Genomic DNA, 57,734 nt, shown 5'->3' on the forward strand with positions numbered 1-57,734 from the left:
CTAATAGGAATGCACTAGGATATAGCCAAGGATAATAACCACACTGTTTCAAATAAAGATATCTGAGAAACCGTTTTTGGATTCTCTCAATCTTCAATGAATGAGTTATATGGGTAGGATTCCATATAATAGAAGAAAATTCTAGAAAACTACGTACTAAAGATTCATAAAGAATTTTAAGCACCAACGTACTCTGGAAAGGTTTGCTAACTCTTAGTAAGAATCCCAGCATTTTTGTTGCACGCAAACAAATATTGTCTATGTGTCGTTTAAATTGAAAATTATTCGAGAACAAGACCCCCAAATCACAATATTCATCTACAAACTTTAATTCAACACCACTTAGGCGATATGGATAAATCAAGCGATTTGAAGATCTTGTCACATTGAGAACACAGCATTTTTGAATGCTAAAAAATAATTTATTATCGACAGACCAACTTGACAGCGCATCTAAGTCCAATTGGAGAAGGGCTGCGTCACTATGAGACTTAACTGTCTTAAAAAGCTTAAGGTCATCGGCGAATAAAAGATAGTCTGAATACTTAATTATTTTTGAGATGTCATTAATGTAAATTAAAAAGAATCATGCACAGAGTCGTCAAGCCAGGTTTCCGTTAGTACCAGGATGTCAGCACATTGAATAGCCGAGTTAGAACCTAATTCATCCAGTTTAGATTTAAGGCCTCGTACATTTTGATAGAAAATGCTTATATTATGCATTACAACCAGAGAAATATTATAGTTACGAGCGAAAAAAACCTTGTTATTGTTTCTTATAAGTCGTCACGATACACCAATGTGTTTCGCCGTCGATGAAATATTTAACAAAAAAAATGTCGGTGATTTGTCAAAGGGTTTTTTTTTCTTTCGTCGAAATAAAATTAATAATCACACATTATCCGATAAATTTTACCTCTGAGATGGATTTAATTATTTGATTTATTTCGACGAGAGAAACAATTGAAGACATTATCCGATAAAATTTACCTCTGAAATGATTTAATTAATTGATTTATTTCGACGAGAGAAACAATTGAAGACAAAAAAATTTCCTTTGATAAAACCGACAACGTCTCGGGTTGAAGCCATCAACTCGGTCACCCATACTTACACATGATATATGCTCAGTAGCTGCGCATTACGGGGAAGTAAAAATAATAATTCTTTGATTTTTTTTTCGATCTTAGGCGTATCTACGTAAGTCAAAACATCTTCGACAAACAAAAGTCGAGGATTATCTGTATGTGATTGTTGATGATCTAATTTTAGGTCAATCTCGAAAATTTATTTAAATTGGGGATGTTCTGTTTTAAATTTCAATGTTTTATTTTAATTTTAATATATTGATTATAATTTTATTTTGATATTTGAATTTCATTTTAATATAATAATAATATTTTTAATTTTGATATTTAATTTCAATTTTTAAATTTAATTTTTATTTCGATATTTTGTACGCTACTGGTTTAATCCTGCTGGTTAAATCGTTGGACCAAATTCGTCGTTGGTTTAGTCCGTACGCAGCATAAGAGGCCGCGCGCTACCTGCGCGTGCGCCTATATAGATTTTCCCTGGGTGGCCACTCGAAATAAAGGGCGAGTGTTGCCCTATGGGACGATGGGAAAACGTCGCGTTACAAGATTAAATAAACCTTCTCATAAAAAGTGTTTATCGTGTTCTGTTTATTCATATATACATACATACGTATATCGTGATATGCCATACTCGTCTCTCGACGCTCCGTGAGAACGGACGTGCCGAAGACGTACTCTCTGTGCGAGCGCTCATAATACAGCGATACGCCATACCGTCAAAAAACCCACACCTTTTAACATACACAACAAACACCCTCCACAAAACGAACACCAAAAGAACACATGTTGGCACCATGTGAGGATCCAACCTGAAAAAGCGAATTAAGAAGACACTGATAACTACAACCGAAGCTCCTCAACCAGGCTGCTCTCAGACCGCTCAGATGGAGACCGAGTGGCAGTTTCCAAAACATACGGCAAAGAACGTGAAAGATGTTGCTCCTGAATTTAAAATTCAGGAGAAAAACAAATTTGAAGGGCTCTTGGAAGTTTCCGATGTCCCCAGAAGCGGTGGAAGAATCCCGCCCATCATCATGACAGCTACTGGCACTCACGGCAGCATGATCGAGTCGATCAAGAAGTTTATAAAAGACTTCACAATGACTTACATTGGTCAAAATAATGTCAAGATACAATGTAAAAGTCTTGAAGACTTTAAAAAACTTCGGGATGGTTTGACACCAGACCGACAATTCCATACCTTTTCCAGGAAGGAGGAAAAGGAAATAAAAAGTGTCGTACGTGGCTTGCCGAAATTGCCGGAAGCTGATATTAAAGATGACATCATCAGACAGGGATTCCCTGTAACCAAAGTCATACAGATGAAGACGAATGAGCCTAGGAGCAACGCCACCGAGCTTTACTTGGTGTTCTTCGAGCCATCGGTATCGGCAAAGAAGATTAAAGAAATCCGGTACATCTGTTCCACAAAGGTCAGTGTCGTTAAATATACTAGTAAATCACAAAATATTACTCAATGTTTCAGATGCCAAGAATATGGACACGCTGCGAAAAACTGCAATCGGCAGGCCAAGTGCGTCAAATGTGCCGGCACTCACCTCACCGCACAATGCAATCAAGGAATAGTTACCCCTGCTGTCTGCTCAGGCTGTTCAGGATCTCACCCCGCTAACTTCAAAGACTGTCCAAAAAGACAGAGCTATCTGAAAATGCTGGAATCGAGGAAGAATCGAGCATCAATTGTCAAAGCCAACCCTTGGAAACTCCCAGTGGCGCAGCCACAAAATATCCCGGTCGTTAACGATCATAACTTCCCAAAGCTACCGACCATTAAAACTCCTTCACCAAATATCCCAAATATCCCTAAAAAACCCCACCAACCAACCAATCCCAACATTCAACCAACAACAGACCCAACTTCCATGGCGTCTATGACGAAGATGTTGAAGATCCTCCAGGAGATTCGTGCCAAGGCCAGCGGTTGCACCGACAAACTAGAGCTGGCACTCATGCTTGTCGAATATCTCGATGTCTTTGATTAACGGGAGGCGCCTGAACATTCTAGCTTGGAATGCTCGTGGACTTAAGAATAAGATTGACGAACTAGAGTCGGCGATCGGTGAGTACTGTGTTGACATAGTTTTAATCTCCGAGACCTTCTTAAAACCTCATATCCGTATTAACCTACCTAACTTTAACTGCTATCGCGAAGACCGAGAACAGCATGGAGGGGGAGTTGCCATTTTTATAAAATCGTCAATTAAACATTGTCGCGTAATAACTCCGCCACTAAAAAATTTAGAACTAACCGCCATCGAACTAACAATTAACAACACCCGTCACATAGTAGCATCCGCTTACAATCCTACCCAAAAACGATTATTGGCATCCGATCTTAACAAAATATTTAACATTGGTAGTTCGGTAGTGGTGGCTGGTGACTTTAATGCCAAACATCCGTTATGGAGTTGCGTAAACACTGACCAACAAGGCACAACTCTTTTTAAATACATTCAACTAACAGATACAATCTTACATCATCCGGATACATACACACACTATCCCACAAATAACTCACAACCATCCACACTAGATCTTGTCCTCGTCAAGAACTGCCCAAAAATATCGACACCAAATGCCCTTCAAACCCTGTCGTCTGATCATCTCCCGATAATCTTCTCAATCGACGGGAAACCCGAGGAAATCATCAAGCATAGTTGGGATTACGGGAGAGCTAACTGGCGAGAGTTCAAGTCGTACATAAATGACCAAACCATTCTAACTTCTACCACACTCACAAACAAAACCGAAATCGACAGCTCCATAATACACCTAACGGAATCAATAACTCGATCCAAACACCTTCACATACCTAAGACACAATACATTGAACACAAATTAGAGATAACTGACTTTGTTGCAAATCTAATTAAAAGTAAAAATAAACTCCGTAAAATTTGGCAAACATCAAAAAATCCAGCATTGAAAACATTAATTAATAAGCTCACATATCAAATTAAAATTAGAATCATAGAAATCAAAAATGAAGCTTGGTCTAAAAAATTAGAAAAATTGAGCTCAGTTGATGGCTCTCTATGGAAATTAGCTAAAGCAATTCGCAGGACAAAAAACTCGATTCCTCCATTAGATGATGCAGGAATCTCAGTGACGCGTGATTGCGACAAAGCAGAACTATTATCAAAATCCTTCCAAAAACATCACACACTCACACAACATTACAATCACATACCAACGCATAATAAAGTCAACCGGTCCATTAAAATCATCACAAAAACTCCCACTAACAGTAATAAAAATATAAAATTGGTGCATCCGTGTGAAATGCAAAATATAATACGTAATTTAAAAAATAAAAAGGCACCTGGGCGAGATTCAATAGATAACATCACAATCAAACAACTTCCATTTAAAGCTTTAGTCTCACTATCTAAAATATTCAACGCATGTTTACTCACCGGGTATTTCCCAGAATACTGGAAAACAGCCAACGTAATTCCCATACTTAAGCCCGATAAAAGCTCAAAAAACCCGGCCAATTATCGACCCATTAGCTTACTATACACGCTTTCAAAAATTCTGGAAAAAATAATCTACACACGTTTACTTAAAGTCGTAAATAAGAAATTAATAAATGAACAATTTGGATTTCGCACTGGACATTCCACGACCCAACAACTAACAAGACTAACTGAACACGTGACGAAGAACTTTAATATGAAGAGAAGTACCGGAATGGTATGTCTCGACATAGAAAAGGCCTTCGACACGGTTTGGCACGATGGACTCATTCATAAGCTCCTTATTAACAAAATACCAAACTACCTAATTCTCATCATCAAATCGTACTTAACTCGTAGAAAGCTAGTGGTTAGCGTAAATAATGAATTATCGTCTCCAAAAATAATCGCAGCTGGCGTTCCGCAGGGGAGCTTGCTTGGCCCACTCTTGTTCTCCATATATATAAATGACATACCTATTTCAAAAAACTGTCACATAGCCCTATATGCAGATGATACAGCTTGCTTCACAAGTAGCAAAAAACCAGACACTATTCTTAAAAATCTTGAATTTGCAATTAAAACAATGACTGAACACTTCACTAAGTGGAAAATTCAAATTAATCAAACCAAAACAGACGCCATATTCTTTAGTGTTAGAAAACATAAGCCAAGTTCAGATCTGAAAATCCCCTCTGGAGAAAGTCTGAAATGGCATTCAGTAATAAAATATTTAGGAGTAACGTTTGATAAAATAATGAGATGGGCACCTCACATTGAGGCAGCGAAATGCAAGGCGATGCGGGGTATATCCTCAATATATACAATATTTAATCGCCATAGTTCTTTATCAACGCTAAATAAAATAAAATCATATCGCGCGCTCATATTACCATTATTAACCTATGCTTCACCTGTATGGAATAACGCCTCGAATACTAACCTTTCCAAGCTCCAAGTAATACAAAATAAATCCCTTAAAATAATTTATAATACACCCATATATACTAACCTGAAAAAACTGCATGCTATATATAATATTCCGTTTGTTACAGACATTACTAACAAACTAACCAGTAGATTCTATGAAAGAATCACTAATAACCATACTAACACACTTGTGAAGAGTCTCGGTGATTACAACAAAATGTCTATACCCTTCAGGTATAAACACAGATTACCTAAACACAATCTGCTTTAGGTCATCGACTTTAGATAGTCTTTAATTAATATTATGTATTAGATGTATTATGAACATTTATAAGGATTGTAAATAGGTTTTTGAGCTCTTTTTCCTATTATGCTTTAGATTAACATTAGAATAATATAATACTGTGATTACTAACCAAATTAAATTAAAATTGTAAAATAGAAAATGATCAGTAGATCAGTAGCTATTAAAATAGATATAAGATGTATTGTGAACATAATTTCGTAATAATAAAAAGCATTTAAAAATCAAAAAAAAATATCGTGATATGGAGATTTCTAATGATTTTTTCTTTTACTTTATTTTTTTACATACTTTATGTATTTGTACATACATATGTATATGTACGTGAACTACTTAAAAAATACGATCATGGTCCAAGATACAATGGTACTTGCAACGGATTCATCAGATTAATTTCACACCCAGTGTTGTCATTCTCGATTCTTTCCAGTCTTTCAATAAAATTCTCTTCGTCCCTTGCGGACGACAAGTCAACTAAAAACTGATCTAAAAGAGGTTCAAAGTGATTTCCTTCCTTTGTGACTGGACAAATAGCTTCAAATTTATACATTCTATTGTTTTCGTTCACATGGTTATCTGGTAAAGAATCCGTTGTATAATTTTCATAGTGATCCTGAAAAAAATTATGATTTCTCGTTAAATTTAAATTCATATAATTCTGTATGGTAAAATTACTTTGATGGATAGCTAAATAAATTGGAATTGAAAAAATAAATAAACAAATAAAAAAACTTAAAATAACAGCTGATGTAGTTAGTAGATTTATAATATAATATAATATACTATTCACCTCCATTATAACGACAAACAAAATTATTTTCTTTTGTAGAGCTGCGCAATTTGCAACAATTGCGTACACATCATTTTTTGAATATTTACGAAATTCATACGGGCCGGGAAACTTTTTTGATATTACGAAAACACCAATCATCTCATACGAAGGTGCATTTGTCAGAAATATGTCAGATGTCAATCTGTTGAAAATTTATGTTTAAATATCAATTTTAATGTCATAGTAAGAATTTGTATCAACTGACTTACTGTTTAGATAGAAATTCGTCGAATGTCTTGGAGTCATTATGTTCACAGACTTCCAGTCGATTGTATTTGATACTTTCAATGATTTTCGTCTTCCGTTCATTATTCAAATTGATTTCCGAGTCGATTAAAACGAAAGCCTTTCCTCTGGGAATATCGAAGTTTGCCATGATGTTTCTAAATTTATTGGGGAATAAATGTCATACTTATATAATGTATGTACATACATACCTGTTATCAATTTTTGATAAGATATGAAAATATGTTCAGACTATGTCTGATGATCGGCTTTCGTGGCCATACGACCCACTATTTGGCCGATATATTTTTGTGCTGGCCACCCTGACAGCCAACACAAATTGACAGGGTAAACTGACTACTAGTCAAATGTGAACCTGTCACAGGACAACTGGTCGCTCTAGATCGGTCACTCGTGATCATCCGTCACGCTAAAACTGGTCACGAGAAAACTGGTCACACCCAAAAATTAAAAATTGGTCACACAAACAAAAATATTCTCAAATACTTTTTATTTACGAAATTTTTATTATTATCGACTAGACATATGTTCGAGCCAAAGGCCCTCGTGGCCGTGGCCGTGGCCGTTGTTTGTGGTCTTCGCGAAGAGTTCGCGGGCATCTTATCAGAGTCAGCCATCTGACGCTCTCTAGCCTCTAGCCTCTAGCCACGCCGACAATGTTGGCAATCGCTTTTGCGTTCATTTCACTTTGACAGTTCGTATGTCAAATCACAAATCTTAATTCACCGCGTTAAATGTACCGCAGGGAGGTCTATGAAAACACTGATTGTGTACTAACACTAAGAGGATCCTTTATTTATGTTCACTTGTTACAATAGTAATTATATGTAAAAAAGAAGATCGTTTTCGTTTCTCAGCTTCGGAGCCAATGGGACGTTGCCATCGTCTTCATCTTTAATGTGGACGGTATCTAAAAGTGAATTCGTCATTTTATAATGAACTTGTTACATCTCATCCACATAAATAAATCGTCGGTAACATTATTTGTTTATCTTTGTTACATTGTATAACATTTTCTATATGTCATCTATATATTATAATATATTCAATTATATTACATATTAGGTTAGTAATCATCTATATATTATAATATACAAATGATTAATAACCAAATAAAATAAAATTGTAAAATAGAAAATGATCAGTAGATCAGTAGCTATTAAAATAGATATAATATGTATTGTGAACATAATTTCGTAATAATAAAAAGCATTTAAAAATCAAACCAAATAATATACATATATTCAAGAATATGTTTATGTATAATGTGTTGAAAACATAATAAATCATTGTATTTACTGTGCGTAAAAGGTTTTTTTTTTAATTTTTCTCGTGACCAGTTTTAGCGTGTGACTAGTTTTCTCGTGACCAGTTTTAGCGTGACGGATGATCACGAGTGACCGATCTAGAGCGACCAGTTGTCCTGTGACAGGTTCACATTTGACTAGTAATCACCGAACCAATTGACAGTTCTCGACTACGGTTTGGCGCGTAAACACCCCGGTGTATACGGGGCCCACCTCGCCACCGAAATCACCAGCTAGAGGCTGGTGAGGGTTGTGACGATACTTGGAGGCCAGCTCCAGTATCCAGGTCTGTCTTCGTCCAGAAGGCAGACAACTGAGCTACGCGTGGCTAACCTCAAAAGGCACGCGTGGTTACTTTGTTTACTCCCCCCCCCCCTTGTCCCTCTGCTTGATCTATGTATAATTTATACATATAAAATACAGTCGCCATACAAACAGACTTACAACCTGTTGTCATTATATTCTCCCGTCCCCTTTTCCACATCACGCATCCCACGCACACTACGAAGGAGAAAGGGACAGAGCAGAGCAGCCGACATCAGCAGAGACCAGACCACCGACGACGAAGGAAGGCACCTTGAGGAAACCAGCCCCGCCCACGCTTACCACGAGCTATCTCACAAACCGACTTCGGGGGTGCTCTCGAGTTGAACATCCCTGGAGTCTGTACTAAATATATCAATAGAAGTTTTGCGAAAAATATCGGGTGTCCAAAAATTATTTTTTTAATACATGGTGACCTTCAAAAGCAACGAAAAGAAATCGCGTTATTTATATATTTTTTCAAATTTTTATGCTAATTCTATGTACATCCCAAAAAAAAAAATTTGGATGTGAGCAATCTATGATTTTATCTATGTATTTGGGGAATACAAGAAATGTCAAATAAAAAATTCGATAATGACGCACATAAATACATATAACGGCTATAAGAACGTTTTCGTTTAATTTTGGATTTTCAGCAAGACAAAAGTTTTACATCTGGTGTTCGGGTTTTATTCAAAAAAATTTATTACTTAAAATCACTATGCATATATTTTCTAAATATCGAGAAGACAAATATTATTTAAAAGGTCAAAATAAATATTGTTTTAAAAAAAATTACCAATTTCGGCTTATGTACACAAAAAAAATACAGATATAAATTTTCAACCCGACACATTTTTTACTTTTCTAAGAGGAAAAAAGCCTACTTCCGGTTTATGAAATTTGTTCTTTTGAAAACGGCACACATATCTAAAGGGTTGAAACTAGTAGTAGAAGAAAAAGTGTAAGCTGCCAATTCTGGTTGACGGATATTCATTAAATTTGATGTATTACTTGGTATTAAGCTTAAACTTCTACATAAATATGAAATTTCTGTTCAATATGCCGAAGGGTTTTGGGGAAAAACTCAAAAAACCTTTATTCTCTAGAATAAAAATAATACTTTTGGTTAAAGTAAAAATATAAAAAAACTTATACAATTTATCAAACCTACATATATGTAAAAAAGTTTCAGTCCAATCCGTTGAGACAATTGAATCAAAAAGCGTTAAAAAAAAGCGATAAAACAAAATATATTACGCCGCTACAAAAATCGCGCGCGCGGCCTCCTGTCGAAAATTTAAAAAGGAAAATTGCCGTACAGAAAACAGCCCAAATATTGCTCAGCAAATGCTTTTTTTACGAGATTTTTATTATTATCGACTAGATATATGAACTTCGCGGGTGACCGTCACCGCACCGACAGTAAAAAATCTAAAATGTTCGTTTATCATGCATACATATGAAAAACGGTTAGTATATATATATATATATATATATATATATAGGAAATCCGCTGGGTAGTAGGGAGGATTGCAGGAGAGAGAGACAAGTAAAAGCGATCTCAATTCAATCTTATACGTTTATTTGAGAACATTACTCGATGCGCATACGCACCCGGTCGCGTCAAGGCGCGACTCTACTGTCGCCCCTGGACAAGGTTCGGGAGCACCAACCTTAACATTAATACATATGTGTATAATACCAACTGTTCGGCATGAGCCACATCATTATACATAATTATAATCATTTTATATTAATATCCTACATATATGTATATCAGTGGCGTGCGGTAAAACTCTTTCTCCCTCCGTCGGACATCCTCACTTAATTTGCGCGAGCAGGATACAAGAGGAACAGGCTTTTCCTCCCGTATCCAGCGCGCGCACATTAAACAAGCCTGTATGACAAAAAGAGAGATAATTTCACCGCATGCCACTGATATATATTATGGGGGATGAACGAATGAGACGGCTGGCATGTTAATGCACGTGTTTTATTTATGACAGCCGAAGGCAGAGTGAGTAGCCGCTCTCCGAACCCAGCCGAGTTGGTCCCCACTCGCAGGAAGGTGACCAAACTCGACCATGTCGTATAGCGAGCCGCCACAATATTATATATATACATAATACCGTTTACCATGCACCCTTTTTTTTGATCTTTCGATTTTCGCTTTCTGATATTTGCTTTTTCGATCTTTTGACTTTCGGTGCCGTGAGGTAGACCCGAATTTCACATGTCGATACGAACATACGAGTCCGTAACGTCATTTCAAATTTGATATTTATTTTGAACTAGTTGAACCCGACATACGTTGCAATGCCACAATAACGCATGTAATTCCGTTCCCGTTCCCATTTGTCGGAAAAACGCAGACAGTGAACACATTTGAAATAATTCAATTGTTTGTTTTATGGGGGATGAACGAATGAGACGACTGGCATGTTAATGCACGTGTTTATTATATGACAGCTAAAGGCAGAGTGAGTAGTGGCTCTCCGAACCCAGCCGAGTTGGTCCCCACTCGCAGGAAGGCAACCAAACTCGACCATGTCGTGTAAGCGAGCCGCCACAGTTTATTTCACCTAACAACGCAGGTCATGACATGACATGGTCATGCGTTGCAATGACACTCATTCCCGTTTTTCCCGTTTTTGGGTGATTTTTTTCACAGTAATCTTCCCGGACATGCATACGACAAATCCTGAAAGTTGTGCCACACTAATGCTTCCGTTCCCTTCTTGTCGGAAAAACGTAGACAGCGAACACGTTGGTTGCGACGCGAAAACATTTGAAATTATAACGTTGCAAAGACAATCATTCCCGTTTTTGGGCGATTTTTTTTTTCACAGCAATCTGCCCGGATATGCATTCAACAAATCCTGAAAGTTCCATCGTAATCGGTCCAGTGGTTTAGGAGCCTATTCGAGACACACACACAGACATTAATTTATATATATATATATATATATATATATAGATTATATATTTGGAAAATAAGGCAATAGATGTTACGTGATCGAGATACATATTAGTGAGTTGCGCGAGATCGCTTTTTGCGAAATAATCCGTTTACCGGCAAAAATATGTAAACGTCAATGGACGCGTTGCGTGTGCGTTGAGACCGCGTCAACAGCGGCGCGTCCTGTCAGCGGGCGGCCGCAGCCCTCGCCCGCCGGCCCGCCGGCCCGCTGCCCCGCCCCCCCCTTCGGCCCCCGGCCCCCTCCGCCGACATGGAGCTGCCGCACCCGCCCAAAGGTGAGTCCCCCACTACCCCCGCCCCGCCCCACTACCCCCGCCCCGCCCCACATAACCTCACCTTCGCCTCACGCCCGCGCTTTGCCGTTGCAGACACTGACCTGCGCAACATCATCGACAAGCTGGCCCAGTTCGTGGCCAGGAACGGGCCCGAGTTCGAGCAGATGACCAAGTCCAAGCAGAAGAACAACCCCAAGTTCAGCTTCCTCTACGGCGGGGACCACTTCAACTACTACCAGTACAAAGTCACCACCGAACAAGCCAGTCAGTATCATTTCCCTACCACCTTTACACTTCTACTTTCGACACATATACTTCGCACTCCACTCGAACCTACTCTTTCTCTTACAATATATATCTGAAAAGATGAGACTCGTTTCCCGTGCCCTTTAACCTACTCAATGTTTTCTTACCCCAATGAGTCCACTATTTATGCTTTAACCCTCCCCCGAGTGCTGACGTCTTTTCTGTTGAAAGCCCACCACGCTGAAAATTTAGCACTAGAATTATAATATTTAGAAATCCAATAGAAAGCAGGTATAATTTATTTATTTATTCTAAACAGACCACTGTGGCATAACAGGAATTCCTAAAGCGCCACAATGGTCAAAAAATATAAAACACAAAAACAAAATAACAATTAAACATAAACATAAATACATCCATACATAAACATAAAAAATAGCATTTAATAATAACAGATAAAGTAAAAATATCAAATAAAATATAGCATAAGGAATGCCTTGCACCTACAGCCAGTTTCAATAAATATGTAAGAAACAACTACAAATACAAAACATCCCTGTAAGGCAGCGGTTTCCAAACTTTATGCTACTACGCCTCCCTAAAAAAAAAATTTTTTTTGGCCGCGCCTCCCCACCTTTTATTTTTTAATAGATATAATAATATAGACACGTTTTAAATAATAAACCTTTATTTAAAAAAAAAATACTTAACCCTACAATAGACAGAATAATAAAAAGGTTTTGCTATAACATAAATTTATACAAACACGTATATTTATTTTTATAATAAACTACATCTAACACATCAAAATTTAATGCGACGGATGTTGTTGTTTGTTGGCACAAAGTTTATCAAATCTTGGGGGCAATATGGAGAGTGCCACTCGTAACTCCTTTTCGACTATTAACCTGGCTCGATATTTGGTTTTCATTGCAGCTAGTGCCGAAAAGCCCGTTTCGCATAAATAAGATGTTACAAACGGTAGAAGCACTTGCATTGCTTTGCAATACAAAGATTCATACTCTCCACTAAGATTCATCCAAAATTTAATTATGGTTTCATTTTAAAACTTTTGTTTTAGTGAACTATCGCATGATAATTCTATCAATTTTTCATTTTCGATGGTTGTCAGTTCGAATTCGTCTTCTTCATTGTAATTAAATGGATTCTGTATCCACAAAAACTTTGAGAAATCAAGGTCTTTGAAATAATTGGAAAAATGCAGCACTAAACCATCCAAGTGGTCAATAAAAAGATTTTTACTTGCTTCAATATTGGCTGTGGCCCAGAAATCTTTGGAAAGTGAAAACATATCCAACTCATTCTTTTGTAAATTTGATTTCCATAACTTCAACTTTTTAATGAAAGCTTTTACTTTGTCTTTTTGAACAAATGGATGTATTTGTGATCCCTGCATTGATTTATTTAAACCGCTCAATTTTCCAAAAATTTCAACCAAATAGGCAAGTTTAACAATAAAATTGTCGTTCGTCCACAAATGTGCCTCTTCATGTTGGTTTTCTTCGAGAAAGGTTGCTATTTCTTCTTTGAGTTCAAACACCCTTTGAATCATTTTTGCACGAGATAGCCAGCGAACTTCACAATAATACAAAAGTGAGGTATAATTAGCTTCCATATCAGCACACAGCTTTGCGAACAGCCTTGCTCTCAAAGGACTGTTCTTAATGTAGTTTATAATTTTTATAACTTTTGTAAAAATGCTGTTCAGTTCCTCGCTCATATTTTTTGACACTAGAGCTGCTCTGTGAAGCATACAGTGCGTCCAGATAGCATGTGGTGCTTTCTTTTTGACCAATGCTTGAAGACCTGCTTTGTGTCCGGACATTGAGTGAGCTCCGTCGGTACACAGTCCAACGCAATTATTCCACTTTATGTCGTTTTCTTCAAAAAAACTGTCTATTATATTAAAAATTTCAATGGATGTGGTCTTCCCAAGAATGGGTTTGCAAAATAATATATCTTCTAATATATTATTATCCGCGACATATCGAACATATGCAATTAAATGGGCATCTTTAGCTATATCAGTTGCCTCATCTACTTGTATTGCGAATTTTGAAGTACAAAGCCGAGAAACTAATTGATACAAAATATCTTCAGATATATCATTGATTCTCCTTCCGACTGTATTATCAGCTAGTGGAATTTGTCTCAACTGTTTTGCATACGATTCGCCGAACATTATTCGAACCATATTGTTACGTACGCCGTGGATTGAGCGAATTGTACTTAGACCAACGGATATCTGTTATCAGATTAACTAAATGCATGCACTTACTTCCAAAGATTATATCTGGACTCTAAGTGCATTTAGGCTAAACAATGACCGATATTAGTTATTTCTCAGAATCGGTACGGGGAGACCCAATATCGGGGAAATACATATCCGAATACGTGACTATACAGTAGGTAAACAGATTAATCGTCCTGAGAGATCTACCCCTTATAAGGCGGTACGTAGGCGATATCAGGTCATTCTGGACTTAGCAGTGACACTGCGTGTATCTCCTTAATCATCAATAACTGCTGTGAAACGACTGTTGGCCTTTTACTTGGATCCTCCACCCACCCCTACGCAACAATATCAACAGCTGCTGGTAAAAGTAGGGTTTCTCCTATTATATGTGCTTTCTTACATTTTGCGATTCGGTAAGAGACATGGTACGAAGCCAATAATGCGTTTGGTGTAACTGAAAGTATTTTTTTGAACGTTTGCTTCTGAATATTTATCTCATCCAATTTTCTTTGAAAAAATTCTATGGGCTTTTCAACGTATTCAGAATGTAGAGTTTCTAGGTGCCGTTTTAATTTGACTGGTCTCATACTATCTGAAGCCAAAACTTTCGAACACAACAAACACATTGGTTTTTCCAAACCATCTATAATAACACTTGTGAATCCTAATGATAAATACGATGAACTGTATAGTCTTTTCTTCGAAGCTTTATCTCCTTGTCCTTTTTTGATTTTATTTCCACTTGTATAAGCATCAGTATCTTCATTATTGTCGACTTTTCTCTTGTAACCACTCAAAAATTTATCCATTCAGCTGAAAAATATTTTATTGATATAATTTAAAATAAATAATAATGAAATGTAATTATAAAAATATATTAACTATTATTTCGATGAACTGTATCGTCTTTTCTTCAAAGCTTAATCTCCTTGTTCTTTTTTGCTTTTATTCCCACTTATATAAGCATCAGTATCTTCATTATTGTCGACTTTTCTCTTGTAATCACTCAAAAATTTATCCATTCGGCTAAAAAATATTTTATTGATATAATTTAAACAAATAATAATGAAATGTAATTATAAAAATATACTAACTATTATTTTCAGAAAGAAATCACGATAAAAACAATATCACATCCCGACAATACGCTTCAGTTGACACTTCAGCCACGAGTGACTTTTAAATTTGAGGTTATTGTTTCATGCAACTAGCGGTCGTTTTGTGCATTACCGAAAAAGAGCGTTTGCAAAGGCGCGATTTTTAAAATCTTCCTCTCCGGATATTTTTTTATAGGAATTAAATGTAGATATAAAAATGAAAGAAAAAATAAAAATAAACATTCATGCATTGAATTTTTACTGTTAAGCTACGATATGAAGTTTTATTTATTTGTAGATATTATGGTATGAAAATTATTTTTTTATAAAAGTTTTGGCGCCTCCCCTGGCAATAGTCCGCGCCTCCCCAGGGAGGCGCGCCTCCCAGTTTGGAAACCGCTGCTGTAAGGCCCAAATGGAAGAGAGTTAATCAAAATTTCACTCATAAATCACAATCAATCATGAAAACAATGATGAGCGCAGACTACCAGATAAATGGGTTAGAGTAATTTCCGACAATTTACGCTCACTAAGGTGGAAAATATCACATTCAGTCTCGGCAGCAACGATTTCATTAAGAAGTCGGATAGCTCTTGGAATAGGAGCCATTCGAAAAAGGACTGTGTGGGCAGGAGGTAATAATTAATAATAATTGTAGCTAATCCAAACCAGCCCTAGATAACTACTGCCGAGGATTTCGAGTTTTGTAAAGGTGTGTTTAGACTCTCTAATATATCTTGCAACTATATAAAATAAACAAAACAAGGCTATTAACCTTTTGAGTAGTGAGTTAATTTGAACACCAGAAACGTCTCAGGAGTGAGTTTTTTTTTCGGAATCAACTGACTTGAAAAATCCGAGCGAACACTCTTATTTTGTGGGAAGTTTTAAAGTTGACATATTTCGCTCGATTATATTATTGATTTATTGCCCGGCGGGGTTTTGCCTTGCATCTGGAACCAAATTCTCTCGAAAATAAATCGATAATTTTACGCTAAATTACTTTTATGAGGGTCAAATGAAATAAATTCAGTCAGAGGTTTCAATGTTATTCGTTCGGAACATATTTTATAGTTTTTACATGTGGAAAATATTACTTTAGAAAAAAAATTGTCATCATGTTCAGTCATAAAAATTTAACTGGCTTTCACGCCTCGTAAAATTTGGTTTCTCTATTCGAATACAAAAATATATATACACAAGAGTGAAAGAGAAACCTCAGCAACACTTGGAAAAAAACGAGATGCAAATATGTCGAACAATGAGGGAGGTAGAGTATTTTGAGTGATTGAACGTGTCAAACCGTACGAGTACGGTCGTACTCTGGCGGGGCCATTTTACTTTCCACGTACCCTTACGGTCGTACTCAAAGGGTTAATGAATGTACTTTTTCAACGCTAGTTCCATCTTCTTCATTGTTGCTAAAATGTAATGCTCACAATCTAAATGCCAAGCCACAAGCTAAAATATCATCGAGGAGTTCTGCTATGGTTATAAATTCAGACATTCCGGCGTAAACCAATCTTTATAAACGTTGACACGGATTACACAACCCATGTTCAATGCTACCTGGAAATGCTTAGCGGGTTGTATTCTTGTTTACTTTGTACATGCTCAAAATACAACGCCTATTGGCGTTTTAAAGCCCGTGGCAAAACTCCGATCGGCGTTGGTCAGCATTCAAAGGGGTAAAATGTAATACTCTGGAACATACCCGGTATTTCTGTACATTTTTGTGTACCTTTGCAGTCTTTAGCTGTTGTTTCGTTTCCCTAAAATGTCTCCTAATGCTCAACAGATCGTTTTCACTCGGTGATATGAAATTTCACAGCCAAGAATTGACTTTCTTTTACACTTTTTTAAATTTGTTCTATTTTCAATATAGTATTGAAGCAGTCTTCTGGCCGAAGGGATGTCGTATTTCCAGCGGCGAGTCCTCAATATGGAATGCCTCCGGCTCCAGGGCCGACGTTGCCGTCACCCGGCAGTGACACGGCACCCACGATCCAACCGAATCTCTCACAGTGGCTGACTAGGCAGCTCTTGCCGGATCCTCCTCCCGGTATGTCCCCAGCGGCCTTCACGGCTACGGCCATAGACGCGATAGTGACTCAGCAGTCGGCGTTTCAAGAGCAGATCAAACAATCGGAGGCGAACTTGAATGCGCAGCACGCTGTCTTGATCCAACAGCAACAGACTCAGATGGAGGAAACCGTGGCGACAGCCCAGAGCGAGATGATCCAACGATTGGCTGCCGAGTCTAACATAACGTTGAGCGAATTCGACGGGATTTTACAGCCTATAATTGATTCTTGTACCAAAGATAGTATTTCGACGGGTAATTTTTTTTACACAGTAGATTTATACTTGTTTTTTATCTGTTTTTAACTGTTTTTTTTTTTTCATTTTCAGGGAAAGGTTGGATTTTGAGTCACGCTATGACGCACGAGTCCGGTCTGTTGATTGCTCAGTACCTGTTAAAAAAAGTCATAACTCCCGGTGCCGCTTTTACGCATAAGCTTCATATTATTTATTTAGTCAATGACGTTTTGCACCATTGGTAATCTATACTTCAATTTTTGTATCGGAATGTGTGTCGTGTAACATTGAAACGGTTTCAATTCTTTTTTCTTTATATGTATTAATGTTTGTTTTTCTTTCAGTGCTAGGAAAAATGCTGACGATTTGAAGAAATCTCTAGAGTCTGTCGTAGTTCCAATGTTTTGTAACGCAACTATAGGTATATCATACATACTAGTATATAATACATACTAGTGAAAATATCCTGCTCTGCTTGTAGTTCAGTCATGTCAATCTATTTATCAGCAGTATTTACTCATATACGATTTTTTGGTAATTTAATAAGCCTTAACTATGCTCCAGTAAGTAAAAAGCGTGATTTTTTTTGTCGCTCAGAATGTTCAGAAATGATGATTGCAAATGTTTTTCCGCCATTATTAAAAGAATTTCGTAAACCTCCAGCTAGGAATCTCAGAGCAGAGCTATATATTTTCGCTGTATAATAAATGTACAATATACGAATAGTTTGTACTATTTTTATTTCAGATATAATTTTTTATATTGTGTATTTTATTGTTTACAGCCATAACAGAAGAACAAGAAAATAAACTAAACAAATTATTAAAATTATGGGAATCGAAGAGTAATTACTTTGATCAATCGGTTATAGAAAAAATGAAAGATCCCACAAATTCATACCAAGAATACACGGCCAGTCTAATATCACAGTATGCACACCTAATCACGCCATTGACCCAACAGACAAAAACCACATTCGAAAAGTTCGAACGAATACCATACATATACAACATATTATAATTACCACATATTACATTTCAAATACAACTTGATCGTTTTGAAACTTCAGCTATCAGAAACAGCACCAAGCGTTCGTGACGCACACGCTCCAACAGATCCAACAGTTGGAGATGCAGAAGCAGATGATGGAGCAGCAGCAGCAGCAGATGAACATGTCCCAAATGCCACCGCCGGAACAAAACAACATCCCGCCACCGAACCAAATGCAACAGCAATTTGGACCGGTAACGCCGTTCACCGATCCTATGTTCAACCAACCTCCAAACCAGATGCCGCCGTACGACCAGCCTAGCTTCTGCAACAACAACCAACCTCTATTTCCTCAAGGAGGCAACGAACCACCTCAAATACCAAGCTACGGTTCGACTAACGGCACCGATGTGGTTCGTTACGACTTTGATCCGACGTACGGCGCCAACAACAACACCACCAGCTCGACAAACAACGGTGAAGAAGTTTCGCACATAAATCTGTCACAGCCTCCTCCGGGCTTCTTCGAAGGCAGTCTGCCGCCGTCGTTTCAGAACGGTCTGCCCGATTTGTCCAAGCCGCCGCCTGGTTTCGCGTCTGCAACAACACCAGAAATTTGTGCCGATGATCTCTTGCCGTCTGTGCCGTATTTCGAATTGCCCGCTGGTCTGATGGTGCCGCTTATTATGGTTAGTGGTCGTTGCAGGCCAATGTATGTAGAGTTTCGGAAGGGCTTTGATTTGATTTGATGGTGTTTTCAGTTGGAAGATAGCGAGTATAAGTCTTTGGATCCGGATTCTATTAAATTGCCACCTCCGGCTCCACCGTCTGATAGGCTGTTGGCGGCCGTCAAAGCCTTCTATGCAGCCCCCAATCACACCACACCTCAGGATAGGTATTTTGAACATGCTTATTTTTTTATTTATTAATATTTTGACGATGTTTTTTTCGTTTGTGAGGTTTATTGTTGTTGTGTAAATGAAAAGTTGATGTAAAATTCAATTATACTGCGTCTTCAGAGTACTAAAGCGAAAAGTACTGTAAAGACACAAGTTTTAAAGCACTTTCGTTAGCGTTTAATGATGAATTTTCGTAACTTCAACGATTTAGAATACTAAAGCAGGCATTGCATCTATTGCCCATATATATGTTAGCCGGATATTATGACAATGGTCTAAGTCATATACGTATGTATATCCTGGTGTGAATCCAGTGCCGGCCTTACACCTAGAAAAATATATTAAAAACGGGCTACCATCCTCATTTTTCTGGGCTTGGGAACGGCAGCAAAGTTGTTAACAATATTTTCCAACCCCAGGTGAAGTTAAAAATAAATAAATAAAATGATATTTTAAGCTGAAAAATCAAGATTTTCAGCGATATCATTTTCAATAGATAAGAGTTCCAAAACTGGAAAGTCTATTTTGTGACAATATAGACCGGAGATAAGTTTTAATTAATTTAAGTTTCAAAAAACTACGTTCACCACATGCTACAGTTTCAGGCATTGTCAGCATAATTCGTATTGCAACCCGAATGCTCGGATATATTATTTGTAAATTATGCCGTTTTATAAAATTTAATACAGTAAGTGGATTAATTTTACCATGAACTTTATTTGGAAAAAAATGGCTTTTTAATTGATAAGTTCGTTACTAATAATATTTTAATTCGCGGTGAATTTAATTTGAAGATCGGCTCTTTCCGGTAGATTGTTTACAAAATACAAAAAAAATCCATGTCCTCGAATATTCGTCCAGCTGTTCGAATTTTTCTTTGATTGATACTCATGATGTATCTATGGGAAAATTAATAAATTCGACCTCTAACTGTTTTTTGATGACAAACGATGGCCTCGTTTGTATGTATTTTCGTCAAATTGCAGTATCATGCGTATGATTCTTTTTAATATTTGCATATTTAAAAACATGGGTAATTATTCAAGCAATTTCATGGGTCCATCAATCTTTCATTTCATTTTGAACACCTCAATTGACTTAAACCGTTGTCATAATAAGAGAATGTTGAATTTCATAGAATGTCCAAACTTTTAAAGCCTTTTCTACTTTTGTTTTTTGCAATGTTAACACTTTAGGGACCGCGCGATTACCATAGAAACTTACGCCAAATACCGCAATTTTTTTGCGAAAATCGGCAAATACGAATGGTTTTACTAAAAACTTTGTAACTTTTAAACCAATAGACATATATGTATAAAATTTTCAGGAAATGTTTTCATGACCATAATGGATCGAGGGATGTCTTTCATTCATTGGTTATTAACCCCTTGCCTGCCGTCTAACCAATAGCATTTCATAAATTTTCGATCAATATTTTTAAAACCATATATTTTTTTTCTTAAATCTTGTTATTATTATTACATAAACTGTCTTTATGTATAATCAGAATGACCATTTGCGTATGTTTAATTTTTATAATGAAAAAAATGTTAAATATAAAATTATGATCCATGATCGATTTTTTATGAGTTTATAAAAACGTCTTCACTAATTAAATGCACTATATTTATTATAAAACTACGAAAAAAACACTAATATTTTATATTTCTGATATAATTTTCCTCTAAAAGCGTATCATCTCCTGTATTCTCCGTGATCGATTTTTTATGATTTTTTAAAAACGTTTACACTAATTGAATGCACTATATTTATTATAAAACTACGAAAAAAACACTAATATTTTATATTTCTGATATAATTTTCCTCTAAAAGCGTATCATCTCCTGTATTCTCCGTGATCGATTTTTTATGAGTTTATAAAAACGTTTACACTAATTGAATGCACTATATTTAAAAATAACTATATTTATTATAAAACTACGAAAAAAACACAAATATTTTATATTTTTGAAATAATAATCGCTCGAGTAAAAGTTACCGAAATGCTATTCGCGCGATGGTTCATTGGATTTTTTCAAATATTTTTGTGCCTTCAGGATCAAGTTGAAAAGTCATCCATGGATAACAAACCATACTATATGGAAATATCGAATAACTTGCATTCAATGCATAGTGAATAGTCGAAGAAACAACGAAAACACATTTATATAAATGGTGCAGGCCGACTGTAAGGGTGGGTCATAGCATGTGTTTCGGAATTCCGAATTCTGACACGTTTGTAACACATAATTCACATAGTTTATAGTATAGGGGTGTGTATTACTGGACCTTCCAAGAACTTGATAGATATTCTGATGGGAAAAATTTTTATATAATCGATTGTGTATCGATCGATTTTTAAACTCTCGATTTATCATATATATATGTATAATATATACTCGGGTATATACCCCGAATTAATTTCATTTTTTTTTTTCAATAAAAATCAAACTCAATTTTTTTTCTTTAATTTAAAATAAATTATACAAATTAAATAAATCATACATTATCGACAACTCTGTCATCTTTCGGCTAAATCATAAATTCCTTTGTCGTAAAATCCTCCTGGTTTAGATACAAAATAGTTGGGAAGAGCTGATTTCACTTCGTTTGCAGAGTTAAATTTTTTTCCTTCAAAATATGTTCCATCGACCGAAACGAATGGTGATCCGATACAATAATGCGACTAAACCAAGGGCTTCGATTTTTTTCACACTAGTCAATTTTGTAATGGGAGAGTGGGCGTAAATAGACGATACTTTTGTCTATTCACAGTGCTCTTTAGACACAGATGTGTCGTTGAATAATTCTTCGACATTATCGGATGCGCTGTATGTATGATAAAATTAAAAAAATTTCATGTTTCAGTATTTAAAAACACGAAATTTCAAAATGATTGACATCTCCCGAAAATAGTGAAACTTACATATATTTTATCATTAATTGATTTTTCGTATATATATCTAGACATCTCTTGATAATTTTTCGAAGCATAAATGGAATACCCATATTTTTTTTGTTGGCAAAGTTGCATGTATTTGAGAACGCCTATGTGGCGTCCGCGGGCGCTAATGCATGAACTATGCAGGACGCCAATGTGGCGTCCGCGGTCCCTAAAGTGTTAAAATTTGACAAGTTACATTTTATTAATTTTGCAACCATTGTCATAATAAGAGACACATAAATATGTAGACCAGCACATCACTGATATCACATGTGTATATACTATTTATGTTTAAATTTTTTTAGACATGCATATATAATATGATGGCTCATATAGTTTTATTTATTTTTATGATTAAAAATCTCTCACAATATCGAAGTAGTTTTGAAAATCGAAAAAAAAAAGAATATAAATTCGTTTATATAAATAATATTAATTTTCATGCATTACTCTTGTAGTGATGGTTGGGAAAAGTTAGGACTTTATGAGTATTACAGAGCGAAAAATTCGGCGAGAAAGCAAAAAGAGGAGGATATAAAAGGCGGAAGTAGGCAAAAATCTCGTTCACCTTCGCCGATCCAACTCGACCATTTCCTAATAAGAAGCGCACCGATGAGACGTTACAGGTTAGAAACTCACATGCACATATTTTTCTCAAGATCCAACATTCGCTCATTAATATTTTAAACACTTCATTGTTTTAGATCTAAAAGCCGTAGCCAAAGCCGAGAACGAGAAAGATCAAGATCGAAATCGCCCTCTTACAGGGTACGATCTCAGTCACCGGAGCGAGAACATCCGGCAAGTCGGAGAGGAAACCGTAGAGGTCGTCGCAATTCGCCGCAACCCTCGCCGTCTCGTTCTCCCGGCCGTCCTTACAACAGACGAGGCAGTCCCGAGCCGGACGTCCACGGAGGAGCCGACGAACACCACCTGAGCCGGAACGACAGACCGCTAAATAGATCTCCCGTTCCACCAGGAGCACCGTAAATATCCACGATATGTCAATATTTCGATCTTTAAGCACATTTAAAAATCGGCACTCGTTGCAGGGATGAGCGTGAAGGCATTATAAATGAATTAGATTCTACGAATAAAGGACACCAGATGCTGAGGAAGATGGGATGGACTCAAGGGGCTGGCCTGGGAGCCACTGGCCAAGGAATCACAGCACCCGTCAGCGCCAATCCTGCTCGTGATAAAGATCAAAATCAAGGTTGATACAAATCCTCGGATGTTTTTAATTTTTTTAATGTGATTCTTTTTTATTTGTTTTTTTTTTCGTTTCAGATATTAATATGAGTGACCCGTATGAAAATTTTAGGAAGAATAAAGGAGCCGCTTTTATTACACGGATGAAAGAAAGAGCGCTCGAAAGGTCGTCATAGGTTTATGCAATTCTAATTGTAAATTGTGCATCACAATAGAAAACTTGTCGCATCCCTCTGCTTGTCCGTGTCCGATTGGATTGGATCGTTAGTCAGGAGTTGAGTTGTTCAAAATGGCGTCTCTCTACTTTCGATTCGATTGTCGGATCATGCACGAGCATAGTTACAGTAATTATGAATCAATTTGTCAACATTTGTTTAAAAATTAAATAAATAGAAAAAATACGCATGTACATATATTGTTAAATATTTTTATTAAAAATTAAAATAATATAAAAAAATACACGTGTTCCTTATAATTTAACGCATACATATGTATTTCTATACATACGATTAGGTTAGGAGGCAGTTGAGGTTATTTTTTTATGTATTCGAGGACATTGAGCATTAATGAAGCAAGTTTGGATGAAGAAGCAAGTTTAATAAATATATAAAAATAATACCTTCATACAATCACTAAAATAAATCTGAAAAGGTTGATTTGTTAACCTTTTTTAATTTTGCATATGTGATGAGATTTCAAAGCATTCAAACCAGTTTGAATTAAGCATTTCGATGATAGAAATGCTATATTACTTGGGTTGATATTTTAACCCTTTAGTGCTGACATCTTTTCTGAAAATTTGGCCAACATTTCCAACTAGAATTATTTATAAATCCAATAGAAAGCAAGTATAAAAACTGTAGCTAAACCAAACAAACTCTAGATAACTACCGCTGAAGATTTCGAGTTTTATAAAAGTGTGTTTAGACTAATATATCTTGCAACAATATAAAACAAATATATTAATGAATGTATTTTTCCAAAACTAGTTCCGTCTTCTTTATTGTTGTTAAAATGTAATGCTCACAATCTAAATACAAAGTTGCAATCTAAAATACTCAGCAGTTAGGGATTTCCATCAAGAAATTCTGCTATGGTTATAAATTCACAAATTCCGGCGTAAACCAGTCTTTATAAACATTGACACGGATTATACGAGCCATGTTCAATGCATTCTTTTTCAATGCTACCTGGAAAGGCTTAGCGGGTAGTATTGTTGTTTATTTTTTACAAAAAACAACGCCTATCGGCGTTGGTCAGCATTCAAAGGGTTAAAGGGTCACAGATCTGACCATATGTTACATTACGAATATCATAAATCGAACAAGCTGATAAAATGTGCCAGCAAATTTATGGCCCAAGTTGAAAAAAAAGCTATAGCCAGATCACAGTTCATATGAATCTTTATAATTATCTTGAAACTCTTTTAACTTATCCAAACACTCAGTGTAATCGTCCTGCTCCAAACCTTCCTCCTTGAATTTGTGAAACCTGCCCAATTTAATCCTCCTCGCTTCGATAGACAGACTATTCATCGTATCATACATAAAATTGCCGTTGTGTAAACCGGCAATTACCGGCACCCTTTCGACGCAATCATCATCATCGACAAACTCCTTAACGAAACCGTCACAGTTTAAATCCTTACTGAACAACTTCGGATATGGCATTTTAACTTCCATTCCGTGCGGTGACGACGTAACATGTGTCACCGACGCGTACTGCTTGCACTGGAAGAACATTTCAAACATTTCCTTGACGCTGTTACAACGGTACGCAGCCATTTTGATCTGCTCATCGGCGTCTTTCAGCGGCCTCTTCAACCGACTCTCCGGGATACCTCGCACAGTGACATGCTGGAACACCTTCTCGCTGGCGATTTCACACCGCGGAGTCAGCGAAGTCCACAGTGGCGAATTCAGGCTGTCGAGATGTTCGATCAGATCGTGCTTCTGGTGCATGTACAGCGGCAGGCCCAAACTAGCCGCAGCCATCTTCCTACCGTAGCCGGTCATATCAGCACACAGGTCCGGCAAAGAGAAACCGTCGCATTTCAATCTATACCCGAGTGATATGGTATCGAGCGCTGATGCTATAATAGCTGAAGTGTGATAGTATAATTCAGAATTGAAGTTAACATTGTAAAATTCTCTATTTTTTCCAGGTCTACGCCAGCCGTTTTCTCCGCAAGACATCGGAACTAACAATGAAGTGTTTTCGAAGAGGCTCGTCAGCGTCAACGCCAAGTTGATGGTTCTAATGGAGTCTTTCTTGTTCGAGACGTCTATTTGTTTGTCATCTTGAGGATTGTTGTCTGGGAAATGTGAGGCAATTAACGGTACGGCGTATATGGTTTTGCTCGGATATTCATCGGATAAATATTGGATGCAGTCGTTGGCAAGTCCGGCAAAGCCGTCGGTAGCGTCCAGTGTGATTTGGAATCCTTGACAGTTGTCGCACTCTTCGGCATACCGTCGAATATTATCCGTGAAGTCTTCGGAAAATTTCGACGTCTTCCAAGCGTTTGAACCCGAATGGAATACTTCAAAGGGCACCTGTAAGGTTATACATTGTGAATAATCAATGGTAATGAGAAATAAAAATAATCTAATTAGGGGCGCAAGCTATAGATTTAAATTCTATAATGTATCAATTCATCAATCAAAAAATTGACAATTGAAGGTTATTTACTGTTTTAATTTAAATCTAATACAGTTATGATGAAATAAAGGAGAGTTCAGGAGAACCATGATTTATTAATGATCCACAATTTTTATGTAATTCGATAACGATTTCGCAACTTCGAAGTATGAAAGAACTTTCCGGTACATCTAATATACATATTATAATAAAGTATTCAGCAAACCAACCTCAGAATCGTCGTGTTTATATTCATTGACCAGTGAAACAGTCCTGCGATGAAACCTCGGAAATAAATAATCGGTCCAAGTGGTCACCTTGGATTCGAAGTCAAAGCTACTAATGTCGATGTCGTCGGCGACTTCATTATCGATGTATTTCAAGTAGTCGTTCTTCTCCAGCGGAGGTTCGCGAGTCGTCTCCACGTTGGACCATTCTGATTCCGCGGAGTCGGTGGTGGAGAGAGGATCCGGGGCGAGGCCTCCGGTGGTGGGCAGAGAGCCGAGGCCTCCGCGGAGTTCAGCCAACAGAAGTCTCGGAGTGTAGGTGGTTTTGCCTGCACTGGTGACTCCCTCGCGATACAGGACATCGTGGTTCACGTCCGTGCTCTTCTTGCCCGTGTAGTCGAAGCTCAGCTCTTGAATGTTCCAAAAGTGAGAGCCTACGAAGTTGGCGTAGTGGCCGAACTGCAGTGAGATTACCTCTCGACAGCCGCTCATCTTTCCCAAAGTATAATTTGATCGTATTCACCGCTGGTACTGGATTTTTGAAACTTTTAGGTCATGTTCGGTGACGTCTCAACTAAACACTCTGCATGTAAACATAACCTCGCGCGCAATCTGACAATTTAACTCGTGCACACTTTAACAGCCTTTTGCACGGCCTTGTACTTCTTTAAAATATTTTTATCGGTAAGCGGACTATTTCGGACATTGCGATCGCGCACACAATAATCGTTGCCGCGATATATATATATATATATATATATATATATATATATATATATATATATATATATTATATATATAGGATCCGGATGTGAAGGATTCCAAGTGAAACGCAGATTAAGTCAGAACTATGTATTTATTAACACATATCTTCGGGCTTGTTCTCCAACAAGTGACCATAACAACACGCATCCGGTCTTTCCCATGCATACCACACACACTTCATCCCTAGCAGTTTGGCAAACCATACATACGGCTCGGCTCGTTTAAAAATCATTCCTACATTTCGGTCATTCCTGACTGTCATTCGCCCTCGGATGACATTCTTTGTCTTTTATATTTTTACAGCATTTCATCTCACATTCTTTTACATTTCATCTTCTACTCTATACAATGTATCATCTTACATTCTTTTAAAACATTTCCTCTATCATCCTCAACAATGTTTCATCTCACATTCTTTTACATTTCATCTTCCCCTCTATACAATGTATCATCTTACATTCTTTTAAAACATTTCCTCTATCATCCTCAACAATGTTTAATCTTCCATTCCATAAAATCATCTTATATTCTTCTAAACATGCTTTCAATTGTCACAATTACAATTTAAATCACAATTACAATCATCATAACAACTACATTTCAATACACTTATACATCAATCATTTTACAATTTACATAACAATTACAATTATAACAAATTAATCGTTACACATTTCACTACAAATCAATTTTTACATTTCAACACAATTCAATCTTCAATAAAGTTACACATCACAATTAAAATTTAAAATTATTTCAAGCAATACAAAACAGAAAGGTATCACAATTACAATTTAAAATTATTTCAAGCAATACAAAACATTAAAATCAATACCTTTACAATGACAAGTTAAATCTTTACATCGGAAACAATCACATTTTAAAACATTACTAGAATTAGCAATAAAACATTAAAATCAATACCTTTACAATGACAAAAGTTAAATCTTTACATCGGAAACAATCACATTTTAAAACATTACTAGAAATACATTTCAATACAGTTATCTTATATTCTTCTAAGCATGTAACCAAATTAAAGCATTATTCAATGTACAAAGTACTTCCCAAAAAATACTAGAATAAGCAATAAAACATTACACCTTTCAATCATCAAATTACAAGTAACGCACACTTCACTTCCATCGGTACAACTTAAATGCTATCCAATGCCCGCGGCGATTCTCCGTGACCGTTCGACGAATCCGCCGTCGCCACACAGATTTCCTGTTAGTAATTTACCATAAATGAAGTCAACACATATTGGTTCTGGCTCACTGATACATCCAGTAAGTCTTTTCTCAATCCATGGTCCTATTTTCTTTTCCATTGAAGTAACATCAATCCGACTACAACCGAGCTTGAAAGTGAATACAGTGTCTTTTGGTGTTGAAATTTTGAATGGGTCCCTTAATCCTTCTTTTGATTTAGCCATATCTTTCTCTTTGTCTTTATGTTTCTCCTTTTCTTTATTCTCATCTTCAGAATTCTTCAAATGACTATAATCCTTAGATCCTTTTCTAAATTGATCATCGGGTGGTTCATCTGTATTTGAAGACGGTATGTCTCCGTAGTCCCAAAGTCTTCTTCTTTGCAATCCATCACCGTCCATACTTCCATCAGCCAGGTTCACACCTCCATCAGCCATGTTCGCATCGTCCTCTTCATTATTGGAAACAATGAGTTCTGCTTGAGCAGACATCTCTCGTGAAGCCCGTTGCTGCAAAGGTCTTTTACATGCCTGTTGCCACACTTCCTTACGATCCCTCATCTCTTGCTCTTTTTTTCTCCTCGGCAGACTCCGTTCTAAGTTAACCTCCATCAAAACACACGGTTTTTTTTACAAATTTCACAACGGATTCTGTTATGGGGCTACCCAACAGGGCGGCACCCGGGATACTGACTTATTTTCTTATTTCTTCTTGTATTGGAATACTGACTGGTTCTCTTATTTCTTCTTGTGATTTAGTCATATCTGTTTCACCCGTGTCTAGTCGCACTGAAGAAGCGTCTAAAGTAGTTTGAGACGGCGATGCTGCAGGCTGTGTACCGTTTGACATCTTTGGTGTTTCACCGGCCCCACTTGAATCGGAGTCAATGGGCTCTGCTTGAGCAAGCATTTCTCGTTCTTCAAAGACGAGCTCTTCGTCATCCCACTGGAACTCTTCTATCAGCTTCTGCTTAAGGATAGTCCATGATCTAATTATCCCTTCTGAATCCAGGAACATTCTCGCTGTTCCTACGCAATATACTCTCCCGTAGACCAGTTGCTGCAGGGGCGTCCAGTGGAAGAACTTCGCAAATTCTTCCATGTGCTCAATCCACTGGCTGATTGGCACACCGCCGATCCCCTTAAACCGTGGCGCGTAAGTCTCGAATTTGTCTCTGTCAAAATATGGCACTTCGTCTTCTTCTTCCTCTTCATCCTCGTCGTCATCATCTTCGTCTAAGTCCGCGAACCTCTGCATCTCCACGACAGTTAGCCGACGTACAACTGACGCTGACAATGGCGTTATCGTCTTGGATATCATCATCGTCGTGTGGCGTGTTCGCTGACGTGACGCCACCGGCGTCGTCTTTATGCTCGTACGCGTCATCGCGCGTCCTAACCTCAACTGTCAAAACTCCGCGTCGTCGTCTGACCGCTTCTGGCTGTCACTGGAATGTCTTCGGGCATCCCGTACAAAGCCCCCAAATATAGGATCCGGATGTGAAGGATTCCAAGTGAAACGCAGATTAAGTCAGAACTATGTATTTATTAACACATATCTTCGGGCTTGTTCTCCAACAAGTGACCATAACAACACGCATCCGGTCTTTCCCATGCATACCACACACACTTTATCCCTAGTAGTTTGGCAAACCATACATACGGCTCGGCTCGTTTAAAAATCATTCCTACATATATATATATATATATATATATATATATATATATATATATATATATATATATATATATATATATATATATATATATATATATATATATATATATACATATATATATATATATATATATATATATATATATATATATATATATATATATATATATATATATATATATATATATATATATATATATATATATATATATATTAAATAAAAAATAACAATTAAAAAATAAATATGATAAGATATGATAGAAAAATTCAAAAATGTTTTGGAAAAAAAAATCACGAATATAAAAATAAAGACAATACCAATTAAAATTTATTAAAACTCAACATGGAGCATATTTCTACGGATTCTTTTTTGAGATTTGTGTGACGATCGGTTACAATTATATTGTATTTATTAAAATACCTTTCAGAATCCACACTATTGACGGTATACCAAATAGATTTTAGAGCTGCACAACCAAACTCTTCATATTTAATTTTTTTTGCCATCAATAGTAGCAATATGTATGTATATCCTTCCAAACATTGAGCCTCTGTTAATACATTATATAATGGCAGGTTTCTAAAAAACAAAACTGTTTCTTTAACATTAGTATTAGATTTTGTACCTGCCACAGATGGATTGAATAGTTTACTCAATTTTTGGAGGAATAAATTTGTCTCATTTAGTCTTAACTGCGAGTCTAGTTTTAAGACGCTTTTTTGAGCAGCCTTTTGGATACACAGCTCCAACTGTCATCTTTTGTTTACAGTAGTAGACAAAAGCAGTTGCTTGGTTTCGACAGGAAAAACACCGTCTATGCTAAACTGCAAGCTCTGTTTTATCCCCTCAATTTCTTAACATAATAAATGGGCCAAACGATAGGAAGACCCTTCTAAATTGTCTATTAATTTTATAAATTTTATGCAAATTTCACTTTTGTTTGTTATTTTAGCATCTATTCGCATATTTTACGAATTTAGCATCTATTCCAAATTTTAGCATCAATTAAGCACTAATAGCAAAATGCTCAAAATACGTGTCTCTAGTAATTCGTTATCGGGAATTGATAAGATGGCACCAATGAAAAGAGAAGCATGTATCTTCTTTTCAACAAAGACAACAATATTAAGCTAGATTAGATGAAGATACGAAATATGCCTGTTCGCTATTAAAATTCGTAAAAAAAACATTTAGTTATAAATTCAAATAATTTAGTAATTAATAACGATACTCGTTATAATTCGAATGAAAAGATAAATGAAGGTATTGAAATGTCAGAATTTATCAATATAACAGTCGAATTTATCCCGTAAACATATCATCACTTATAAATAACTAATTAAGTATTTATATCAAATTTCATTGTCTAATTAAGATTTCTTAAAATACACTTGAGGTTGAATTTTTTTATTAAATTCTCCGTATTATTTTATTTTTTTCTATATTCTGTACGCTCTTTTTTGTAAAAATAATGAGAGGGGCGGTGCAAACATATAATATTATAATTGCGCGTTGGCGGCCGATTCCCTCGGACCGGTTCTGTCGATTTACTTTTGTGGAGAATAACCGTACTTTTGGAAATCTAATGAATATGCTTATCTGAAAATGGGATAAGAAATGATAGGTGTTATCGAGAATTCACGCATCGTCTCTAGAATATTAGTTTGTACGATTGTGTAGTGAATCGCATACGAAAAATTAGTCGTAGCTTACAAAAAAGTGTTGGAAAGAAAATTCAACCGATGAATGTGAATGTAAAGTGACAGTGAAACTGAAATATTTCAAAGTTCCGCGATTCAATATCTTCCAATAATGGAATGTAAGAGAATACAAGAACGTTATGAAATTTTAGAAAAAGAATCGACCGAAAACGAAATTGGTGGTGAATGTAATGACTAGAGGTAGGATAGTCACAGTGCTATCCATTGTTCCATTGTTGTAAATCCTTTGTAAAAAAGGTTTGGCAAACCTTTAATAATGCATTTACAACCTTTGAACAATACGCGGCACCTTCTGGGTCCGGTGACTAGTAATGACATTGGTGTTGAAAGTACGGTGAATGACGATCGGTATCCTATTATTAATCCTAAAAAATTTGGACATTTTGTCATTTTTAATCAGACCTTTAAACGTGCTGGTACCGAACACGACGTCAAACGACTCATAGAATGCGCTGGAAAATACGGATTTCTTGTTCAATCATTTGATGATATGACAAGTGAGAAATTTCTAGAAACTATTGACAAGTGTTCAAAAACGGCGACAGAGCACAGCGTATTTGCTGTTTGTATTTTAGCTCATGGGTTCATAGATAATACAGTTCAAGTCTATGATCGCAATCTTAATGTCAATGAAGTCCGGCAAAAAATGGCAAGTTGTGAAGGGCTTTATGGCAAACCCAAAATTTTAATAGTACAATCTTACAGAGGAAATGAATATCGAGATACTATTCCTTTTCCCGAGTCTCCCAAAACAGAGACTGATGGAACTAACTATAGATATGAAACTGATGGAGTGAATGTACCGGCTGCGGCAGATTTTATCTTATTTTGGGCAACTGTGAAAGGTTTTGTTTCATATGGTCTACCAAAGAAAGGAGGAATTTTCATCCAAGCCCTCTGCCAATGTATGGATGAGTATGGCGAAAAAGAAGACATATTGCAAATATTTACCAGAGTGAATAACAAGGTGAGCCAGAATGAATTGGCTCAGATGTTACAACTGAAATCCACATTGAGAAAGTCTTTATATTTGCCGATCCCTAAAGGAAATAAGAGGATCCTTAATGAAGACACTGACGAAGACACTAAAGAAGACAATGATCCTAATTTTAAAAATTTGCCTATAATTAGGAAAATCCCCAACTTCGAAGACATGTATCCTATTATTAATCCCAACAAATTGGGACATTTCATTATTTTTAATCGGACCATTAATCGTTTTGGGACTAAAAACGACGTCAAACTACTCAAAGAATCCTTTACAACATTCGGATTTCTCGTTCAATCATTTGATAATTTTACAAGTACGAACATTCTAGAAACTATCGACAAGTGTTCAAAAACGGCGGCAGAACACAGCGTATTTGCTGTTTCCTTTTTGCTCATGGGTTCATGGATAATACAGTTGAAGTTATTGATGGAGAAGTTGATGTGTTCGATATCTGGCAGAAAATGGCGAGTACTGAAGATCTCTATGGGAAACCCAAAATTTTAATAGTAGAGTCTTGCAAAGAAAATACATATAATTTTACTAATGAGAAATTAGCTGACTCTAAATATCAGACTGGCGAATCAGATTTTATCATATTTTGGGGAATTGTGCAAGATTATGTTTCACATTGTCTATCAAATAATTATAAAAAGGAAGAAACTTTTATTCAAGTTCTCTGTAAATGTATTGATGACTACGGTGTAAAACTTGAAATTGGGAACTTATTTACCAAAGTGCATAACAAGATTAGCCTGAATGAATTTGCTCAGATTGCACCTAGGTTTTCTACAATGAGAAAGTTTTTACATTTTCCGATAATTGAGAGAATCCTTGATGAAGATGGACGTGCTTATAATCCTTCTCTGATAAATAGGCAAATCCCTGACATTGAAGACATGTATACTATTAATAATCCTAACAATTTGGGACAATTCATTATTTTTAATCAGTCCTTTGGTCGTTCTGGTACTGAACACGACGTCAAACGACTCATAGAATGTTGGGGAAATTACGGATTTCTCGTAAAATTATTTCATGATGTGACAACCACGAAAATTCTAAAAACTATCGATGAGTCTTCAAAAATGGCAGCAGACGACAGCATATTTGCTGTATGTATTTTAGCTCATGGGTTCAAAGATAATACAGTTCAATTCTCTGATTGCAAACTTAATGTCAATAAAGTCCAGAAAAAAATGGCAAGTTGTGAAGGGCTTTATGGCAAACCCAAAATTTTAATAGTACAATCTTGCAGAGGATCTTTTTATCCGGATACTTATTTAGAGGCTTCTACGACGTCTTTAAATAACTCTGAAAATCAGACTGATGGAGTGAATGTATTGGCTGCAGCAGATTTGATCTTATGTTGGTCAACAGTAAAAGGCTATAATTCCAATCGTGAAGTAAATACGGGAGGGATATATATTCAAGCTCTCTGCCAATGTTTTGATGAGCACTGTGAAGAAGATATTATGAAAATATTAACCAAAGTGAATTACAAGGTGAGCCGCAGTATATTGCCTCAGACACCACAGCTGACATCTACATTGAGAAAGCATTTACATTTACCGATAATTAAAACAGTGCCAAAAAATGAAGTTGGTGGTAAATGTAATGTCTTAAATGAAGATCGGTATCTTATTATTAATCCCAAAAAATTGGGACATTTCGTTATTTTTAATCAGACGGTTGATCACGCTGGTTCTAAAGAGGACGTTAGACGACTCACAGAATGTTTTCAAAAATTTGGATTTCTCGTTCAATCATTTAATAATTTGCCAGCTATGGACATTCTAAAATCAATCGACAAATATTCAGAAACGGAGAAAGAACATAGCGTATTTGCTGTTTGTATTTTAACTCATGGCTTTATATATGAAGACAATAAAGACAATAAAGACAATAAAGACAATAAAGACAATAAAGACAATAAAGACAATAAAGACAATAAAGACAATAAAGACAATAAAGACAATAAAGACAATAAAGACAATAAAGACAATAAAGACAATAAAGACAATAAAGACAATAAAGACAATAAAGACAATAAAGACAATAAAGACAATAAAGACAATAAAGACAATAAAGACAATAAAGACAATAAAGACAATAAAGACAATAAAGACAATAAAGACAATAAAGACAATAAAGACAATAAAGACAATAAAGACAATAAAGACAATAAAGACAATAAAGACAATAAAGACAATAAAGACAATAAAGACAATAAAGACAATAAAGACAATAAAGACAATAAAGACAATAAAGACAATAAAGACAATAAAGACAATAAAGACAATAAAGACAATAAAGACAATAAAGACAATAAAGACAATAAAGACAATAAAGACAATAAAGACAATAAAGACAATAAAGACAATAAAGACAATAAAGACAATAAAGACAATAAAGACAATAAAGACAATAAAGACAAACTAAATGTTTATGACATTCGGAAACGAATGCAAAAGTGTAAAGGGCTCTATGGTAAACCCAAAATTGTAATTGTGCAATCTTGCGGAGGAAAAGATAATATACCTGATAATATGCTCTCTCCTGATAATGACACTCTCGAGCAGTCTTCAGCTGAATTTCAGCCTGATGGAGTGAATATATCGACTGCAACAGAATTTCTCTCATTTTGGACACTTGTAAATGATTCACATGATCAACCAAATGATAGAGGAGTTTTCATACGAGCTATCTGTCAATGTATTGATGAATATGGTGGGAATGAAGACATTTTGAAAATATTTACCAGAGTCAATATCATGGTGAAACAAACAAACCCGACTCTGATACTTCAGCTGAAATCTACGATGACAAAGTCTCTATATTTGCCGGTAATTAGAAATAACGAGTGAAAACGATAAAAAGAGATATACATTTTGTGTATACTATGTAGTATGTACATACATATATACAAATGTATATGAATTCACAAAATGTTCAATGTTCAATTATAATTAATTTGCCCACCCACCAATTTTCATCGTCATAGCTGAATATTCTTTGTTAGTAATTATTCTTATTATTGTTCAATTTTTGATTTTAATTTTTTATTGTTATTTTTATTTTCTTCTAATTATTAATATATATATTTTTTTTAAATTTTTTGGGTAGCATATTGTTGCGTAAGGGTGGGTGGAGGATCCCAGTCAAAAGCCAACAGTCGTTTCACAGCATTTATTGATGATTAAGGAGTTACACGTATTGTCAGTGTTAAGTCCAGAATGACCTGATATCGCCTACGTACCGCCTTATAAGGGGTAGATCTCTCAGGACGTCTAATCTGTTTACCTACTGTATAGTCACGTATTCGGATATGTATTCCCACGGTATGAGAAGTGCAATCATTGTTTAGCTTTCATGCACTTAGCTTGTCGCTAATCCCTAAAACCACTTACACCGGTCTCACGGTCTCTCAGGACGTCTACCCGTCTTAATCCGCTCGCAGTTACTCGGCGGCTCTGTTTAGTATACGTTACATTGCCCCCCACTTACACCAACAAATCCTAATTGATAAATCTACCGTAGTAGTTACATTTATATCTGATATCAGTCACAGTTACATTTAAAATTACAGCCGTTATCTTTACATTGGAAACAATTACATAAATTTAAATAATAAGTACACAAAAGAGATTAAAAATTAATTCCCCCGTTTCCATCAGTCTTTTTCCGAGGGGGTGACTCGATAACGCGCTAAACGGTCCAGATGCACTACCATGCAGCGTGTTGCGTTTCCAAATTCCCTCTTGATGCGATAAACGACATCGCTGATCCGTTTCACAATCCGGTACGGTCCCTCCCAGAACGACTGAAGCTTTGGTGATAGGCCCACGTGCTTAGCAGGGTTGTATAACCACACTCGCTCTTCTTCTTCGTATCGGGACTCTGTTGCGCGGATGTCGTAGCGCGCCTTCATTCGGTCGTGTTGTATTCGAAGATGGGCGCGAGCGAAACGGTGGCTCTCAGCCATTCGTTCCACCAGTTGTGTGGTGTACTGGTGTGGGTCCCGTGGTCCATGGTCGGGAGGGGGCCCTCCATATAGTAGTTCTGCGGGCATTCTCAATTCTCGGCCGTATAATAGTGCCGCTGGGGATGTTCCAGTGGCATCATGTTGCGCAGCTCGATACGCCATCAGGAAGTGCGGAACGAACTTGTCCCAGTCTTTTTGTCGGTCTGCCACGAATTTCGTCAGGTGGGCCAGTAGTGTCCGATTCAATCGTTCCACCATGCCATCGGACTGTGGTCTATATGGAGTGGTTCTTGTTTTTCGGATCCCCATGATTTCTAGTGCCTGTCGGAATAATTTGGACTCAAAATTTCGACCCTGGTCTGAGTGTAGTTCATTTGGCACTCCTAGTCTTGTAAACACTTGGTGGACCAGCACCTCGGCCACCGTCTCCGCTTCTTGGTTGGGAATAGGAATCGCCTCTGGCCATTTTGTGAAATAGTCCATAGCGACGAGGATATAGCGGTTTCCACTTTCCGTTTTTGGCAGTGGCCCAAGGATGTCAACCGCCATTCTTTCTAATGGTGCCCCGGAAATGTACTGTCGTAGCGCTCCTCTGTTTTTCCGCTGTGGACCGTTGTGGGCTGCACACACTGCACAATTTTCACACCAGCGAATTACGTCGATGCGACACGTCGGCCAATAATACCGTTGCCGTATGTTTTTAAGAGTTTTGTTCATTCCAAAATGTCCCCCCGTTGGTGAGCTATGGAATTCTTTTAAGATGTCCGTCACGCACTCTTTTGGTACAACCTGTTGTCGTACCTGTCTACTTCCAGTTGTACTCTCCCACTTGCGGTACAATTTGTTTTCTTCTACCGTTAAAGAGTCCCACTGGGCCCAGAGAACTTTCACTTCCGGCTCTTCTAAGGATACTGCTTCCCACGCTGGTCGCTGTTCAGTTCGCTTCCAATCAATAATTTTCTGAATGGTGGCGTCGTTTATAACTTCCGGCTGAATTCCCACTAGAGCTGCACAGGTATCTGAGTCTATTATTTCCGCTTCTTTATCCAGCTCCTCCAGTCGCGAGCATTTTGGGCAATCCGTCTGACACGGTCTTCGTGACAACGCGTCCGCATTTCCGTGCTTCCTTCCGGGCTGATGAATTATATCTGGGTTATATTGGCCCAGTATCTCCAGCCACCTAGCGAGTTGACCTTCAGGGTGTTTGAATTCTTTCAGCCACGTTAACGCAGAATGGTCGGTCCTCAGTGTGAATTTCGTACCCGCCAAGTAATGATGGAACTGCTGTACAGCTTTTACAATAGCTAATAATTCCTTTCGGGTTACGCAATAGTTCCGTTCTGCTTTGTTCATGGTTCTGCTGAAGTATGCAATCACTCGTTCCTCTCCGTCTTGCCGTTGGGACAACACCGCTCCAATGCTGTGTTGACTCGCATCTGTGTCGAGGATGAAATGATCGTTGGGCCGTGGATGTGTCATTACCGGAGCTGTAATCAGCGCCTCTTTTAACTGCTCGAACGCTTTTTGACATTCTGGCGTCCACTCGAACTTACGCTCCTTCTCTGTCAATCTATGTAGTGGTTTGGCAATCTTCGCGAAGTTTTGTACGAAACGTCGGTAATATGTACAGAGTCCTACAAAGCTCCGCACTTGTTTCTTCGTACGTGGGACTTCCAAATCCTTTACATCCTGTATTTTCTTTGGATTGGTTGTGATTCCATCGGCTGATACTCGGTGCCCCAAGAAGTCAACTTCTCGATTCAATAGTTGGCACTTGTCAGCGTTTAGTTTTAGGCCAGCTGCTCGCATTCGCTGCAAGACTTGTTCCAACTGTTCCATGTGTTCTTCGAACGTTCGGCTATGTATGATGATATCGTCTAAATACACCAATACATGGTCTTGCATGTCCCCAACGACTTGTTCCATCAGTCGCACAAATGTTGCCGGTGCATTACATAGCCCAAATGGCATCACTTTAAACTGGAACAACCCAAATTCCGTGGCGAATGCTGTCTTTTCCCGATCCTTCGTGGCTACGGGTACCTGCCAATAACCGCTCTGTAAGTCCAGCGTACTGAAATATTGTGCTCCAGCCAGTCGATCTAACGTGTCGTCTATCCGAGGAATGGGATGGGAATCCAATTTGGTGACCGCGTTCAAACGTCGATAGTCGATGCAGAGGCGTGAAGATCCATCTTTCTTCCCCACTAACACAATTGGGGATGCCCATGGGCTGGAAGCCGGTTCGATGACGCCTCGCTGAAGCAGATCGTCAATCAACTGTCTGACCTCTCGTTTCTTGGCTAGCGGTGTTCTTCTCGGTGCCTGTTTAATTGGTTTTGCGTCTCCCACGTTAATAGAGTGCACGGCTCTCGTAGTACGGCCGTGTTCGTCCTTGTTTCGGGCGAATGCCGTTGCATTCTTGCGTAGCATTCTTTCCACCTTCTCTAAAGATTCTTCCGAAAGTTCTTTTGTTGGAGTCTGCATCAGTACTGCGATTTTTGGATGAGCTGTGTTTAGACTGATGTCTGTGTCTCCCCTTTTCGTGGTCAACTTGGGATGTGACCTGTTCTCGGTGGTGGCTCTTCTCACAGATATCGTGGCCTTTTTCGGGGACAACGACAAAACTACCCCCACATGGGACAAGAATCCCAAACTCAGTAGGACTTCATATTCTATATCTGCGACCGCTACCGTCCACTTGACGGTCTTCCCCTCGAATTCTATATCGAGGTTCACCCACTCTGTAGTCGGAAGACGCGCCTTCGATGCCATCCGCAAGGACTGTCGGCCGATCCTTTTCTCATATCGAGAACGGGGAATTCGGGCAAAAATGTCCCTCCTAATTACTGTGACCTGTGCTCCACTGTCGATAACCATTCGACACGAAACTCCCCCGATTTTTCCGTCGACTTCCAGGGATCGTCCGATATCAAAAGTACGGACGGATTTTAATGCGAGCTCTTTTTTGTTTGCGATCGACAGGACCCGCGGTCTGGCGACCCGTTCTCGTTTCCCGATGACGTGCTGCTGGCGTCGTCTAAGATCCGAACTGAGGAATTTTTTCGGCAGAAACGGCTGATATGCCCCGCTTTATTGCACTTAAAACACCTCACCTCCGGTCGCTGTTTATGTCTGTTCTCGTACTGCCTTTTGGGTATTGCATCTTCTGATGTTTCCAGTCTGTGCGGCCGCTGCTTTTTACTTTCATCGCACGCAAGTGTCTTCCCGTTTTCACACGAGAACTTCGTGGCTTCGTACACTGCCTCTGCCACCTTCACAACTTCAGGAAGGCTCGTAGTGGGGCATAGCCTGGCTACGGCTGCCTTCACGTCAGCTTGCATGATGCTGTTTACAAACATGCATGTTATTACTCGCTCAAGAGCTTCTGGTGCGGCAACCCCTGCGAAGCTTAGCTCCACGTGTTCTGTAATGGCATCCATGTGGGCTGTTAGTGACTCTCCTGCTTCGGGACGCCACTTTCTCGTGCTGGCCTTTTCGAAGTGCTGGTATACCGATGTTTTGCTTCCATATCGCACCGCGAGTCTCGACACCAATTGCTCAGATTCCAATTGGATTCTTTCTGGAAGGCGGCAAACGTAATTCATGGCCGCGCCACGCATCGCCGCACACAGCCTCATAGACAGGTCCGTCGCGCCATGTAGTCGTGCCGTGAATCGAAAGCGCGCCAGGAACTCTTCCCATGACCCAGTTCCATCAAATGTCGGGAACTCTGGTAACGCTCCTGGATATCGTCTGTCTTCGACTGCTACCGGTCGTGGTGATGAATTTGACTCATTAACCAAAATTGAGTCACGTTGCAGTGAAAACTGCATTTTTGGATCTTGCGAACTCGGAAGCGCTGCCATTTTCTCCTCCATGGCCCGAAGTCTCTCCTCCAACTCCTTGGCTTGACTCCGTTGTGAAAACTCTTCGATTGCTGGCGACTTCTGTCTTCTTGTTGCTCTTGTTGCTCTGCTCATCTTGGATCCCACTTCTGACACCAGTGTTGCGTAAGGGTGGGTGGAGGATCCAAGTCAAAAGCCAACAGTCGTTTCACAGCATTTATTGATGATTAAGGAGTTACACGTATTGCCAGTGTTAAGTCCAGAATGACCTGATATCGCCTACGTACCGCCTTATAAGGGGTAGATCTCTCAGGACGTCTAATCTGTTTACCTACTGTATAGTCACGTATTCGGATATGTATTCCCACGGTATGAGAAGTGCAATCATTGTTTAGCTTTCATGCACTTAGCTTGTCGCTAATCCCTAAAACCACTTACACCGGTCTCACGGTCTCTCAGGACGTCTACCCGTCTTAATCCGCTCGCAGTTACTCGGCGGCTCTGTTTAGTATACGTTACAATATGAATGTTTGTGAAATAAAATTAAATGTGTTTTTATATATTTTATAAGTATGTTAATATAAAATGTTATGTATGTGTTATCTGGCCACATTGTCAAATTGAGATGCCGTTGACACTGTTGTATACATACATATGTGTATTAAAATAAAATAAAATTCGGAAAAATCAATTTCTTTTATAACTTGCGAATAAAAACTAAATTAGGCCCGTAGTTCTTTAGATTTTTTTTATCAGTAACAGTTCATAGCTAACTTTAAGTTAATAAAGTAATATTAATGATTTTAAATAAAGAAAAAATAATTTGAAACAAACAATAATAAAGAGCAGAAATTTCTTATTGTAGTGTAAGTGCACTAATTATTTTTATAATATGAAAATTATTAATTATTATTTACTAATTATTTTTATTTTTATAATATAATAGTTGTTGAAAAATTGGGTTCGGTGATTACTAGCTAATGTAAGACATTTATAATTTATATATTTATATATTCATAAAAATAATGTACACTATTAACAAATATATTGCACGAAAAACAAATTATTCAAGTTTAGTTATATGTATTCAACAGTAAATAAACTATTCCAACATTCAACAAATATATTGCACATGAGAAAAATTGTCATCACTGGAATTAATTTATTGACTCTTTAAAATATTTATTTGTTTACACTAAATCACACGAAGTCATTAGTATATTTTTCAACCATGTTTGTATTTTTCAACTATGTAAAACTATTTTTGTGATATCTACATACGTATCCTGTACTTGTTTTTATTTGTGACAAAAGTAATTTTTTATTTGTATATATTTTAACCTTATTTGTATTTTTTCTAATAAAATTAGTTTTATATGATAAGTAGCCACATATTTTAAACTTAAATGAATTCGAGATAAAATTAAAGTGTACCTACCAAGTGAATAGTATCTAGTTTCAAGTGTAAAGTAGTAATGAATACTGTTTAATTAAAGTAAAGTTCAATTATATGTATATTGCCCTTATTAAAATAGTTTTGTTATTTTTAGTTCTTCTAATTTTATTTTGAATGTTCATACATTTGTATATTTCAATAAATATAATTTTTTTTAAAAGAAATTTATTTTAATGCAATAATAAATTCAGATGTGACCAACCCATGACCTTATCCATGAATTTGAGACATATAAGAAGTATTAAAAACAATGTTCGATAGTGACGAACACAATAACACTCTCGATAAACATTTAAGTGAGACTTCCTCAACTTTTTTACATATTACTCAATCTAATATATAATTTCGAAAGAGACTTTGTATCTACATACATATGTAAGGTTTGTTGGTAATCGAAAAAGAAATCAAAATAGGAAAAAAAATCCCACTTCCAGCTTATCAAATTTGTTAGTTTATTTTTATTTACATGACGTTCATACGAGAATCGTACTGGAATTTTCTCGTGAAGATCACACATATTTAAAAACTTAGATGTGGCCAACCCACGACTTGGATGTAGTCAACCATCTACTTCTGGTTGTCGGATTTTTCGTAAATTTTTTTCAGTACTTAAAATTACTATAAATATTATAAAAATACAATTTCATGAAGATAGAAATAATTTAAAAGGTCAAAACAAAATAATGAAATATTGAAAGCTGCTACTACAAGTTTACGAATTCTAACCAACACCTTATCAACTTATCAACAAGTTAGTATTATACATAAAAATATATTTTTTCAACTTGATACGTTCAGTGGTATAGAAATCATCATGTGGGCACAACATTTTTGACTTTTCAAAGAGGAATAATCACATTTGCGGTTTATTAAATTTAATGATTTTTTTTATTTCCATCACATTGATACTTGATTTGGATTATACTTGAATTTTCTCGTAAAGAACACATATATTTAAGGGGTCAAAAAAATTGTGGGAAAAAAGTCGAACAAGATAAAACTGCCGTTTTCGGTCGAGAGAGATTCACCAAATTGTATATAAAACTTGGTATTAAGCTTAAACTTTTAAGATATAAAATTTCAGTTCTGTATACTAAAATTTAGTAATAACATCGAGAAATCGAGAAAAAACCTCGATTCTCTTAAAAATAAAGCACTAGTTCCGGTTAAGGTAAAAATATTTTAAAAATATTAGTGTATAAAATTATGATTTCTATTACATGTAAAAAGTTTCAGTTCAAAAACATAACAAAAAATTTACTTCGTAACGATAATCATTTTAGTAACCGATTCTAAGTTTCAGTTCGATAGGATTCGGCATTAGAAAAAGAAGAACCTAGATAAAGTTAAAAAATGAAAGCTAGGTAAATTAAGAAAACAAATATGCCGGATCGCTATTAAAGTTCGTAAAAAAATGGGGTAAAAACGCGGCGGGTGTGAATATTCGATTAATAATTCAAATAATTTAGTAATTAATAATGACACTCGTTATAATTTTATATAATGTTATAATTGAAAGGATAAATGAAGTTATTGAAAGCGCAAAATTGATCAAAATGTCTCGTCTCTTCTAAATCACATAGATATATTAATAGAAAAGTTACAATAAACTATGTAATTCGTCATATAATTCTATTTTTTCCTTAATATTGTACTTTTTTTGTAAAAATAAGGTGACCATTGATATCAAAAGTCATCTCAAAAACATTTTGAGATTTTCATTCAAACAAATTTTTTTTTAATAACATTTAAATAATATTTATATGTATTTCGATGAATACACATTTTTTAAAAAATTACAATCGCACGCAAAATTACAATCTCATTTCATTTTTTCAACTTTTTACCTATTTGCCAAGTTTCTAGTTTAAAAATTCTAAAATTACGATATTTAATCTATTTATTGGTATAAAAACAGAAAACCATCTTTGGGGATTTGATTTTTAAAAAATCTACAAATATCGTATTTCGTGCGTATCGACACTATTTCAAATGGATTTTTGTCAAATTTTACCAATTTGCCAAGCTTCTGGTTTGAAAATTCTAAATTTACGATATTCAATATCTCTATTAGTATACAAACAGTATCCAACTTTGAGTAATATTATATTTTAAGATAAAGTTCAATTGTTCATTTTCGCGGATGAAGTGATAATCGATATTATTTCAAATGCATTTTTTCCAACTTTGTACCTATTTGTCGAGTTTCTTGTATTAAAATTCTAAATTTGTAATATTAAATCTATCTATAGATATAAAAATGGAAATCCATCTTTGTCTATCACATATTAAAACTCAAGTTGAATATACGATTTGTTAATTAAATAAAAACTATTTTATGCTATTGCAAACCAATCTGTATTTTTAATGCTTTTAATGATTCAAAAAACAATAAACAATACATTTTTATAAAGTATATTTACATATTTTGAATTAAGTGTGAATAAATTAAACCGATTCATATTGCGCTCAAAATTCAACCGCCCACAATTCATTCGCGCATCTTTACGACAACTCACCTTCTAATAAATCTAATAATAAATCTTTGTAATTTTCCAGATATGTAAAATACAGATTTTTCATAAATGAGACTAAATTTGCCTGACTTGTCTCTAGGAATTTCTTATTTTTTTAATGAAATTTGTTGATATGAAAAAAAAATATGGGGACTAAAAATTGGACTTTTGGAACACTAAAGAATATGCTTATCTGAAAATGCGATAAGATATGATATTAGTATATTCAGTGGTGTAGTGGAGTTTTTTTGTATACATGTATAATATGTAATATCTTTTATATTATATACATATATACATTTGTGAAATATAGTGATCATTCATATATTTTTAAACTATTAATACACCTTTGTGTTGAAACTATTAATACAAATAAAGTTTTAAAATCAATATATTTTAATATTTTATATTTTATTTATATATATTTTATATTTTAATGTTTCACCTCATAAAATAAGTATTTCACCATGTAAAACATTTTTGTTTTGTATGTTTTTATCCAAGCAAACGAGGAATGAATTAATTTCGTGATTCGATGAAACACAAATCGGTCGAACGGGCGCATACTTATATATAAACTACTAGTGTTTTTTTATTTATTAGATTTAAAATATACGTTAATTGAGTGGTGTAATACTGTAACATGCGCTCTCCGGTATTTCCCACTGCTGAAGACAAAAGGATCTAAAAAAAGCCAGCAATTATCCGTTTCAAAAAACCCATCAGTTTACAAAATCTAAAAAAAAACATTTACTTGAATAGTTGACAAACTTATTACATTTAAAATTAGCACTACACCATTGAGTTTGACCGTATATCGTGTATGTACATACATACAATATCTATTTTTTAAAAAGCACTTTTTAAATAAATGGAGAAACCATCCAAATTTGGAACAAGCAAGCTTTTCAATAGCCAATCCAAGAAATTGATATTAAATGTCTATATATGGTGTGCTTGTACACAACTGTTAAATAATTCTACAGTTCCTGTCATTTATGTAGCTACAGAATAGCAGGATCGGATGTAGAATAATGTATTTATATAATAACCGATTTTTAAATCTCTTATGTATTTTTCTTTTATATTTTGTATTTATAAAATGCAATAAATCTAGAAATTAAGACGGACTTAAGTTTCATTTTCGAGAAAAACTTAAATGTATAAAAATTAAAAAAAACCGGACATCCAAATCCCAAATTTGCGCACAATTATATTGAAAATTCTCTCATAGCCGGTATGTGTGAACGTGTATGTACATACATATGTTCAAACATTGAATTTTGTGTTGTTACATTCTTATATTCCTCAAATACATACATAAAGTCGTGGGTTGGTCACATTTTATTTTTAGAAATCGAGCATTCCGGCACCTTACAACCACTACACCACTGAGAATATTAAATTCGCATGTAGATAGGTGTTATCAGAAACATGCACATCGTATCTATCATATTAGTTTGTACTATTTAGAAGTGAATCGCATATGAAACACAAATCGTTGCTTTGAAAATTAGTGTAAAAAAGAAAGTTTCAAAGTGCTGTTTCAATATCTTCCGATAATGGAATGTAAGAGAATACAAGAACGTTACGAAATAAACTTTGAAATTTTAGAAAAAGAATCAACCGACGACGACATTGGTGTTGAAAGTACGGTGAATGACGATCGGTATCCTATTATTAATCCTAAAAATTTTGGACATTTTGTCATTTTTAATCAGACCTTTAAACGTGCTGGTACCGAACACGACGTCAAACGACTCATAGAATGCGCTGGAAAATACGGATTTCTTGTTCAATCATTTGATGATATGACAAGTGAGGAAATTCTAGAAACTATTGACGAGTGTTCAAAAACGGCGACAGAGCACAGCGTATTTGCTGTTTGTATTTTAGCTCATGGGTTCATAGATAATAGAGTTCAAGTCATTGGTGGAAAACTTGATATCAATGATGTCCGGAAAAGAATGGAAAGTAGTGAAGGGCTTTATGGCAAGCCCAAAATTTTAATAGTACAATCTTGCAGAGGACAAGAATCTCAAGATACCGTTCCTGTTTCTGAGACTATCGAGAAAGACTCTAAATATGAGACTGATGGAAGTAATATCAGCTGTAATGTACCAGCTGCGGCAGATTTTATCTTATTTTGGGCAACTGTGAAAGGTTTTGTTTCATATCGTCTACCAAAGAAAGGAGGAATTTTCATCCAAGCCCTCTGCCAATGTATGGATGAGTATGGCGAAAAAGAAGACATATTGCAAATATTTACCAGAGTGAATAACAAGGTGAGCCAGAATGAATTGGCTCAGATGTCACAACTGAAATCCACATTGAGAAAGTCTTTACGTTTGCCGGAAATTCAAAATACCAAAAATAATTGAAAAGTGGTACCATATGTATGTATGTATATAAGTAATTAAAAGTTTGTTTTTTTTTAATTTTTCTAGTGCTCAGCCATAATTCATTTATTATTAATCTTTCAGGTCCAAAATAAGTATAAATGGATTTATAGCCCTAAAAGTGATTAAAATTTTATACATTTGTGGATGTGTTATATCATAAACCGGTCTCCGTGACGAAACAGAATGTTAAATTACAGAAAACGCAAATATCGGAAGGCAAAGATCGAAAATCGAAAGATCTTAAGTCGAAAGATCAAAAAAAAATGGTGCATGGCAAACGGTACATACTCACTTAATTTGCGCGAGCAGGATACAACAGGAACAAGAGGAACAGGCTTTTCCTCCCGTATTAATGTGCGCGCGCAGAATACGGAAGGGAAATGCATGTTCCTCTTGTTCCTGTTGTATCCTGCTCGCGCAAATTAAGTGAGTATGTATAGTTTACCATACACCATTTTTTTTGATCTTTCGACTTAAGATCTTTCGATTTTCGATCTTTGCCTTCCGATATTTGTGTTTTCTGTAAGTTAAAATTCTGTCTCGTCACGTAGATCCGTCATAAACATACACTAACTTTAAGATTTTTGATATTTATGAAAACTTCATTGTTCCATAATACAGGTTTTACACTTTACACTTATTTGATTTGTTAAATGTTTCATTTGATTTGTAAAGTGTTCAATTTGAAGTGTAAAATGTTCAATTTGATTTTCAATTTGAGTGTAAAACCTGTATGGTATATTCTGACTTGACAACTTCCAAATGTCTCCTGATCCTAATTTATGTCGCCATAGAATTAAGCAATTTCGACTTGGATGAACCCAGGTTTATCTGCTTGTTAATAATTAATAATATTTGTTATTACTTTACTCTAATAGACATAGAATATCCTTTTTGTATTATCTTAATTCTTTATATTATATACTAGTTGTTTTATCTGGCTTCGCTCAGTATTTGTAATATAAACAGCTTAAAAATGGCGAATCTAACAATAAATATTCATTTGTTTTTTTATTAAATTTATTTGAATCGAAAAAAATATTATATTCAACCAATTGAAGTTCCCAATCAAAGATACATATGTACATACATACAAAGTCTCTTTCGAAATTATATATTAGATATGTATGTATGTACATATGTAATATGTATACTAATGGTTCGGTGATGATTCCGCAAAAAGCGATATCGCGCAAGTCACTAAAATCTCGATCGCGGAACATCTGGAAATGGAAGTAGAAGAAGGTGATGAAGAAATAAATAAAAAGTTACGTGAAGCATGCCAATTATTTTGCGATAGAATGATTTCTAGTAATATTTCAAATATAGCGAAATTATGAATTTCGCTATATTTGACCCACGACAAATCTATGAATTTGCTATGTCAAAAAGATCCAGAAAATTCCGTAGATCGGTCATAAATTTAATGTACATCCTACGGCTAAATCAAGTACGAATCCTGGTGTCACAAGAGGTAAAGAGAGACTAAAAGACGGCCGGCAATCTGTGGACGAACCCAAAAGAAAAAAGAGAAATAGAAATTTGAGTATTAAGTATTTCTGTAAATACTCAACATGCCCAGTCACACCAATAATTACATAATATAATCTTTTTAGAATAAAGTCGAACTAATCATACTTCTTGCTGAATAAATATACTTTCATTTTTGGTCAGCTAAAATTAAAAAAATTATGGATTTGTGCTAGATAAATGTTAATGTGAGATCTTCTGATAATAGATCATTGCATAAGTTCGTATACGATTTTTTTTTTGTTACCATATTGGATTATTCACCCTGCTCTGGAAGGCTTTTTAATTTTACTTTAAATCGTCCACGAACATACATACATATGCAATCATCCTCTCCATTACCATCATCTTTGTTTTGCAAAATATATACATTTATTCAAACCACTATTTTTAAATTAAGTAAATAATACATATTCGGTTTTATAATTTTCGGTTGGCAAAATATTTCATAGTACATAATATTACTGATATTCATTGTATATATTATGCAAAAAAAAACTATGTCCAAATTTCCAAGGAAACGATTTTTCATTTTTCCATATTACATAAGTTTAATAATGTGTAATTTGTATATTAAATTTTTACTCATATCTTCATTGGACTTTTACTTTATTAAACGTTTGTTCAGCTGAACAAGGAAACGTTTTATTTATTTTGTTTTGTTTTGTAGAAATTAAATATTAGTTTAATGAGAAATATTTATCTTCATCTGTTTTTGTTCATTTTTGTTGTGAATCATCACTGTTTAGTTATTTTAAGTATTTATTTTTTATTAACAATTACTTTTAAGCATTAATTTGGTACCTATATTTAATATACTACGTATAGGGGTACCATACGTTTTATTTTTCAAGTATTTTTATTATTTAATGTATGGATTTGCTGCCAATCTATTTCAATTTGGATATTTTGTATGTATTATATATTTACTATGTCTTATCAAGTTTATTTTGTCTCATATTTTCTTAATTATACGTTAACAAATACATATCAGTCAATGAATTAATCTTCTAGGAACATTATTGGAGACAATGAATATCTTCCATCTACGGTATCTTCTTCTGATAGATTCAAATATAATGAATGAATACCAGTTTGATGTTTACATATTTTTCCCCACTGTCCCTTTTCACATGTACAGTGCCCAAGAGTTAATCCAACCTCATACTTTTTTTCCGGAATCGTTTCACTTGGTTCTTGATATTTATCATCATCCAATTTTACTATCATATTTTTCTTTATCAAATTCAAACCGTAAATGGAGCTTCCTTTTGTCGATGCTACCGTGAGCATAATCTATATTTATCTAATATTTTTCCATATCAGTACAAATATAATCAACAAGTGATACAGCATTATAGGATTTGTATCTCTGTAATACAATATCTTTAAAAATTCTAACTTCTTTACCGAGGATGAAATGATGGTGGCGAGAAACGTGCTCATTTCACTTCTGCCTGATGTGCGAGATACACGACGACAAGGTGGTCTAAAAAAGTTAAGATGTATTCAAGACATTATTAAAATGTTTGAACGATAGCTTCAGCAGCTGTATGTGTGTGTCTGTGTGTGTGTGTTCAGCTCGCTCTGGAGCACGTGCTGGAACAGGGACGCTGGAACGTGGGGAATTCAAGTGGACACGTCAAGTCAGTTTATCCATGTTTATTAAGGAGTAGATGGCGAGCCGGGGAGTTTCTCGGCGCCTGTGCGGGGGCTGTGGATGAGTACTGGCTGGCTGGCTGCAGCTGGTCACTGGTCACTGGTCACTGGTCACTGGTCAGGCAAGGCCAGACCAGCCACCAGCCACCGGCCGCGCCAAGACCGTCTCGGCTGGCGGATGGCGGGCGTCTCAATTTGACAGATGATCGCGCCTCGTAAAATGAGTGCGCGCCCGTAAGAGCCCAAAACACGGCCATGTAGGTTTTTTGGCTCGGACAATGTTTAAAGAAACAGATGTGTCTGTTCTACCAAGTTTTGGCGCTGTCAACCTGCGACGTTTGCCTCCTGTTTCTTTCGATTCAACTGATGTTACTTCACTTCTGAGTGCCATTCAAGATTTGAAGGAAGAGGTGAGAGTTCTGAAGTCTCAGGGTGGGGCGAATGATATTTCTCTCATCAAGGATGCAATAGCTGAGTTGCGCGAAGATATGAACAAGATCACTTCCGATGTTTCAAATCGCGATTTGAATGCGTCTAACTTGGTGGAAGAGATATTAAAAAAAACCGGAACCTTTGCGGATGCCGTACGTAAGCAGACTAATAAAACCAACAAAAATAATAGCCAATCGAAACTACCTCCTGTGCCGAACGCATCGAATAATGTAAACAAGCAGGGAGCGTCAACCAGTGGCGGCGCTTCGAAAAATGTTACATCGAACGATGCAAACAATCAGGGAATGTCAACCAGTGCTGGCGCTCCACTAGCTGAAAATGATAACAACGATAATTTCAAATTAGTTAAAACGAAAAAAAACATTAGACGAAGTGCCAACTTAAGAGGCACTTGCAAGGATTCTGAATTGCAAGCTGTAATTCCAGAATCTGAAATTTACATCTCTAGATTCTCGTTAGAGACGAATGTTGAAATAATTAGTACATATTTAAAGAAAAAAGTAAATTTCAAATTTACCTTAAAAGAACTACCATCTCGAACAAAATGTGGTTTCAAGTCTTTCATTGTTGCAACTGAAGCCACGAATGCAACAAAACTGCTCGTGCAAGATTTATGGCCGACCGGAATTGTTTTCCGACGTTTCCGAAAAAACTATATTAATGGGGGACAAAACAATAACAATCGTCAGCTATAATTGTCGCTCTTTTCGACGTACTTGTAAGACAGGGAAGGTATGTTGACCGTATCCCGGTCTAACGAAACACGTGTTGTGTAGTTTGAAAGAGGATCGTTTATTTTTGTTCAATTGGTACAATGGTTATTGTATGTACGAAGAGGTTTCTTCGGAGAAGTGATCTGTTTGAACTCCAGAGGCTCACTCTGCCGGTGGAGGTTGCTGCGTTGCTTTATAAACGTTTTGGGTTGAAGTGTGTCGTGTGCACATCTTTTGTTCTTGGTACTCGCGCTGCCCTAGTTATGCTGCGAGCGTGGTTTTATGGGTTCATACGCCTGGACGTAGTTCGTGGTTTATATGGGTTCAGTGAGTTCTTCCTTTGTTTCCAAGACACGTGTATAGAAACACGTGTCGACCTTTTGACGAGGCGAGCGTGTGCCATGGGTTAATGACTTTCCTGGATATGTGTCGCAGTGACCTGATGAGATCATTTCAGTTGTACTATATGCCTACATACTGAATCCTACATTTCCAAACTATGTAATGAGGCCGACGTTATTTTGTTACAAGAAACATGGTTTTTAGAATTTGAAACTGTATACTTGAGAAGATTCCATCCATCATTTGAAGGCACTGGTACATCTGCAGTGGACAGCGGTAATGGACCTTTAGTTGGACGTCCCTATGGTGGTGTTGGTATATTGTACAAAAAAACTTTTACAGTCACCCAAATTGACCTTCATAATCCGAGATTACTTTGCATTAAACTTCAGCAAGGTGATATTGAATTGTTAATTATTAATGTATATATGCCGACGGCAAAACCAGAAAACTTTGAAGATTTTACTACTTGCTTGGGCATTGTTAATGCCGCTATCGAAGATCATAGTCGCTCGAATTTTATTGTCATGGGTGATTTTAATGCTCATCCTGGCTCTTTATTTTGGAACGAACTACTATCCTTCTGTGAAGAAAATCATTTGAGGATTCAAGATTATGCGTGTCTTCCATCTGATACATTTACATATGTATGTTAGTGATGCACACGGCTCCTTACGGTGGTTGGATCACTGTATCACATCTGAAGGAATTTTAGGATCCATTCAAGATTTTAAAGTCCACACTGACGTAGTATGGTCAAATCATCGTCCGCTTTTTGTTATAATTGCTTCGAATGGTCTGAATCGTTCGAGACGTGCAATATCCTATAAATTTTTACACACGTGAAATAATTAAAAAGTTATGTAATTTTACTGAGGGCCCATATTTTCTAACAGATAGTGGGGCCCACATGCCATCGGGCATGTTCGCTTGTATGGCCAGTCCGCCACTGTATGTATATATATATATATATATATATATATATATATATATACAGTGGCGGACTGGGACTGAAATTAGTACATGCCAGGAGTCAAAGGGGGCCCCCAGGGTTAAAAAAAAATTTTCCTCCCCCCCCCCCCATATATAAAAAAAAAAATCTTTTTTTTTTATCACGCTAAAAATCTAGGGTAAAAAATAAATCAAATTTTCAAAAATGCACGAATCAAAAATAAAAATTGCAATTATATTTTGCAATTTTTATTTTTATTTTTATTAATTAGAATATACACATACTACACGTCTTACTGGCAATTAACAGAAATACAAAATGTATATAGGAAACTTTATTTACAAGATAGGACTGAACCGAGATTCAACAAGGACATACACATAAAATACATAATTATAAAAGAATAATAAAAAATCTAAAAGAAAAATTGGAAAATTAAGAGTATATTAGCAAACGTTTGAGTCCTTTCGACGCTTGTGCATATCTGTTAATAATTTCTTCTGCATCCAAATCATCTAACATTTGCTTCTCAATAGAAAGGAACATAAAATTTTCTAAATTTTCTTCAGACAACGTATTTCTCAGTCTGTTCTTAATTATTTTTAATTTTGAAAACGTCCTCTCACATTGCACTTGTGTAACTGAGAGTGTGGAGACGATTTTGTATAATTCATATAGGTTATCATACGCTTTGTCGTGTAGTCTGTTCGACGATAAAATTTTTAAAACGCACGATGGACATGTTCTGCAAGTTTTACAGCTGCTGCTGTCATCCTCACTCTCACTAATTTGAAGTAATAGCTTCAATATATCAAAATTTGAGGCAAATGAAACCAATTCTAATTTTACATTGCCTCTTTTGATTAGTGGAAAGAACTTCACAACACCATCCAATGCAATATCATCAAGGCCTTTTTCTGCAATAATTTTAAAATTAGCTGGGTCCAACCAAGATAAATCTTTATACAACTGCTTGTGATGTATAAATCGTGATTGTAGCGATTGGACAATGCGATCCATTATAAGGTTAAATACAGTTATTCGAAAATCAGCCAGAGGATCCGAAGAATTTCCTTCATCATTAGTTACTTCATCTGCCATTCTTTTCTTCTTCCTTTGTCTTTTAACAGGCAACGCTGTTTCTATAGAATCAATTTCCAATGTTTGATTTTCATCCATATTAATCATTGAAATCATATCATTACATATTGTTACGATTTCGAAAGCCTTACTGTGAACATTATGGAATGTTCTTTTCTGTTCCATCAACTTTGTTGTTGCTGTATCTACCAAACTCCATGCAGTAAACATATCTAAACAATTTGTTTGTAAATAACTAGACAAGGGGGCTGTGGTTTCAAATATGTACAAGTAAGTAAATGCTGTCAATATGGTTTCAAACTTTTGAAGACTCTGGAGTAAATAAGTGGCTTCGTGCTTCGTTTTTGCATCAAACTTGTCTGAATCCTGTATCATTGATAAGCATGTAAGTAGATTTACGAAAGTACTAGCAGTGGGATCATTAAAATGTCCAAATATTGTTGTTGCTGCATTAGATTTTCCCGACCACCTGGTTTCACCAATTAGTTTTAATCTTTTCATCTTTTCTTGCCCCAGTTGTTTTTCAACAACTCCTATCCACACAGACATTCTCTTATATGATCCATTTATAAAAGTTGCTAAATTTTGAAGCAAATTAAAAAAAGAAACTGCAGACACACAACATTTTGTGGTTTCAGTTACTACCAAATTTAAGACATGGGCATAACACCATATATGAACATGTTGATCTGCCATGTTAGCAAGTTTACTCTGCAAACCATTATACTCTCCATGGTAGCTTGCAGCACCATCGGTGCTATCAGATATACAATTTTTAGGGTCAATATTAAGATGTTGCAACTTTTCAGTCAATAAATTAAAAAGTCCCTGTCCTGTACCATCATTACACGGCACAATTGAAAGTAGGCGCTCATAGACAATGCTTTTATGCACATACCGAATAATGATGCTAAATTGATCGATGATTGTATTATCCTGTGTTGAATCAACCTGGATAGAATAATATTTTGCTTCAAAAACTTCATGACTAATTCTTTCTTGAATCATAGTTTTCATAATATGGATTAACCTATTAACAGTTGTTTTGCTCAAGTAGGTAATTAGTCCACCACGGCCTTTATTTCCCGCCTTTCCTTGGTGCTTAAGTCGTTTCATTCTTTGATATGACTTTTTTTGCACTGCAGAAACGTGAGCTGCTATAATGGTGTCATATTTTGCCATCAACTGCACTGAAGCCAAAAAATTACCATGATTCGAAGCTTCATCATCCAGAGTATAGGCCGATTCATTTCTGTGACTTCGAAAAGAAACTGCTTGCTTGCCTAACATCTTTATGATGTCTATAATCATCATGACAATACTTCTTTGCTTTAGTACCTTTTCTTTCTTTTGAATTAATGATGACGCAAAAAAATTATCTAATGTTCCATTATTAACCACACTGATATATTGATGAACATTTCGCACATGGGTTGTTGTCGATTCGTGCACAGCCAAGTTCTGGCTAATACGTCTGTAGTCACTAAAGCCATGTACAAATGATGATGAATCCGATTTGGGACACTCAAACGCTAAGCAATATGAACAATATAAGCACTTATTTTCTATGTTATATGTTAGCCAATTTCTTGGGACTGAATCATTCATAGTGTTTCTCTCATATAATCGAGCATCAAATGGTAGATCACTTACAGGCTGAAATGGATGTTCAGCAAAAAATTGTTTCAGATTGTCTCGCGATGGATATTGAAATATTCCAGTAGTACATTTTTTTTCTTGTGTAGGTTCAATAACATCATGTGCCTCAGAATTTATGTCTGAAGTAATATCTAATTCCTTGTCACTAGTTGAAACTATAGGTATATGCGCGGATGTTGCAACTATAGGAAATATAGTCTGTACAGATACCGGAATAATGAAGCCTGAAGTACTGGGCCTGGGTTGATTAATATAGGATGCACTTATTCTTGTCTCTATATCCAAAGAATTTCTTTCTTGTTCTTGCAACTCACTTGTCAATACATCATCGCCATGAGTATTGTTTCTTGTTTCTTGATTATTTGTTGCGCAACTGGACATTGATGCGGGAAGTGGTTGTGGTACTATAAAATCTGTAATAGATCTGCAATACTTGGCTGACTTCTGTTTTTTTGTTTCTTGGCGTTCTTTGCGTTTTAGTGATCCAGATTTATACCTTCTCTTTTCCATGTTAATAGGGGTAATATATCTGAAAATCAAAACCGATTTATATTTTTGCAAAGCAGTTTCTTCTCTTTTTGTTTTTACAGGGTTTATTATACGATTTTTTTAATTCTTCGTATTAATAAGGATTTTCATTCAATTATAATTATATTTTTAATCGATGCTAATTACAAATTCTTTATATGTAAAATAACACTGCTCTACACGAAAAATGGTTCAGAGACCAGATATGAATTTTCTTATAGATATATTTACAGTGAACCCGAATCTGGTAATAAAAAATGTTGGTTGGCCCGAGATTCGGAGATACATACATATGTATATGTGTTTTTTAAATCGCGCGATTTTTCTATATCTTGGTGTTGTTCGGTCGATGTCTCAAAATCTGTCAATTTACTGTTCAAAATGAATATTGGAATCTATAGTCGGGTATTTTATCTTTCATTTGTAGTACTTTTCAGCTTTCAAATCTCTCTAAATAGTCGTCCAGTTCAAATCAAAAGTCAAAAGTACGTATTTTCATTTGGGATTTTTTCCCATTGTTAATACTATTTTATATTGAGTATTTTCTATTGAAACATGTTTATTGAGATAGTGTTCTGGCCACACTATTTTTTTTTTCGTTTAAAAGGGTTAATCGGAAGTGTGCTGAATTTTAAATCATTTTGAACAGGAAATTGACAGATTTTGAGACATCGACCGAACAACACCAAGATATAGAAAAATCGCGTGATTTAAAAAACACATATATCTCCGAATCTCTAGCCAATCAACATTTTTTATTACCAGATTCGTGTTCATTGGGCATAGATCTATAAGAAAACTCATATCTCGTCTCTGAACCAAAAAAAAGTCGTCATTTGTCGAACATTGTAATCAACGGGACTATATAATATTATGTTTTTGTAGTTAATATATGTTCAATTCATCATCCAAGACTATTATAAAACGATTGAATCCACAATTAAATCGACTACCATGGCAGGTGTTGTCAATTGACTTTTAAATATTTAAATTATTATGGTATAGTAAGAAGATTATAAATGATGTTCAATCGAACACCTCGTATCTGAATCAAAGAACTACATAATTTTATATGCAAAAGTTACCAATATTTGAAACGAATTCAATGAATATAACGAGCCTATCCCTTTAATTGTTTGGTTTTCGGGATTAAGGATTTCGTATGGTTACAATTATTTTTTTAACTGATGCTAATTGTAAATGCCTCTAAATGTAATTTTATATTCCCCATGGGTTTTACCAAACTTTTAAAAAAAAGGGAATATACCAAAATGTATTATGGATGATCCTACTATGATGCTATCAGTTTATTTTTAAATGGCCAACATTTGCATCGATTTACCTGCTTACACAATAAGGGTGTCTCGATACCTGGAAAACATCATGTAATACATTTTTTTACGCAGCGAACAATCAACAATTAACTATAATTATTATTTAATTGTCATGTCTATAGAAAAATTTATGTTATGAATAGATGATCTTGCAATTGACAATAATACCCATGTCAAAATAACAATTTTAGCAAGTTTCATATTTATGCACCGGAAGACAAAAATGATTAGTAAAAATACGTTTTAGCAAAAGTGGACTTTTCGCTACCTTTTCGAAATAAAGGAAAAACCACAATTTCGTTT

The 57,734-nt window shown here is 35.9% G+C and overlaps 7 protein-coding genes across 8 annotated transcripts; 3 read left to right on the forward strand and 4 right to left on the reverse strand.

Moving 5' to 3' along the window:
- Nucleotides 1–5,942: 5,942 nt before the first annotated feature.
- LOC143914835 (uncharacterized) lies at nucleotides 5,943–7,758 on the reverse strand. The gene is made up of 3 exons (XM_077435203.1): nucleotides 6,852–7,758; nucleotides 6,601–6,784; nucleotides 5,943–6,423 (listed from the first exon to the last, which is right to left on the reverse strand). The coding sequence occupies exons 1-3, from the start codon at nucleotides 7,016–7,018 to the stop codon at nucleotides 6,157–6,159; spliced, it is 618 nt and encodes a 205-aa protein (XP_077291329.1). The 5' UTR covers nucleotides 7,019–7,758; the 3' UTR covers nucleotides 5,943–6,156.
- A 3,756-nt stretch (nucleotides 7,759–11,514) lies between these two features.
- Nucleotides 11,515–24,156, forward strand: scaf6 (SR-related CTD associated factor 6). Of its 2 annotated transcripts, none has more exons than XM_077435205.1 (12): nucleotides 11,515–11,759; nucleotides 11,853–12,023; nucleotides 17,245–17,697; nucleotides 17,772–17,919; nucleotides 18,023–18,099; nucleotides 18,463–18,661; nucleotides 18,748–19,357; nucleotides 19,430–19,563; nucleotides 23,009–23,137; nucleotides 23,216–23,497; nucleotides 23,564–23,727; nucleotides 23,802–24,156. In XM_077435205.1, exons 1-12 carry the CDS (start codon nucleotides 11,735–11,737, stop codon nucleotides 23,897–23,899), a joined length of 2,490 nt encoding a protein of 829 aa, XP_077291331.1. In that variant the 5' UTR covers nucleotides 11,515–11,734; the 3' UTR covers nucleotides 23,900–24,156. The 2 variants fall into 2 exon arrangements, with proteins under 2 accessions (XP_077291331.1, XP_077291330.1); XM_077435204.1 differs by having other exon boundaries at nucleotides 11,599–11,759; nucleotides 22,970–23,137.
- On the reverse strand, nucleotides 12,680–15,436 carry LOC143914839 (zinc finger BED domain-containing protein 5-like). Its single transcript, XM_077435209.1, has 3 exons — nucleotides 15,357–15,436; nucleotides 15,145–15,288; nucleotides 12,680–15,075 (listed from the first exon to the last, which is right to left on the reverse strand). Exon 3 carries the CDS (start codon nucleotides 14,218–14,220, stop codon nucleotides 13,069–13,071), a length of 1,152 nt encoding a protein of 383 aa, XP_077291335.1. The 5' UTR covers nucleotides 14,221–15,075; nucleotides 15,145–15,288; nucleotides 15,357–15,436; the 3' UTR covers nucleotides 12,680–13,068.
- Nucleotides 24,144–27,204, reverse strand: mst (misato mitochondrial distribution and morphology regulator). The gene is made up of 2 exons (XM_077435206.1): nucleotides 26,594–27,204; nucleotides 24,144–26,278 (listed from the first exon to the last, which is right to left on the reverse strand). The coding sequence occupies exons 1-2, from the start codon at nucleotides 27,080–27,082 to the stop codon at nucleotides 25,109–25,111; spliced, it is 1,659 nt and encodes a 552-aa protein (XP_077291332.1). The 5' UTR covers nucleotides 27,083–27,204; the 3' UTR covers nucleotides 24,144–25,108.
- Nucleotides 27,205–30,954: 3,750 nt separating this feature from the next.
- On the forward strand, nucleotides 30,955–34,833 carry LOC143914838 (caspase-7-like). Its single transcript, XM_077435208.1, has one exon. It carries the CDS (start codon nucleotides 32,222–32,224, stop codon nucleotides 33,458–33,460), a length of 1,239 nt encoding a protein of 412 aa, XP_077291334.1. The 5' UTR covers nucleotides 30,955–32,221; the 3' UTR covers nucleotides 33,461–34,833.
- An 11,369-nt stretch (nucleotides 34,834–46,202) lies between these two features.
- LOC143914843 (caspase-7-like) lies at nucleotides 46,203–47,415 on the forward strand. Its single transcript, XM_077435214.1, has 2 exons — nucleotides 46,203–47,158; nucleotides 47,242–47,415. The coding sequence occupies exon 1, from the start codon at nucleotides 46,321–46,323 to the stop codon at nucleotides 47,137–47,139; it is 819 nt and encodes a 272-aa protein (XP_077291340.1). The 5' UTR covers nucleotides 46,203–46,320; the 3' UTR covers nucleotides 47,140–47,158; nucleotides 47,242–47,415.
- A 5,829-nt stretch (nucleotides 47,416–53,244) lies between these two features.
- LOC143914150 (zinc finger MYM-type protein 1-like) lies at nucleotides 53,245–56,079 on the reverse strand. The gene has a single exon (XM_077434240.1). The coding sequence runs from the start codon at nucleotides 56,077–56,079 to the stop codon at nucleotides 53,245–53,247; it is 2,835 nt and encodes a 944-aa protein (XP_077290366.1).
- Between the last annotated feature and the right edge of the window lie 1,655 nt (nucleotides 56,080–57,734).

The sequence above is a fragment of the Arctopsyche grandis genome, chromosome 7 (assembly GCF_051622035.1).
Source record: "Arctopsyche grandis isolate Sample6627 chromosome 7, ASM5162203v2, whole genome shotgun sequence".
Lineage (NCBI taxonomy): Eukaryota > Metazoa > Arthropoda > Insecta > Trichoptera > Hydropsychidae > Arctopsyche > Arctopsyche grandis.

What these genes read in the sequence shown, in the direction of transcription:
- LOC143914835 (XM_077435203.1), bottom strand. Translation starts at nt 7,018, where the DNA reads ATGGCAAACTTCGATATTCCCAGAGGAAAGGCTTTCGTTTTAATCGAC. An exon ending in GACGAATTTCTATCTAAACA is followed by an intron (nt 6,785 to 6,851) that starts GTAAGTCAGTTG and finishes AATTTTCAACAG; the next exon opens with ATTGACATCTGACATATTTC. An exon ending in TGTTTGTCGTTATAATGGAG is followed by an intron (nt 6,424 to 6,600) that starts GTGAATAGTATA and finishes AATTTTTTTCAG; the next exon opens with GATCACTATGAAAATTATAC.
- scaf6 (XM_077435204.1), top strand. Translation starts at nt 11,735, where the DNA reads ATGGAGCTGCCGCACCCGCCCAAAG. An exon ending in AATGACGTTTTGCACCATTG is followed by an intron (nt 17,920 to 18,022) that starts GTAATCTATACT and finishes TTTTTCTTTCAG; the next exon opens with TGCTAGGAAAAATGCTGACG. An exon ending in TGATAAAGATCAAAATCAAG is followed by an intron (nt 23,728 to 23,801) that starts GTTGATACAAAT and finishes TTTTCGTTTCAG; the next exon opens with ATATTAATATGAGTGACCCG.
- LOC143914839 (XM_077435209.1), bottom strand. Translation starts at nt 14,220, where the DNA reads ATGGTTCGAATAATGTTCGGCGAATCGTATGCAAAACAGTTGAGACAA.
- mst (XM_077435206.1), bottom strand. Translation starts at nt 27,082, where the DNA reads ATGAGCGGCTGTCGAGAGGTAATCTCACTGCAGTTCGGCCACTACGCC. An exon ending in ATAAACACGACGATTCTGAG is followed by an intron (nt 26,279 to 26,593) that starts GTTGGTTTGCTG and finishes ATAACCTTACAG; the next exon opens with GTGCCCTTTGAAGTATTCCA.
- LOC143914838 (XM_077435208.1), top strand. Translation starts at nt 32,222, where the DNA reads ATGCATTTACAACCTTTGAACAATACGCGGCACCTTCTGGGTCCGGTG.
- LOC143914843 (XM_077435214.1), top strand. Translation starts at nt 46,321, where the DNA reads ATGGAATGTAAGAGAATACAAGAACGTTACGAAATAAACTTTGAAATT.
- LOC143914150 (XM_077434240.1), bottom strand. Translation starts at nt 56,079, where the DNA reads ATGGAAAAGAGAAGGTATAAATCTGGATCACTAAAACGCAAAGAACGC.